At 39.1% G+C, this 72,089-nt stretch overlaps 3 protein-coding genes and 1 long non-coding RNA gene across 7 annotated transcripts in view; 1 reads left to right on the top strand and 3 right to left on the bottom strand.

Annotated features, from left to right (window-relative positions):
- Window positions 1-7,021, top strand: part of LOC139867160 (transcription initiation factor TFIID subunit 4b-like) — a 13,984-nt gene extending 6,963 nt beyond the window's left edge. Inside the window, exons 6-13 of one of the 4 annotated variants that reach the window (XM_071855493.1) lie at window positions 3,673-3,782; window positions 4,241-4,347; window positions 4,435-4,522; window positions 4,597-4,739; window positions 4,987-5,043; window positions 5,162-5,666; window positions 5,761-5,808; window positions 6,153-7,019. In XM_071855493.1, the coding sequence (XP_071711594.1) occupies window positions 3,729-3,782; window positions 4,241-4,347; window positions 4,435-4,522; window positions 4,597-4,739; window positions 4,987-4,993 (399 nt within the window). In that variant the 5' untranslated portion in view covers window positions 3,673-3,728 and the 3' untranslated portion in view covers window positions 4,994-5,043; window positions 5,162-5,666; window positions 5,761-5,808; window positions 6,153-7,019. Of the gene's footprint in view, window positions 1-552; window positions 3,783-4,240; window positions 4,348-4,434; window positions 4,523-4,596; window positions 4,740-4,986; window positions 5,044-5,161; window positions 5,667-5,760; window positions 5,809-6,152 lie in introns of those variants that run through there. The other 3 variants (XM_071855491.1, XM_071855492.1, XM_071855490.1) reach the window with 3 other exon arrangements.
- Window positions 7,022-19,236: 12,215 nt separating this feature from the next.
- On the bottom strand, window positions 19,237-49,863 carry LOC139868284 (zinc finger BED domain-containing protein RICESLEEPER 3-like). Its single transcript, XM_071856612.1, has 3 exons — window positions 49,663-49,863; window positions 49,127-49,513; window positions 19,237-19,257 (listed from the first exon to the last, which is right to left on the bottom strand). Exons 1-3 carry the CDS (start codon window positions 49,861-49,863, stop codon window positions 19,237-19,239), a joined length of 609 nt encoding a protein of 202 aa, XP_071712713.1.
- A 1,959-nt stretch (window positions 49,864-51,822) lies between these two features.
- LOC139867012 (uncharacterized protein At2g23090) lies at window positions 51,823-53,249 on the bottom strand. Its single transcript, XM_071855322.1, has 4 exons — window positions 53,079-53,249; window positions 52,935-52,975; window positions 51,899-52,065; window positions 51,823-51,866 (listed from the first exon to the last, which is right to left on the bottom strand). Exons 1-3 carry the CDS (start codon window positions 53,152-53,154, stop codon window positions 51,946-51,948), a joined length of 237 nt encoding a protein of 78 aa, XP_071711423.1. The 5' UTR covers window positions 53,155-53,249; the 3' UTR covers window positions 51,823-51,866; window positions 51,899-51,945.
- A 1,510-nt stretch (window positions 53,250-54,759) lies between these two features.
- LOC139865923 (uncharacterized) lies at window positions 54,760-55,762 on the bottom strand. The gene is made up of 3 exons (XR_011765159.1): window positions 55,655-55,762; window positions 55,103-55,201; window positions 54,760-55,007 (listed from the first exon to the last, which is right to left on the bottom strand). It is a non-coding gene; the product is annotated as an uncharacterized lncRNA (long non-coding RNA).
- Between the last annotated feature and the right edge of the window lie 16,327 nt (window positions 55,763-72,089).

The raw sequence follows: 72,089 nt of genomic DNA, 5'->3' as shown, positions 1-72,089 counted from the left end.
CCGCAGAAATTCTGGTACCAACTCATAGAATAGTTAACTTTGAAGAAGAAGCGAATGATGCTGCGTTGAGCGAAAACCTGAATTTCATTGAGGAGCGGAGGTTAATGGCTGCTATCAGAGAAGCGAATAATAAGCAGCAAATTGCTAAGTATTATAACAAAAGAGTGCGTGCTTTGTCTTTCGCTATAGGCGAATGGGTGCTGCGAAACAACGAAGCAAGCAGAGCAAAAAAGCTTGGTAAGTTGGGTCCTAACTGGGAAGACCCTTATCAAATTGTGGCAATCAATGCAGCAGGATCATATAAGCTCGCGGATGTGGAAGGGCGAACTTTGCCTAATGCGTGGCATGCTGTTTTATTAAAGCGATACTATGCATAGCTTTGCGAAAACTATCAAGGATATATGTACAAAGTGCGAAATTAGATACAAGGCATACAGTTGAAATACTTATTATGTGATCTTGTTTTTAAATTTTTTGCAAGTCTTGATCACGCTTGTAAAAATCTTAAGAATAATCACTTGTAAAAGTATGCGAAAAGTTTATTTGTGAAATGCGAATAGTTATGAAATGTTTTACAGTTTGTTTCATAATGCTATAGTATTTCGCAGTGTTTAAATAACAAAGTGATGAAATTGCCCACTTTTGCTTGTGACTTATTGCGAAAGGAATTTTATATCCTAAGTATTTGATTTGGCCAATGCTTAGATGCTTCGCAATGCTGATTAATTGCCTAAGGATCGTTTCGGCGGACTTAGAAGATTCATAACGTATAAGCATGTACGCATACAGATTGTTTCGCAAAAGTACGCATTTATTATGTGCACAATAATATATGTCGGAAATCGCAAAGGACAAGTTTGTGTTATGAATATTGTTGATACAAGCGCTATATAAATAAAGAGTACTCACGAATAAATATGAAAAAATAAAGCTTCATTGATAACGGCGCAGAGATAGCTGCGCGCTAATTTTTACAATATTTTATTCTAGCTTAGACAAGTCAAGATCAAAGATGTCTTGTAAAGTAACATCATCTTGTTGACTTATTGCAGTAACTTTGTCGATTGGAATATCCGCTAAGCTTGCTTGTGCAGTAGCAGCTGCTTCACGTGCTTCTGCAAGTGAACAAACGCGATCTCCAATGGCGGGAGGCAGAGGATCTGGTATGGTGCATTGTGGAGCAATTTCATCCAGAAACTCTACTCTCTCGCGCAGTCGTAAAGCAGCTGCATAAGTGGAAAACAGAACATTCACAGGACGTGAATTAAGAACCTTTTTAGCAAACTCTGGTAGGTGTTGGCGGAGTTGCGTGAACTCAAGCTTCGCGGAAGCTGCCGCGGCCAGAGCGGTCTCTCTCTCTGCAGTAAGCTTTGAAACCTCCTCTTGCAATGAAGAGATTGTGGTTTCAAAATTCTTTTGTTTGTCAGCTGCAGTAGACACCTGTAGCTTCAATTCATCTACCGCGGTTTTGGCCGCGGTGAGCTCATAAGAAAGATCAACACAGCGTTTCTCGCTGTTTTCAGCTTTGATCCTCTCAGCATTGTACTTCTGCTGTTCAGCTCCAAGCACATTGAAAAATTGTTCTTGCCGGCATATCATATCGTACGCCGAGTTGAAGCACATGTAGAAGTTTTGAATAAAACTGTTGTGCGCATCAAGCGCAGAAAGTTTAGTGAATTCGCGACGAAGCTCGCCGGGGATCGCTAATTTCATTTGTTGGCGCTGATCCAGAGCAGCGCCAGCTGATGCATAAGTATATCCTGATAGGCCATCAATCTGCACCCCATAAGAGTCAGGGGGAGTGCGGAACAGTTCCGTGATTTGTGCCGCGGAATCAGGGCTAGGAAAAACTGGATTGAAAGGCGAGCCTCCTGCAAAACAATGTGATTAGAATAATAGCAACAATAAATATTACAAAAACTGGCTCGAATCAAAGATGGTTGCGTTATACCAGTTTGTTGATCTCCTTCACAATCCGATGTGATCGGATTATCGTATGAAGGAGTGCTTTGTTTGAGTTTCTTGCTCTGTGATGTTGGTGGTGTTTGCACCGGTCGTTTTGTGGAACTTGGTTGCGATGTCGGCGATTTCGAGGTTAAATCAACGATGGGAATAGCCTGTTTCTCCTGTTTGATTTGATGCTCGGTAGATGCCGACGATTTAGCCTCCGGGCTCGTTAACAACTTTGTAATTAAAGCTTTAGGATCCACCTTACGATCGACTTCGTCAATTTTCATTTTTGACTAAAGTGGAAAAGCTGTGTTTGAAAAACTTGTAAAGGTTAATAGCGAATATATACAAGTGCGAATTGTGGTAGAGAAAGCAAGTAAAAAATTAGTGATTGAGAATCACGATATATATAGGGGAAATAAGGGTGGTAAACGTTTGTATTAATTATCCGTTGTGATAACTCAAACGGTAACTTTTGTCTTGCAACGGTAACTAAGTAAATGCGAATATAACTAAGCGCGGATGATGGTTGCAAAAACTGCGCATTTTTAGAGTTTATCACGATACATCTGCTTTGCGATATGTATCATAATAAACTGGGGAGACTTGATCATATACATAGCATTGTATATGTATATTTTATTTGTTAAAGGCCGAGGGCAGAACTGCGCGAACTATAAGGCAAAGTTATGAAGTGTTCGCTGAAAATAAGATCAGCGGATGGATTCCCGCGCCAATAAATGACTGCAGTTTAATCCGCTGAGTTTCTGCGGACGGTTAGATAATTCGCAGACCGCGGATATCTCGAACACTATAAATAGGGAGCATGGCCTCTCATTTATGGGGGTTGTTGATTCTCTGCCATTTTGCCCAAGCCTTTGTAATTTCCACTTGTGATCTTGCCCAAGGGATTTTTACATCGCGCAAAGGTGAATTATGCCAATTAACAATCAAGACCGGGTCGGGGTGGTTGATCACTTGATAGTTAAAGTGAAAGACGATCATCGGGGCCCAAAATAATCATCAAACATTCCATCCTCCATTATAATCTTATTGCACTCAATCCGCAATTAAGTAACATTATTAATTAAGGATTGATCAATAGATACGGAGGAGATTTTTTGTTCAGGTTATCTGCCTGAGTATTTAAAAACACATATAACCGGTTTATCACAAACAAGTAAAGTTTGAACATGCCACATGAGAATGCTAACCACTAGACCATCTTGTGAGAAACATTGTAGTACTTACATTAGGTGTTGATATTATTAAAATCTGGAAATGGGAGAAATGGTTACCATTAGGTGTAGTTGCATGTCCATTGAATTATTTAGGTATGTTTAAGTGCATGTTGAATTGCTGATAGATATCAGTAAACTATCATTATCTTAGTAGCTTTTATCCTCAATTCGATTAGACTGTGTCTTATGATTTCAAAAATATTTCCAATAATGGCAATTCTCACCCGAATTCTGGCCCAAATATGAATATGCCTTCACAATCGTTACAAATGAGACAAGGTCCAATGCGTCCTACAATGGTCAATCTAGCCCATTGGCAACCGTCAGCGCATAAAGATCCCAAGTCTTGTGTCATCAATGACATATGCGAAACCAGACCATACAGATCAGATGAATGACCAACTTAAATCTCGGGTCTCTACACAACATGGGCCATCTTCATTTTCTCAAGGTCAACTTGAACAAGTTAGTGGTGTTTTAGGGTCTTCAAAGGATGAAACTTTTGATATACCTTCACGGCCCGGTTTTTCAACATCTATGAGTAAGCCCGAGCCGATGTCAATCACAGCCCAACTCGAACGCCAGAATGCGGTAATATCACCACATTTAGTGGTTTTTTAGACAAAATGATTAAAATAGTTAATGTAGTTTGTTCAAAATTGCTAGTTTGGTCCATGTGGTTTTTTTACGACTAAGATAGTCCCTGTGGTATGCAAATCTTGACAGTCATTAAAAGCTCCAGTTAAAATTGGGTTATGTGCCAGCACAGGAGAGTAAATCTGTCAATTTAGTTCTCTCCATCTTCATCATCAATAAATCATAAACCCCAATTTTAACGTTCTTTTTAACGATTGTCAGTGAGAGCGACTATATAAGCTAGATTCGCATACCACGCTACCACATGGACTTAGTCGGGGAAAAAACCACAGGGACCAAGCCCGCAATTTTGAACAAACAACAGGGACTATTTTAGTAATTCTATGTTTTTTAATCGACCAGTTTCTGACTATGTTCATTTTGTTAATTGTTAATCTCTCAAATACGTAAAGGCTGCTGGAAAAACTTCGTTGGTGCCTGAAAGTAATGTAAAGACTCCTACCAAAAAGTCAACTGTTGGCCAGAAAAAACCATCCGAAGCACCGGTTTCTTCATTAGGGTAGTTTGGCTTTTGCTGTTAAAAAGTTTCCTTCAACTATAATTGTTCGTCGTTCTTTTATGAAATATTATTTACTGCTCATATCAGTAAGAAGCAAAAAATATCTGGAGCATATTCGGATCAAAGTATTGAGCTACTTAACGATGTAACTGCTGTTAGTGGTGTGAATCTCAAGGTACGCTTTCTTCCAACTGCAAGGATGCTGATGTCATGAAAAACTCTGAATTGATCTAATTAGTGTTGTTGTAGGAGGAAGAACAACTATTCTCCAGTTCCAAAGAAGATAGCCGAGTTTCAGAAGCTTCACGAAAGGTTGTTCAAGAAGAAGAAGAAGAACGGCTAGTATTACAGAAAACGCCGCTTCAGAAGATGTGGAAAAGTGCTTGTCACTGGTGAGTCTGCTTCAAGTTATCTTCTTGTTGAGTACTCGGTTTTTGCAACTCGGGATTACTCGGAAAATCAGTAAAAACTGGATTAAACTTGGTCAAAGTCAAACGTGGTTAACATCCGAGTACTCTCCGAGTTTCCGAGTACTCCTTAAAAAGTCCCAAACGAGTACTACTCCAAGTAGCGATTTTTGCAAAGTTGATCTTATTATAATGGAATCATAAACTTATTTTGAAACGATTTGGTAACCAGTGTGTAGAGGAAAGAATGCATTGATTGATTAGCAACCTAATCAGACTTTCGAAACAAGTAAGTTGTTCGTATTCAATATTTTCAGTTTTGTATCCAAATCGTTTTATAAAACATGAGTCTGCTTCTGATTTTAAAGATCCATATGTGTTAATCTCGTAATTAAACAAACTTGTAGCGGGTCGACATTGAGAAGCCTAGATACCGGACCGTTATCCAGGGGCGATTTTATGAAGGGACAAGCGGGGGCAGCCGCCCCCAGTGGATTTGCAATTTTCAGTGTAAAATTTTTGGATTTTTCGACTTTGTCCCCGGTGGATTTTTTTTGTTTGCCTAAAGACTTAAATATTTTGCCCCAAAACCTCCAAATTTTGCCCAAAAATCTCCAAATTTTACCCCAAAACCTTCAAATTTTGCCCACAAACCTTCAAATTTTGTCCCAAAACCTCCATAATTTGCCTAAAAACCTCCATTTTTTGTCCCAAAACCTCCATGTTTTGCCCAAAAAAATTGCTACGGTTTTAATTTTTTTTTTTTGCCCCCGGTGAAAAAAAATTCCTGGTACCGCCACTGCCGTTATCACATCAGATGTTCGACAACAGATCATGTCGATGAATCAAAAAGCTCGTGAAGAATGGGAGAAGATGCAGGCTGATGCAAAAATACTCCAAATGGCAGATGAGGCAATAGTCTTGTTTGACTTTTCCTGTTTGGATTAGAATTAGAATGTACCGATAGTTTTTGTCTTGTTTGACTTCTGTAAATTTGTAAATGCAGCCTGAAGGTAGTGGTGATGGTGACGATGGCCGGGGAAAATTATCTAAGGTATGATAAGACAAAATTATTTACATAAAATTACGCGGTTGGTCCTGAAGTCTGTCAAAAATTGCACGGGTGACATTCTTTTCAATTTTTTGAAGTTGTTTAGATTGACATCCCGTTGCTAACGCTTGTCAGTGTTTTTTCGGCACATGATCCTACTTACAGAAAAACACTAATGACCGTTACTAATGGGGTTTCAGTTGAAACCATTGCAAACATTTAGGTCATCCAGATTAAAAATGAAAAAAAAAAGTCACCCCTGAAATTTTTGACAAACTTTAGGGACCAACCGCGTAATTTGGTCAAATATTTCAAGTATGTTCTAAAAATACCTTATAAATGTGAAGGTAGTAAACAAAGATGAAGATGATAAGATACGAACAACAGCTGCAAATTTTGCTGCACGAGCGGCTGTAGGAGGAGATGATATGCTCTCAAAATGGCAAATAATGGCTGAGCAGCCGACAAAAACGTGAAGGCGGGCCTGATACATCGTCTACTTCACAGCCCAGTTTAGATATTGGGCCTAAGCTTGTCGAAAATTCCGACAGTGACTAAAGATAATGCCGATACTGAGACGAGTTCTGGTGTTGCCACTGGCTAGTATTCTATCATATTGTTATATGCACCCGTTTCTACGCCAATTCTTATTCTATTTCTGACACCCATCGAACAAGTCGGTGTTTTTCCCAGCTAATTTATAAATGAGGCTTGGGATTTGGGATTTTGTTTATAGAACATGTCCAGACAAAAAGTCAACTTTGACCTGATTTATTAGTTGCTATTAGTGTTTAGGTTCTTATGAAATACGAGTAGATGTGTAACAGGTCCAGTTTAAAAACTGTTGAGGAATCAAGATTTGGTTCCAAGTGATAACAGCAGCAGCAAAAGCATAGCGCGTAGTATCTCAGTCAAGGATGTTATCTCTGTTCTTGGGAGGGAGATTCAGATGTCAAGGTCAACGTTAATTTATCGCCTCTATGAAAAAGTGCACTTCAATTCTGCGTCTGTATGACATGTGATTTAGAACAGGTTTGTAAACATATGCTTGGATGCAAGTAATAACCCTAATCACCAAGAAAGATTCTTTTAAGAAGTCGAATTTGTCTTAGCTGGTGTTATTTTTTTATTTATTAGCAATATTTATGAAAGGGTTTGGGCCATTATATGTTATATGTATACATTGCAGGTGAGTGATTGTGTATATAGGTTTTTTTTCCAACTTTGCACAACTTCAAGGAAACATAGAAATCTTATTTCTATTTTATAATAATGGTGTTTGATTAAAAAAATGAGCTAATTTGAAATTTATCAAATAGTAAGAGCACTATTATCGGTCCGCCGTTGCGGCCGTGTTTGTTCCCGCAGATGAAGGGTGCCGATATTAGCACGGCGTCAATCCTCCGCCGTTGATGAGCTGTGCTGCACTTCGCCTTTGTACAGCAAATTGAAGAACGGTAGAAAGTGAGAAAACGGAGGTGGGACCAATCGAAATAAACTGCAACTTCTCCCGCCTCCAATTCAAGTATCAGATCCACTCAAAACCCGATCCATCTCCCAATTAGTACTCCACCGGTACTGTCACTATCTCATTTTGTATGCTATTAGTTACTAGATTAATGATACCGCAACCCGCATGCGCACCTCATATGCATGCGGGCGCTTAATAGTGTGCGTAGGCGTGTGCTTGTGTGCGCTATGCGGTAAGCGGATTGTATCTGATTCCTTTGTTCTCGGTACAGTGGTTGCTTAGCTGTCAAGTAAATATCTTTTCCATAATTATATCCGTGATTCGGGGGAGTCAGTTATGGATGAGATTATCATGATCTGGGACGGTTCTAGAATTAGGGTTTGCCTATAAATACAAACCCTAATCATCATTCACCGGACACAGCATATTACGTAACCATCACCTACGATACAAAAGCATCATTCGGCATCTTTTCAAGGTTAACAGGTTAGTCTTTCGTAAGCTAGTACCTACGACCTTATTTGGGACCTCTTGATCGACGACCGTTATCGGAGGTGGACTTAATCACTTGGCCATCCCGCCGACATCATCATGTCGGCCAGGGTTATTCACGGTAGCCGGACTGGAGAGCCACGTTCTAAGATCCTTAAACCCCTCTTTATGTATTGAGCAGTCATATTAAACCCCACGGTTAAAATATGCATGATCAAGTGGTGCTTTCATTGAGAGTCGAATTAATTCAAGACTGTTTAATTGCTTTTTCTTTTAAGGTTTTGAATTGTATGACTCGTTATTTACAAAATTTTTGAATTTTTTCTTTAACAGTATCATGACTTCCGAGGAATCATCGGAACATACCCAAACAGATGTTCAGAACGCACCAAGAACGCACCGTCTGGTAGTCAACAGACACCGGTTATGACTACGGGGGCCGCTATTCAGGCGGGGTACACGATGTACCCTCCACCTATATCCGGCGAACCCTTTCAGAGGTACAAGCCGATATATTTAGACGGGGTTACACCGCCAAGAGCAAACTCACCAGTCACAACCACGCGGCTGGACTTTTCGTCAGTGGATCCAAGGGTCATCTTTGCAGGCACTAGCGGTGGAACAACGGGGCCGCATGTGGTTTGCTGCGGCCAGGTACCTATTTACAGTACCACTGTTTCAATACCTCTGCATACGCAGAGCATTCAGCAGAATTCGTCATTTACACCGTTGCAACCTTGGCAACCACCGCGCCCAGTTTCACAATTTTTAACTCCTGCGGATGCGCAGGCGTTACTTAATAGTTGGGGATTTGGTGTCATCCCAGATGCAAACTCTCATTGGGCGCCGATAACAGCGCAGCAGCAAAGCACAGCGCATACAGTTGGGCTTTTAAGTGTGTATCCTCAAGTTTCGCAGATATCTGCGCCACAGGTTTCGCTTCCTTTACAGCCACCTGTGTACTCTGCGTCTTCAAGTTATCCCTCTTTTCCAACGCAACAGCCTTGGTTATATCCGCAGACGCAGGGTCAATCTTGGCAAAATGTTCAAGGGCAGGCAAATCTTGCAAGTCAATTCATGCAGGCTGCACCTCCTGATATGGTTCACTTATTTTCACAACCTGACTTTGTTCAGGACATGATGAAGCGTTTCTTTGCAAACTTGAAAGGGGATCCTGTTAAACCACCCTTCGAGCTACCGACTACCTTTGACACGTTTCCTCCGCATATATCCGCATACCCGTTTCCATCAGCACCAAAGATACCTAGCACGTTGGGTACTTACAATGGCCTGACCGATCCAGATAATTTTTTACAGCGTTTCGAAGGCGCAATGCGCACTCAAGGCTGGGTGGATCCGGTTGCGTGTCAGATATTTCCTATGACACTACAGGGTATTGCTCGTGAGTGGTTTAATAAGTTGCCGGCGGGTAGTATTGCCGGGTTTATGGATCTGCTGACAAAGTTTTTGCTGCAATATCAGAATCAGAGACCACGCAAGCGCACTTACATTGAATGCCATGACATCGTGCAGAAGTTCAAGGAATCTTTGGGCGAATTTCTCACAAGGTATACTAATGAGTGCCTGCGTATACCAGATCTCAAACCAGAGCAACAGATTTCCGGACTCATACATGGTATAAACTCAGAACGTCATCCAACACTGGTAAGGCGTCTGCGCCATACAGTCCCAACAACTTATGCTGAGGCGCTTAATGAATGCCACGACTATATGCGGAGTGGCGAAGATAATGACATCCCAACAGCTAGCTCACGCAACGAGAGGAAGGACGATGATGATCGTTCGCGCGATCAAAATCGTGGTAACAACTCTCGCGGAAGGTATCCTAGCGGTGGTCCTATCAGGAATGATAAAGGGAAATCAAGTGGCAATTATCGAAACAATAATCAGCGCGGCATCAATAATCAGAACTATGCGCTGCTCAAAAGTTTATCCAAAACGCCCAAGGAAATTTTGGCAACGGAGCCAGTATGCGCGACCTTCGCGGTTCCAACTCCACTTACAGAATTTGGCAAGCGGGACAAAACAAAGTATTGTGAATTTCATGACGATTATGGTCACGACACCAATCGGTGTAAAAACTTGATGGAACGGGTTCTGGAAGCGCTTCGCGCGGGCAAACTGGATCATCTAAAAGCACCTAAAAAGGACAAGGGAAAGGCCGCAGAAGAGGCTTCGAAGTCTAAGACTTTCGCGTGGCAGAAAGTTGACAAAGCGAAAAATGCCGACTTAACCATTAACATGGTTGACGCAGAGAAAATCAGTCAGTGGAGAAAGTACAACGATCACCAGGATTGGGAGCTTCTCCCAATCACTTTCCCTCCTGTAATGTCAATTGATTCTATTAATGAGCCCATTATCATCAAGTGTCGCATCCCCGATTGCGGAATCCAGGTTAAGCGCATGCATGTTGACACTGGCAGCGGTGTCGATATTATGTATGAGCATTGTTATCGTTTCCTTCCGGCAGAAGTCAAAGCGCAGTTACGCCAGCCTGATATTACGCTATCAGGGTTTTCCGGAGAAAACTCGTGGCTGCTAGGCCGAATAGAATTAATGATAGAGCTTGCGGATGACAGGAACCCGCAGATGATCAGGCATGAATTGGTCGATTTTTATGTGGTTCGTTCAACTTCACGATATAACGCACTGCTAGGGAGAAACTTCATACGGCGTTTCAACATCATCCCATCGGTAGTGCATGGTTTGATTAAGTTTCCCACAGTAGGAGGCGTTGCCACAGTTGCGTCACATCAATCAACCGAGCTGTGTGGCTCTGTCGCGTCTGTAAGCGCTCCTAGCGTATGAGAGCAACTTGCAAACTGTGCAGTAATAGCAAACTGCTTGCATCCGGATAAGCGAATTAAAATCGGCGCAGGCTTGTCAGCCGAAACGAAGGGCAAGTTGCATGGAATACTGTCAGCTAACGCAGATATTTTCGCATGGCGCGAGTCAGACATGACCGGGGTTCCGCGAGATATTGCGGAACATAAGTTAAACGTTAATCCATCATTGACACCCGTTAGGCAAAAGAAGCGGCATATGGCCCTAGACCGCAGTGATTGGTTGTGCGCAGAGGTGGACAACCTTGTCAAAGCAAAGATTCTGCGGGAAGTGCGTTATCAGACATGGGTTGCAAATCCTGTGTTGGTAAAAAAGGCTGACGGTAACTGGCGAATGTGCGTTGATTTCAAAGACATTAATAAGGCATGTCCTAAGGACAACTACCCTCTCCCGGATATAGACTGGAAGGTAGAATCACTGTCGGGATTTAGGTACAATTGTTTTTTGGACGCATACAAGGGTTATCACCAGATCTTAATGGCTGCGGAAGATGAGGACAAGACTGCTTTTCATACGCCGCAGGGTATTTATTGTTACACGAAGATGCCTTTCGGTTTAAAGAATGCGGGCGCGACCTATCAGCGTGTAATTGACGCAGCATTCAAGCACCAAATCGGTAGAAATCTTGAAGCGTACGTCGACGACTTGGTAATTAAAAGTAACACCGAAGAAGACATGCTTGCGGACATCCTGGAAACGTTTGCATCTCTGCGCAGGATCAACATGAAGCTTAACCCGCTAAAATGTAGTTTTGGGGAAGAGGAAGGCAAGTTTTTAGGTCATGTGGTGACAGCGCGGGGTATCAAGGCCAATCCCAAAAAGATTGAAGCCATTGATAATTTGCCATCTCCGAAGACAAAGAAAGATGTGCAGAGTCTAACGGGGAAGCTTGCGGCTATCACACGGTTTCTGTCGAAAGCCGCAGAACGACAGTTACCATTCTTCAATACTTTGAAAAATTGTTTGAAGAAAAAAGACTTCGTATGGACTCAGGAAGCAGAATCAGCCTTTCAGGAGATGAAAAAGGTGCTTGCAGAATTACCAACACTTACTGCGCCAGTATCAGGAGAAACGCTAACGCTGTACCTCGCGGCATCGAAGGAAGCTGTCAGCTCAGTCCTCATCGCGGATCGCGGAAAGGTAATCCATTAATTTACATGCTTTATTTATATCGCAGAAATTTAACGACTGAGATTTTTCTCAGACGCAAATGCCGGTCTACTTCGTAAGCAAGACGCTGACATCAAGCGAAGTAAACTACTCACCAATAGAAAAGCTTGTATATGCGCTGGTCCATACGGCGCGGCGTTGGCGCCGATATTTTCAAGCACACCCAATCGTGGTTCTAACTGATCAACCAATCAAACAGGTTGGTAAACGCCTACTTTGCGGCAATGACCGGGGTTACCGCATTGACTAACGCAATCATTTTTCTTTCAGGTGTTATACAAGCCTGAGATTTCTGGCCGAATGGCTAAGTGGGCAGTTGAATTAGGTGAACATGAAATAAATTTCTCTTCGCGCAGTGCGGTTAAGGGTCAAATACTTGCTGTTTACCTAGCAGAATTACCTGCGGATGTCGAGGCGTCAGCAGAACATCAGGATCCACCTGCACCAACATTGTCACCATGGGAATTGTACACCGATGGTGCGTGCAGCGCATCTGGTGCAGGTGCGGGTATAATTTTAACAGGCCCATATGGCGAAGAGCATACATACGCACTGCGGTTTAATTTTGCTGTTACGAACAACGAAGCAGAGTATGAGGCTCTGTTAGCAGGTATGCGCATTGCGCATAGGTTAAATGTTAAAATATTGCACGCATATGTGGATTCAAAGCTAGTATACAGTCAGGTCAGCGGAGATTTCGAAGCGCATGACATAGCCATGCAGCAATATCTATCGCTTGTTCACAACCTCGCTGACCAATTTGAAGCTTTTCAAATCTCCCACGTAATGCGTGGGCAAAATAAGAAGGCGGATGCGCTAAGCAAACTGGCTGCCTTAGTTTTTGATCATATGGGGAAGAAAGTTCTAATAGAAGAACTCAATGCGAAATCCATTGTTATGATGCCTTTAGTGGCACCAGTTGAGGAATCAAGCTCAACATGGATGACGCCCATTGTGGCTTTTCTGCGGGATGGCACATCTCCTGCGGATTCCGCTGATGCAAAGAAAGTCCGCGTTAAGGCACCGCTGTATGCCCTTGAGGGTGACGTCCTATATCGAAAGAATTATTTGGGACCGCACTTAAGGTGCATTGGCCCGAAAGAGGCAGAGGAAGTTGTACGCGAGGTGCATGAAGGTGCATGCGCACTTCATTCGGGGCACAGGTCCATTGTGTCAAAAATAATGCGGCTAGGATATTATTGGCCCACCATGTACGCGGATACTGCGCGCATAGTTAAGCAATGTGAATCATGCCAAATACATGCACCTATTAGCAGAGCACCTGCGCATCCAATGATACCAGTCTCCTCACCGTGGCCATTCTGCAAATGGGCAATCGACATAGTCGGACCATTCCCAAAAGGCCGAGGTAATTTTATCATTTATTTTCTAAACATGTTACTCACATCAGTACCTTACGCACATTCTGCACACGCAGGAAACATCAAATTCTTGATTGTTGCAATCGACTATTTCACAAAGTGGGTCGAAGCGAGACCGCTGGAAGCAATCTCAGGAAAAAGGGTGCGAAATTTTGTATGGGAAGACATCGTCTGTCGATTTGGTATACCAAACGAAATTGTTAGCGATAATGGTACGCAGTTCGCGGGTGACCCTTTTAGCAGCTGGTGCGCGGAGCTTAATATTAAGCAAACTTTTACATATGTTGCGCATCCGCAGGCGAATGGCCAGTGCGAAGTCACCAACCGGGATATAGTAGCTGGAATCAAAGCTAGGTTGGGTCATGGTCGCGTTGGTTGGGTGGATGAACTACCGAAGGTTTTATGGGCGCATAGAACAACACCCAAAGCAAGCACTGGTGAGACCCCGTTCAGTTTGGTCTATGGATCAGAAGCTGTTGTACCCACAGAAATTGGGGTACCAACGTTCCGCATACAAAATTTTGATGAGCAAAATAACTCTGAAGCTTTGCGGGAAAATCTTAATTTGCTGGAAGAGCGCAGACTCTCTGCGGCTGTCAACGAAGCAAATAACAAGCAAAAAATTGCAAAGTACTATAATCAGCGTGTGCGTTCGTGCTCTTACAAGTGCGGTGACTTGGTTTGGCGTCAGAACGACGCAAGTCATGCGGAGAATACTGGGAAACTGAGCCCCCGTTGGGAAGGTCCATACAGGGTAGCGAAGGCAAACAATACCGGGGCGTACCATCTCGAGACATTAGATGGAAAACCTGTGAAACGCACTTGGCATGCGACGTTATTGAAAAAATGTTATATGTAGCTAGGTGGACCTGATCACTCCAGTTTATTGTAGCACATTATTTTTTCTATGTAATTTCCGTCCGTTTGGATGTGTCGCGGTTGTAATTGTGATTAATGCCAATTAAATATTTACTCGCGCATACTTTTGTTGTTTAAATCTTTTTTGTATGCGGTTCCTGCCTACTTAAGGGGTGTCCTCTAGCCCCCGTGCGGCAGAAGCCTGTTTGGTTACAAGGCTAGACGCTAACGGCAGGCAAAGGGAATTGGTTTTCCCCTAGCCAAGCGCCACGCAGACTAGATGGCTGCAAAGTCGACTTAAAAAATTACAAGCATTGGTTTGCTTGTGCGTAATTACTCTCGCATTGGTTTGCTTGAGGAACTCTTAAGCATAAAGACATTGGCTTGTTTTTAGTTGCGTTGCTTACCATACAGCTACCGTGCACCTCTAGTACATGACAAAGCAAAAACGCAGTAGCTTCTGAGTCTAAATTGTTAAAGGTAAATTGTTAAAGTATTGGTTTATTTTACGCAGTACCATCCGCATACGCATGAGTTTTGGTTAACTATGCGCATGGGCATGCGGTTCACCTTTTGTTTTGATTCGCGATATATAAACAAATAAACACACTACGCATGCATAACAGAAATATATATACATCAAATTAAGTTGTTACACAAATGGTAATTGTTTTAAACGCCTGCCCATCACGGGACCCATGGCTCAAAAATTGTATTTACAATTGCCTGCCTAAGCATAGGACTTACGGCGCAAACTATTACAACAAACTAAAACTCCTCCTTGAGGAACCCATCAATCGACATATTAGGGTCCGTGGCAAACGCATTAATTAGGGGGATCGGGATGGCAGTGATGGCTTCTTCCGCTTCCATGAGCACCGCAGCCGTACCCTCCTTCAATTTTTTCTGCACGACGTCGGGGTACGGCGGTGTGAGCCCGCAGGCTTGGATCACCTCTAGCACTGCCTTGTTGATTTCGTGGTCTTTAACCGCGTCAACATAGGCGTTGAACTTGTCGAACACAGGCTCGGAATCCATTACTTTCTGCGCAATGGTAGGGAGAGCGGTGCGGAGTTTTGTCAAGTCCGCCTCCGCTAGCTCGCGACCTGTAATCGCGTCATCCTTTTCCCTCGTCACCCTTTCCAGCTCCACCCGCAAACGCTCCGCCTCCCCCTTGGACTGGTCAACCGCCCCAACCAGCTCGCAGTTTTTCTCTCTCTTCAATCAGTGCAGTTTTGGTTTCCGCCGCGGTTAACTCCACCGCCTTGCGCGCTTCTTCTGCGGCGTCCTTGTCTTTCTTCACCTGATCAACCCCCGCTTGCAGCAGCCCTAGCTCTGTTTCTTTCCGCAAGGCCACTTGATACAAGTTAGTGGAACGGCGGGCTTGATCCGCAACCATGCCAAAAAAGACGAGGCCGTTTTGGACGAAGGCGTTGAGCGCCTGATTAAAAGGCAGTGCGGCTAGTTGGTTGCGGAACTCAGCAGGGAAGATTTGTTGAAGGAAGGCGGATTTCTCTGCGGCGTTTTCCGCAGATGACTGGGTGAGCTGCGCCAGGTTCGCCAATCGAAAGCTACCGTGTGGCGGGGTTGGTGTAGACTCGGAGTCCAGGTGTATCGTCTTGTCCTTTGACTCGGCGGTAGCTTCGAGGTCCGGATTGACCCGCAGTGGGGTGTGTTGAGTCTCTTCAGCATGCCCTGCGTATTCATAAATGGTTAAATAAATGCAAACTTAAATGTGCGGTATGCGCGCAAGCAGAACTCTTACCAGATGATGGGGGAGGTAGATCCGCAGAACGGGGTTCGATGGGAACGAAGTTGTCGTTCCGCTTGTCCTCCCTCTGTTTGGGAGTGAGTTTCTTCTTCTTCTGTTAGGATTGGGAGGCTTCGGCGGCCTTGCGCTTATTGCCGGAGGTGGCAGGTGCATTCTCGCCAGTCTTCTCCTGCTCTAACGGCTGGTTCACATTCTGTTTGCGGAAGGCGATGCCCGCAATCTCCTCCGCAGTCAGTACTCTCTTCATCTTCATCTCTGCAAACATGCACGCATGCGTTAGAACACATAAATAGCAAACTGTTGTTAGTACGTGATTATACTATTCCTACCCTTTCCATCCGGTCCGACTATGGCTGGACGCACATCCTCCCATGGCCAGTGTGCGGATATCTTCCCTAGCAGCAACATCACGTTCCCGTATGACCGGTGCACCAGCTGTGCGTTAGCGCACTCCGCTAACAGCTTTGTTTCCTCGTCATCAAGGACCGGGGTTTTGTTCACATCCTTTTCCACCTTCTCGCACCATATAAGCGTTTGCGGAAAAGCGGTACCAACTACAGTTTGGTCAATGAAAAAGAAAGTTTCTTTCCAGTTACCCGCATTCGACTTTGGGGTTTTGGTGAAATTTTGACGGGCAAAGAAGGTGAACCAGGATTTGTGGTGATTGGCTAAGCGGTATAGATGACAGAAAACTTTAACCAACGGAACCCTATCGAGTGCGGCGCACCACATTTCAAACAGAACTATTTTGCCTATGGCATAAGGGTGTAGTTGTCCTAATCCCACTCTGAAGTGATCTAATACGCCTAGGAAGAAGTCGGATGGGGGAACCCTAAAGTTTCCATGCTTGAACGCATGTTCGTAGATTGCCACCTTTTTCTCCGGTGGCTCGTGAGCACGCTGTTTGGGCAAGGGTGGCACCGGATTGTATTTCGCTAACGGCGGGTATTGTTTAACTAAGTGGTCAATATGTTTCTGCTCTATAATCGATCTGACACTATCTACATAGGTTTCGTTAGCCTTAGTCATTTTCTATAGAATGGTTGGAGAATCACTAACCTTTAGACGGTGGCCGGAGTATTTAGGATTTGATCGGAGTTGAATGTAGCAGCGTATTGAGGAAGCTTGGAGCAGAAAAATGGAAATGTGTGTGATTTGGGGCTATTTATAGAGACGATTTGGGGCCATGGGCTGGAATGGGTTTATCGTGGCTGTACACGTGTTCAGCGATCAACGGTTAGCATTTTGAGTGCGCGTGAGGATGTCAGATGGGTATGGTTACCTATGAGAGCGTGGGTGACACGCGCCTGCCAACTGCCACTTTATGTCTTTTCAGCCGAATGGTCTTCTGCGACAGTGACAGGCATTAAATGACCTCGAAACGCACGCGGAACATTGAATGCTAGCCGTTTTCTTGTTTTTTCCGCTTAATAGTTTGATGTCATGTGTCTTGCGTCATATAACATCAAACTGGGGGGACATAATGATACCGCAACCCGCATGCGCACCTCATATGCATGCGGGCGCTTAATAGTGTGCGTAGGCGTGTGCTTGTGTGCGCTATGCGGTATGCGGATTGTATCTGATTCCTTTGTTCTCGGTACAGCGGTTGCTTAGCTGTCAAGTAAATATCTTTTCCATAATTATATCCGTGATTCGGGGGAGTCAGTTATGGATGAGATTATCATGATCTGGGACGGTTCTAGAATTAGGGTTTGCCTATAAATACAAACCCTAATCATCATTCACCGGACACAGCATATTACGTAACCATCACCTACGATACAAAAGCATCATTCGGCATCTTTTCAAGGTTAACAGGTTAGTCTTTCGTAAGCTAGTACCTACGACCTTATTTGGGGCCTCTTGATCGATGACCGTTATCGGAGGTGGACTTAATCACTTGGCCACCCCGCCGACATCATCATGTCGGCCAGGGTTATTCACGGTAGCCGGACCGGAGAGCCACGTTCTAAGATCCTTAAACCCCTCTTTATGTATTGAGCAGGCATATTAAACCCCACGGTTAAAATATGCATGATCATAGATGATTAGGGTTTGTTCATTAGCTGAGTTGCTTAAAGTGGATTATTTTTGCATCGCATGTTGGGGGATTCGTTTTGTTAATACTTATTTGCATATGAATTGCATAATCATGTGTTCAATTGTAGATATAGTTATTGTTTCATGAAAGTTATGGATATATGATAGATATGATGTAAGTAATAATATAATAATACAAATAATAATAACATATTTTTTCTATAATATAAGTAATAATATTAATAATAATAAGTAAAATAAGTTTAATATTAAAAAATGGAGGTGGGATAGTAATGAAAAGCAAATGCTGATGTGACACTGATATGACAGTCAGTTTTTAAAAACAAGCTATGTCAAGTGGTCTAAGAACATTTTTTTTATTAAATAATAAATGAGCAAAAACAAAATAAAAGAGGAAAAAAAAAGTTTTGAAAAGAAGCTACGTCAAGGTTAAGAGTGGTCTAAGAACATTTTCTTATTAAATAATAAATATGATTAAAAACAACAAAAAATAAGAGGAAAAAAAAAGGCTTTGAAATGAAGCTACGTCATGGTTGGTTGTAGGGATGACATCCGCGGGCGACAGATGCGGATCCTATATATCCGCCACCAGTCCGCGACAATTTTTTTCATCCTCACGGGGCCCATTTACCCGTCAACGGGTTGATTTTTTACCCGTACTCACACCCGCGGATATCCACAACCCGCGGGCAAACCCACGGGTTAGGAAAACCTAACTAATGAAACCAATCTAAGGGTGTGCTTGTTTGTCTCTTAATGGAATGGTTCAGCAATGAATGCTGAACCATTCAGCATTCAGTGCGTTTGTTTCTGACCTCTGAATGACATATGGTGCTGAATGGTTCAGAATTCACCTCTGAACCATTCAGAGATGAAACACTCTCTTAACCATTAAGAGCCTAAATTATCTATAATATTATCCTCAAATCATATCATGGTCACCTAACTAACAAGTATATTGAATTTTTTATTCATGTCACACGTTAATAAGGTAGTTTTAGTCGGTTCATATCGTTCATTCTAAATGATTATCAAACAACTTATATTCATTCAGAGCAAACCTTATTCAGAGACTCTGGACCATTCAGATTCTGAATAATTCAGCACTAAATCATTCAGTTTTATCAAACGCACCCTAACATAATAACCAAAATTATAAGATAAATCCAAAGGGTTCAAAAACAAACAGCATACCATTACATCATTAAAAAAAAAATGATATCAAAATCCTTAATCAGTTACATGCTCAAGTTCATGATAGAATAAAATGAAATGAGAAAACATAAATTAACAACCAAATACTAATAAAACATCCTCAAATTGCAAGTGATCTTTAGCATCATCTTTATTACCAACTTCTAGAGATCAACAACCACCACCTGTTAACATGAAATAAATTTTTTTTAGTTATCATAAATAGTGTATATGTATATAATAAAATGCATACTAGTAATAATATAAACATCACTAATAATTTTTTTTACCTCCTCTTCTTCATCTTTCAAGTCTTCATAATAAGTACAACAATTTACATATCCACCAGAGCATGATTCTAGCACATAGTAAGTAGATTGATTGTAATATTAGTCCATTCAGAAACATTTAACTTTTAGAATAACTAAACAAAGTAATAAGATATACCTTAGATTTGAGCTCATAACCAATCTTGTGCACACATCAATGCCTCTAATAAATTCGGATGTAGTCGACTACGATGTGGGATAACAAATCTACTGCTTGTAAGATCCCGTTTCCCCAATTGATTGGGACGCCGTCCAAAATGATGGGATGCCGTCCCAATGTGAAGTGCTGGACGCCGTCCAGACCATTGGACGCCGTTCAAATGGTCTGACGGGCCAGCTGTCTCCTTTATGATATTTAGAAGGGGTAAATGGATAATTTCACTTGGGGAACGACTTTAAGGCTCCAAGGGTCAGTTGGTGGGTGCCTTTACTTCACTTTTACCTACCTTATCTTCATCCACTTCAAGTTTAGAGAGAGAGAGGGAGAGAGTTTCCTTGTGAGAGAAAGCTCAAATCGAGGAGGAAGAAGGTTGTTTCGGGTCAAAGTGCGTGTTTTAAAGTTGTTCATCTACTACCTAGCTACGTTGTGATTGTGGTGGTAAGTTCTAAACCTAATTCCTCTACTTAATTAGCGATAAGGGTTAGGGTTTGGGTTAGTGATGAACATAGAACCCTTTTGTTAGTGAATTGGGGGTTTTGGATGAGTTTGGGACATGAGGACTCAAAGGATCACTAACCTAGGGTTTTGAAATGTTAAATGTGTTTTCGAGTCTTAAATTGATTAGTAATTACTAGCACACCTTGTGATTAAGTATATGGGTGTTATTTGGGTTGTGGGTGACCCAAATGGGTGTGTTAACCTTGAAATGGGTTAAAATGAGTCTTGGGTGACCTAGGTTGTAAAGTGAGCATGTGGATGCGATAACCTTGCGCTATTAAGTGGGTTAAGACCATTTTGGGCTAGTGTTAGGGTTTTTGGCGAAGTTGACCTAATTTGGGGTTAAGAGTGCAAATGGGTCAAGAAATGCACTATGGGTCAAAATGTTGCTAAGATGGTGAGTGAGTTGGTTGACCAACTTGATTGTGTGATTGATTATATGCGTAATGTATTAGGTACGTTATATTGAAGGTCGCAAGCTTGATCTCTCATTCACCGAAGGCGTTAAGGTGAGTGGAATAATTATATATATGCGTATATAGTGTATTTGCTTGCGGGCTTGTGGTTAGTGCTATCCGGGCGTGTGGATTCACTATAGTGTTATCCGGGCGTGTGGATTCACTACTTTTTTGTGCGATGGAGACCACATGTGCGTGAAGGGTGGTTCGGAAAGTGCGGGCGTCCACCTAGGGGGTTAGTTATACTAACGGTCATTGTGCGAGTACCATCGGTCATTGTGCGAGTACCGTTCCCTTGTGTGCGTTATGGTTAACCATGGTTATGTGTGATAGTTTGTTTTAGCATATCGAATTGTGTACTATATACTTTTGGTAATGCTAGCTCATTGAGATTGCGGATATATAGTTTTGCATTGTGATTGCATAGTTGCTAAATTGCTAGCGTATACGGTATTGTGTAAGTGTTTGCAGGTGAATAGATTATATATGTATATGTATAATTATTGCATTCACTAAGCTTTAGCTTACCCTCTCGTTGTTTACCTTTTTAGACTCGGGCTTGGATAAGGGCAAAGGTATTCGGTTGGATTAGTGGTCTCCCATTTGTTTTGGTTGGGGGGCGCTTTTGGAAGTTTATGGCTTTTGAAGTTCGATCAAGATTTGGGTAGTTTAATCCCAAACCCCATGCTGTAGATGTCGTTTGGAAGTTAAACTCTTTGGTCGAAACTTGTAATTTTGAACGAAATTCGTAAGACGGGCCGATGTGGGCCCGGTATTGTAAAACTTGTTTTTCATCATGGAATTCCTTTAGTTTTATATATATTGACATGTTGTAAAAGTGGTTTCGTTTAAAAGTGTCGGGAAGCGGGTTTTCCGATCATGTAAGTTGGACCCGGGGAGCAGAATTATTCAGTGCATTGGGATGCCGTCCATAAAGGTTGGACGCCGTCCAGGCCTTCAGTACTGGACGCCGTCCAGAATCCTGGACGCCGTCCAGATGTACTAATCCAGAATTTTTTTTTTTGGGGTCGTATTTTGGTATAACGAGGGTTGGGTCGTTACACCGCTGGTGTTAAAAGCTGATTCTGATGCAACTGTGGATACCGGGATAACAAGAACATCCCTAGCATGAGCTTGACATGGGAGGAGTTTAAGAAAGAGTTCTTCGGTGAATATCGAACTCCATCTGACCTTAATCAAATCCGGGACGAGTTACGCGAATTGCGACAAGTTCTATGGACTTGGTTACTCTCAAGTCTACCTACTTGTCCAAGACTCGTTTTTGTCCGGAGTATGTGGGTGATGACCGTGTAACATCCCGCCTTTTTCCGTTTACTTTCCGTTTGTTCATTTTAAAGTCCGTTATATGTTTAAAACATCTCCCATTGATACGCGTTTTAAATAATCTCGTTTAGGTAATTCACGCACCCGAACGAAAGTTGAGGGACTAAACTTGACAAGGGATCAAACCCTTGACTAGGTCAAAGGGTCAAACCCCTTTCATCCATTCATTTTCATCCTCATCTTTTACTACTTCCTTTTTTTCTCTCAAAGAACACCAACAAGAATCATCATCAAATCCGAGCTAGCGGGTGTTTTGCAAAACAAATTACATTTTTGGAATCCTTGCAACTTCCTCTTCGATTCCATACCAATTTCATTACATTTGGGTAACTTTCTAAAATCACTAGATTTTGTGTTCTTGATGTTTTTAACTTATAAAGTTGTTAGTTAGTGTCTATGGCTCAAGTCTAACATGAATATATGATTTATATGCTCGATCTCGTTGTTTTAGTGTAACTAGCATGAACATGAATAGTGTGTGTTTGATTTTGAGTTTTGGATGATTTAATGTTGTTGTTATGATAAAGTGCAAGTATTACATGTGTTCCTAGTATCACTAGCTTCAATTTGATGTGTAGGTTGCTTTAGAAAACTTCATGAACTTGATTAGTGATTTTGGTGAAATTGAGTTAGGGTTTGATGAACGTGAAATGGACTTTTGATGCTTGGAATGACATGAAATGTTATTAGTAAGTATTAGGTTGTATTGTATGCTTGATTACCTTCGAGACGGCATATCATTCATGTAAATTGGTTGCCGAATCATTGATTTGCATTTATGAACTTGAATGCATTAAATGATTGAGCATTCAATGTGATTTTGGTCGTTGTAAAGGTAAATGTGATTGATGAAATGTGTTTAGATGTTTTCCTCGTCAAAATACCTTTCCGAGGATATAAGATACATGTTTTGGTTGTTTGCGGATCATAAAATGTGTTAGTTTGGTTTTTGGTTCGTGCACTTAGAAGTATTCTGCATCAGACTTGAATACCAATCTGGAAGCCGTCCAGATCCTTGGACGCCGTCCCAGATTTCAAAGCTGGACGCCGTCCAGATATTTGGACGCCGTCCCAGCCTTCAAAGCTGGACGCCGTCCAGACAATCTGGACGCCGTCCAGATACACTGGCAGGCTTCTGTCTTCGTTGGTCATTTTACGGAAAATGTTTGCTATGCTATGGACCTCCGATTCACATGTAACTTGTTCTAAAATGCTCATATATGATTAAAAACCTCAGAAAAATAGTTCGGGACCCGACCCAAACGTGTTGACTTTTTCGTTGACTTTGACCCGACCTAAGTTGACTTTTAATCAAATTTAACCAAATGTTTGTGCAATCGTTCTAACATGCTTTTATACTTGTACCTTGCATGAAACATGACAATTTGATTCACATGCTATTATGATCGAGTCTTAACGAGCCATAGGACTAATTGAACACTTTGACCTATCGTGTTTACCGATATTGATATAAACCTATTTGTTTAGGTCAAGACTAGCATTGTTCTTTGCACACATTACTTGTTGAAGTACTTATTACTCGTGCACACAAGGTGAGATCATAGTCCCACTTTTACTCTTTTGCACTTACATTTGGGATGGGAAAACATAAACCTTTCTTTTTACTAAGTGAACACAAGTACAGGAAAACAAACATTCTACATACGAGTTTGAACAAAAATCCTCAATTCGATTATTATTAGTTACACTTGCCGGGTGTAAGCGAGAACTTATGTTATATGGCCATATGGGTTTGACAAACCCTCATTCAAACGGTTCGCTACCGTTTACGAATGAAATATATTTTCGAGAAACAGTGTATGTTCTAACACTATTGTGATGGGGTTCTATGGAAGGAATGTTAAGCATTGATAATTGGGTGCTCGTGAAACAAACTTTTGGAATGTATTACTATTACATCATTGTTGCAAATCTTGTGGTTCACTTGTACTTACTTACTTAAACTTATGATATCACCAACGTTTTCGTTGACAGATTTCTATGCTTTTCTCAGGTCCTTGAACGTTTTGTGATACATGCTTCCGCTCATTACCTTGATACTTGCTTGGATGTCGAGTATACATGCATACGTGGAGCGTCTTTTGACTACTTTTAAATTGTGTCGCATATGTTTAAATTGTACTTTAAACTTTGTAATGTAACTAGTTGTCGAACTACCTTGTAAACCTTGAAACATCTTTACTTTTGAAATGAATGCGACATACTTTTGGTCAAACGTTGTTTTAAAGACTTATGACCACGTAACGGGACCTAAGTAGACGGCGCCGTCAATGACGACTTTGTTCGGGTCGCTACAGATGGTATCAGAGCGTTGGTTGTAGGGATTTAGAGTTCATTGGTGTCAACCCCGAGTCATAGGGTACATTAGTGAGTCTAGACTACAACCGGCATATAGACTTGAAGTAGGAATTACTTGACTACTTGTGCATCCATACTCGAACGTTTCTACTCATATCTACTTTTATTTTATCTTAATCTCACGTTGTTTAATTTGATTGACGCGCCACCTTGACTTAGTGAAGTAATGTCGAATGCACATATGAATTAGGGTAATATAATTTCCGGGATTATATTACGGTGACTCATATGAACGTTCCGACATTATGACACAAAGAATTTAAGGCGAGTCAAGAAAATTTTTCTCTATCTTTATTCCATATCATGATTAGTATTATTAAAAATACTAATCAACGGTATTCTTGTGTTTTGAAGGAACAATGCCTCCTCGTCGTGTGCCACGCCATGAAACTCCCGAACAAGCTCTACAACGGATGATAGCCACCGCCGTGGATGCGGCCATGGCCGGTCACTCCTCCAACAACAACAATAACAACAACCACAACAACAACAATCAAGGGGCCAGTAACTCAAGCGAGGGATGCTCCTATAAAGCTTTCATGGGGTGCAAACCTCATACTTTTGATGGGACCGGGGGACCGGTTACTCTCACTCGATGGTTCGAACAAACGGAGGCCGTCTTTAGCATAAGCGGTTGTCGGGACCAAGATAAGGTCAAATACTCCACTCACACTTTTGCCGATGTCGCCCTCACATGGTGGAACACCTATGTACAATCGGTGGGTACCGATGAAGCTCACGCCCTCTCTTGGGCCGACTTAAGGGAAAAGATGATTGTCGAATATTTCCCTCGTGAAGAAACTCGAAGGCTCGAACAAGAGTTAAGAACTTTAAAGGCGGTCGGAGATGATCTCAAGGCTTATAATCAACGATTTTCCGAACTAGCCTTGATGTGCCCAAATCTTGTGAACCCCGAAGCTTTAAGGGTTGAACTTTACATGGATGGTCTTCCAAAGAGCATCAAACACGGAGTAATGTCATCCAAACCCACTAATCATCAAGAAGCTTTGAACATGGCCCGCAAATTGATAGAAACGGTGGACGAAATTGTAGTGCCGGCACCTAAAGCCGAGGATAAGTCGGGTAACAAAAAAAGAAAATAGGAAGCCCCCCAAACAAGCAACAACAACTTTGCTAAAAAGCCTTACACCTCCGACGGAAAGAAGGGTTATGCCGGGAACCTACCTCTTTGCAACAAATGTAACAAACATCACTTTGGTGAATGTGGCAAGTTAATTTGCCACCGGTGCCAAGGAGTTGGTCATAAGGCCAATGAGTGTAAAAGTGTTGCCCCCATCGCTCGAAAGGGGCCCAATGCACCAAAAACGGGCACTTGTTATGAATGTGGCCAAACGGGCCATTATAGAAATGCATGCCCGAAGAGGAAAGATAACCCCAATACGCGCGGACGAGCTTTCAACATCAACACCGAGGAAGCCTGAGATGACAATGACTTGGTCACTGGTACGTTTCTTCTCAACAACTCTTATGTTACTTGTTTATTCGATTCGGGTGCCGATAAATGCTTTGTATCCAAGACTTTGACTTATTCTTTTAGCACTCCACCGTTTCCATTAGATACCACTTATACCATTGAAGTGGCCAACGGAAAACTATTGAGTGCCGACACATATTACCGGGGGTGCACATTAAACATTTTGGGTAATGAGTTTGAAATTGACTTGATACCCATGGAACTAGGAAGCTTCGATGTAATAATCGGTATGAATTGGTTAGCCAAGACGAAATCTTACATCCTTTGTGATCTTAACGCAATCCGAATTCCTATCGAGAATGGTGAACCTTTGATTGTTTATGGCGATAAGAGTTGCACCGGACTCAACCTCGTTTCGTGCCTTAAAGTTAGAAAACTACTCCATAAGGGTTGTTTTGCGATCCTTGCCCGCGTTAGGAAAGTCGAGTTTGATGAGAAGCATATCGATGAGGTGCCAATTGTTAGTGACTTTTCCGATGTATTTCCCGACGAATTGCCGGGTCTTCCACCTCATCGACCGGTAGAATTCCAAATCGATCTTATTCCGGGAGCCGCACCCGTAGCACGTGCACCATATAGACTCGCTCCATCCGAAATGCAAGAATTGCAAATTCAAATCCAAGAACTACTAGATCGTGGTTTTATCCAACCTAGCCATTCACCGTGGGGCGCTCCGATTTTATTCGTTAAGAAGAAAGATGGATCCCTACAAATGTGCATTGATTATCGTGAACTAAATAAATTGACGGTTAAAAACCGATATCCTCTTCCTCGCATCGATGACCTCTTTGATCAATTACAAGGGTCTTGTGTATATTCAAAAATCGATCTCCGTTCGGGTTATCATCAACTAAGGGTTAAGGAGGAAGACGTTTCCAAAACCGCTTTCCAGACTCGTTATGGTAGTTATGAATTCCTTGTCATGCCATTTGGTCTCACTAATGCACCGGCAGTATTCAGGGATCTTATGAACCGCGTGTGCAAATCGTACCTTGACAAATTCGTTATCGTGTTCATCGATGATATTTTGGTCTATTCTAAAAATGAAGAAGAACACGAGGAACATCTCCGACTTGTGCTTGAACTTTTAAGACAAGAACGACTCTATGCCAAATTCTCCAAGTGTGAATTTTGGTTGAAGGAAGTTCAGTTTCTTGGTCATGTTGTAAGTGATCAAGGTATTAAAGTCGATACATCAAAAATCGAAGCCATTAGTAAATGGGAGACTCCTACTACTCCTACTCACATTCGTCAATTTTTGGGTCTCGCCGGATACTATCATAGATTCATCAAGGATTTCTCTTTGGTTGCTCGTCCTCTAACCGCGTTAACTCACAAGGGAAAGAAATTCATTTAGGCAACCGAACAAGAATCCACATTTCAAATCTTGAAAACGAAGCTAACCACCGCTCCTATCTTGTCACTTCCCGAAGGCAACGATGATTTTGTTGTGTATTGCGACGCCTCGAAACATGGTTTTGGGTGTTTGTTGATGCAACGAACGAAAGTCATTGCTTACACTTCTCGACAACTCAAAATTCATGAACGAAACTATACGACACATGATCTCGAACTCGGAGCCGTTGTCTTCACACTTAAAATGTGGAGACACTATCTTTATGGAACCAAAAGTACCATCTTCACCGATCACAAAAGTCTTCAACACATCTTCGATCAAAAACAACTAAACATGAGACAACGACGGTGGATTGAAACTTTAAACGATTATGATTGTGAGCTTCGTTACCATCCCGGAAAGGCAAATGTAGTAGCCGATGCCTTAAGTCAAAAAGAAAGAGCGGTGCCTCTTCGTGTCCGAGCTTTAAACATCACCATCCACACCAACCTTAATAACCAAATTCGAGTAGCCCAAGACGAGGCTCTCAAGGATGAAAACATCTCTTTCGAACACTTGAACGTCCCCAGCTCTCGATTCGAAGTTAAAGAAACCGGACTCCGATATTTCGCCGGGAGGATTTGGGTGCCTAGTTATGGGGACCTACGAAGCCTTATTTTAGATGAAGCACATAAGTCACGATACTCAATTCACCCCGGTGCCAATAAGATGTACCACGACCTTAAACAACAATATTGGTGGCCGAACATCAAAAGGGACGTAGCTACTTATGTTGCCAAGTGTTTGACAGGTTCCAAAGTCAAAGCCGAACATCAAAGTCCGTCCGGAGTACTTCAACAACCCGAAATCCCGCAATGGAAGTGGGAAATGATAACGATGGATTTTATCACCAAACTACCAAAGACGGTTGGCGGTTATGATACTATTTGGGTTATTGTTGACCGTCTCACCAAATTCGCGCACTTCCTAGCCATGAAGGAAACCGACAACATGGAGAAACTAGCACAACTTTACATTAAAGAAATCGTAGCCCGACACGGTGTACCCTTATCGATTATCTCCGACCGAGATGGCCGATTTGTTTCTAGATTTTGGCGTACTTTACAAGAAGCGTTAGGAACGCGTTTAGACATGAGCACCGCATATCATCCACAAACCGACGGACAAAGCGAACGCACAATTCAAACCTTAGAAGACATGCTACGAGCTTGTGTTATCGAATTTGGAAAAGCTTGGGATAAGCACTTGCCTCTCGCCGAATTCTCCTACAACAATAGTTATCATGCGAGTATTAACGCCGCACCATTCGAAGCTATATATGGTCGAAAATGTCGTTCACCTCTTTGTTGGGCCGAAGTAGGCGACATACAAATCACCGGACCCGAACTCATTCATGAAACAACCGAGAAAATCGTTCAAATCAGAGATAGGCTTAGGACGGCCCGAAGTCGTCAAAAGAGCTATACCGACAAACGACACAACGATCTTGAATTTCAAGTCGGTGATCGCTTAATGTTAAAAGTCGCACCTTAGAAAGGTGTAATCCGTTTCGGGAAACGAGGGAAGCTAAATCCGCGGTATATCGGTCCTTTCGAAATCTTGGAGCGTGTTGGAACCGTTGCTTATTGTTTAGATCTTCCGCCTCAATTGAGCTCCGTTCATCCTACTTTCCATGTATCCAACTTGAAAAAGTGCCTTGCCGAACCCGATATCGTCATTCCTCTCGAGGAGCTTACCATTGATGACAAACTTCATTTCATGGAGGAACCGGTTGAAATTGTGGACACCTCCGTCAAAACGTTAAAACAAAGCCGAATTCCAATTGTCAAAGTCCGTTGGAACGCCAAAAGGGGACCCGAGTTTACTTGGGAAAGACAAGATCAAATGCAAAGGAAATATCCTCATCTATTCGCAAACTCGGAAATGCAAGGTCCAGAAGAAGAAACAACGACTGCTACGCCTACTTAAATTTCGGGACGAAATTTCTTTTAAGGAGTAGGTAATGTAACATCCCGCCTTTTTCCGTTTACTTTTCGTTTGTTCATTTTAAAGTCCGTTATATGTTTAAAACATCTCCCGTTGATACGCGTTTTAAATTATCTCGTTTAGGTAATTCACGCACCCGAACGAAAGTTGAGGGACTAAACTTGACAAGGGATCAAACCCTTGACTAGGTCAAAGGGTCAAACCCCTTTCATCCATTCATTTTATCCTCATCTTTTACTACTTCCTTTTTTCTCTCAAAGAACACCAACAAGAATCATCATCCAAATCCGAGCTAGCGGGTGTTTTGCAAAACAAATTACATTTTTGGAATCCTTGCAACTTCCTCTTCGATTCCATACCAATTTCATTACATTTGGATAACTTTCTAAAATCACTAGATTTTGTGTTCTTGATGTTTTTAACTTATAAAGTTGTTAGTTAGTGTCTATGGCTCAAGTCTAACATGAATATATGATTTATATGCTCGATCTCGTTATTTTTGTGTAACTAGCATGAACATGAATAGTGTGTGTTTGATTTTGAGTTTTGGATGATTTAATGTTGTTGTTATGATAAAGTGCAACTATTAAATGTGTTCCTAGTATCACTTGCTTCAATTTGATGTGTAGGTTGCTTTAGAAAACTTCATGAACTTGATTAGTGATTTTGGTGAAATTGGGTTAGGGTTTGATGAACGTGAAATGGACTTTTGATGCTTGGAATGACATGAAATGTTATTAGTAAGTATTAGGTTGTATTGTATGCTTGATTACCTTCGAGACGGCATATCATTCATGTAAATTGGTTGCCGAATCATTGATTTGCATTTATGAACTTGAATGCATTAAATGATTGAGCATTCAATGTGATTTTGGTCGTTGTAAAGGTAAATATGATTGATGAAATGTGTTTAGATGTTTTCCTCGTCAAAATACCTTTCCGAGGATATAAGATACATGTTTTGGTTGTTTGCGGATCATAAAATGTGTTAGTTTGGTTTTTGGTTCGTGCACTTAGAAGTATTCTGCATCAGACTTGAATACCAATCTGGACGCCGTCCAGATCCTTGGACGCCGTCCCAGATTTCAAAGCTGGACGCCGTCCAGATATTTGGACGCCGTCCCAGCCTTCAAAGCTGGACGCCGTCCAGACAATCTGGACGCCGTCCAGATACACTGGCAGACTTCTGTCTTCGTTGGTCATTTTACGGAAAATGTTTGCTATGCTATGGACCTCCGATTCACATGTAACTTGTTCTAACATGCTCATATATGATTAAAAACCTCAGAAAAATAGTTCGGGACCCGACCCGAACGTGTTGACTTTTTCGTTGACTTTGACCCGACCTAAGTTGACTTTTAATCAAATTTAACCAAATGTTTGTGCAATCGTTCTAACATGCTTTTATACTTGTACCTTGCATGAAACATGACAATTTGATTCACATGCTATTATGATCGAGTCTTAACGAGCCATAGGACTAATTGAACACTTTGACCTATCGTGTTTACCGATATTGATATAAACCTATTTGTTTAGGTCAAGACTAGCATTGTTCTTTGCACACATTACTTGTTGAAGTACTTATTACTCGTGCACACAAGGTGAGATCATAGTCCCACTTTTACTCTTTTGCACTTACATTTGGGATGAGAAAACATAAACGTTTCTTTTTACTAAGTGAACACAAGTACAGGAAAACAAACATTCTACATACGAGTTTGAACAAAAATCCTCAATTCGATTATCATTAGTTACACTTGTCGGGTGTAAGCGAGAACTTATGTTATATGGCCATATGGGTTTGACAAACCCTCATTCAAACGGTTCGCTACCGTTTACGAATGAAATATATTTTCGAGAAACAGTGTATGTTCTAGCACTATTGTGATGGGGTTCTATGGAAGGAATGTTAAGCATTGATAATTGGGTGCTCGTGAAACAAACTTTTGGAATGTATTACTATTACATCATTGTTGCAAATCTTGTGGTTCACTTGTACTTACTTACTTACTTAAACCTATGATATCACCAACGTTTTCGTTGACAGATTTCTATGTTTTTCTCAGGTCCTTGAACGTTTTGTGATACATGCTTCCGCTCATTACCTTGATACTTGCTTGGATGTCGAGTATACATGCATACGTGGATCGTCTTTTGGCTACTTTTAAATTGTGTCGCATATGTTTAAATTGTACTTTAAACTTTGTAATGTAACTAGTTGTCGAACTACCTTGTAAACCTTGAAACATCTTTACTTTTGAAATGAATGCGACATACTTTTGGTCAAACGTTGTTTTAAAGACTTATGACCACGTAACGGGACCTAAGTAGACGGCGGCGTCAATGACGACTTTGTTCGGGTCGCTACAGACCGAATGTTAATGCTAGATTTTTATCGTACTCTGAACGATGAGTTGAAACGTAAGATTAGCCGGGGAATGGCTAAGTCTTTTGAAGAGTTGTACGAGTTGGCTCGGGGTTTTGAACCGGAAGTTCCAAAGAGAAGTGATTTCTCTTTTTCTAAAAGGAAGTTTGAAGGTTCAAGCCATTCAAATTTTTTAAGCAAGAAGAACAAGAAGGGTTCTGAGAGCGTTAATAGTGTGAAGAAGGGTGGTTTTAAAGAATTTAACCCTCGGTGTTATAATTGTGGGCAATACGGACATCTATCCCGTGATTGCACGAACCCGGCGACAACCAAAATCACTTGCTTTAATTGTAATAAAGAAGGACACCGGAAGTCGGAGTGTCCTGATTTGCGTACCGATCAAGTTAAAAGGCTAGAGAAGGCGGCGGGAACGGCGAGGGGACGAAATTATTTGATGACCAATGAGGAGGCCAAACAATCCAACGAAGTTGTCTCAGGTACTTTCATGGTTAACTCTAATCCGGCAAGAATCCTATTTGATAGCGGTGCAAACTTTTCGTTTGTGTCTCCGCATTTTGTGTCTAAGATTGATAAACCGCTAGCTAAGTTAAGTCATCCGGTAGAAGTTGAAATAGCGGATGGTAAGACGGTGCTAGGGGTTGACGTTTGTAATGATTGTGATATTGTTTTTGGCACCAAAACATTTAAAATTGATCTTATCCCGATGACGTTGGGTGAATTCGATATTGTCGTTGGTATGGATTGGCTCGATCGTTGTAGAGCCGATTTTGCATGCCATGAAAAATCTATTCGTGTGAAGACCCCAAGTGGGGGAGAGTTAATTATTCACGGCGAGCGACGGAGAAGACTTGTGCCATTATGCACTATTGCACGGGCACGTCGTTTTCTTAGTAGTGGTGGTATGGCTTTTCTTGCCTACGTAGTTGATACTCACGAAGAGCCACCGTCCATTCGTGAAATTCCGGTGGTTAGTGAATTAGAAGACGTTTTTCCGGATGAATTACCGGGTGTTCCGGCGGAAAGACAAGTTGAATTTCGCATTGAGTTGGTTCCGGGGGCTACTCCCATTGCTAAAACTCCTTATCGTTTAGCGCCGACCGAAATGCTTGAATTGTTAAATCAAACCCAAGAGTTACTTGAGAAGGGATTTATTCGACCGAGTACTTCGCCATGGGGTGCTCCGATTTTATTTGTGAAGAAGAAGGATGGTAGTATGCGGATGTGCATCGATTATCGGGAGTTGAACAAGGTGACGATCAAGAATCGTTATCCGTTGCCTAGGATTGACGATTTGTTTGACCAACTCCAAGGTGCGACGTATTTTTCTAAAATTGACTTACGGTCCGGCTATCACCAAATGCGGGTCCGTGAGGAAGACATTGACAAAACGGCATTTCGAACGCGTTATGGGCATTTTGAGTTTGTAGTTATGCCTTTTGGTCTTACGAATGCACCGGCGGCATTCATGGATCTTATGAACCGAGTGTGCCAACCTATGCTGGACAAGTCGGTAATTGTGTTCATTGACGACATACTTGTCTATTCGAAAAGTATGAAAGAACATGGACCACATTTACGTGAAGTGTTGAAGATGTTGCGTAAGGAGAAGTTGTATGCAAAATTCTCCAAATGCGAATTTTGGCTATGGGAAGTTCAATTCCTTGGCCATATTGTGAACAAGGAAGGGATTCAAGTGGATCCGGGAAAGATAGAGACGGTGAAGAGTTGGGGACGACCGACTACGCCTACGGAAATCCGAAGTTTTCTCGGATTGGCCGGTTATTATCGTCGGTTTATCCAAGATTTTTCTAAGATTGCTTCTCCATTGGCGAAATTGACGAGAAAGAATGCTAGATTTAATTGGGAAAATGAGCAAGAGATCGCTTTCCAATTGTTAAAGGAGAAGTTGTGTCAAGCTCCGGTGTTAGTGTTGCCAGAAGGTGTAGAGGACATGACGGTTTATTGTGATGCGTCTCTAAATGGGCTCGGGTGTGTTCTAATGCAAAGGGGTAAAGTCATCGCTTACGCCTCTCGACAATTAAAGGAGCACGAAACGAGATATCCGACTCATGATCTTGAGTTGGCGGCGGTTGTTCATGCGTTGAAAATTTGGCGCTAATACTTGTACGGTATCAAGTGTACGATTTATTCGGATCATAAAAGTTTGAAGCATCTTTTTGACCAACGAGATTTGAATTATCGTCAACGTAGATGGATGGATGTAGTGAAAGATTATGATTGTGAAATACTTTATCATCCGGTTAAGGTGAATGTGGTCGCGGATGCGTTAAGTCGGAAGAGTCAACATCCGGCGATACGAGTAGGATCGTTACGCATGATTATTACTAACGATTTTCTTGTAAAGCTTGGTGAGATACAAATTGAAGCTTTTGTTAACAATAAGCATGAGGAGCGAATTGTGGGCCAAACGGAGTTTATTACCTTAGGCCCGCATGGTTTGTTGTCCTTTCAAGGACGAGTGTGGGTGCCTAGAATGGGAGATTACCGACGAGTGCTACTTGACGAAGCACATAAGTCAAAGTATTTCATTCATCCGGGCGCGACAAAGATGTATTATGATTTAAAGAAAGAGTATTGGTGGCCGGGCATGAAGCGTAATGTTGTTAAGTATGTTGAGCAATGCGTCACGTGTTTGCAAGTTAAGGCCGAGCACCAAAAGCCGTATGGTATGTTACAACCGTTAGAAATTCTGAAATGGAAATGGGAGCACATTACCATGGATTTCATTACGAAGTTACCAAAGACGGCGAGAACCCAATTTGATACGATTTGGGTGATAGTTGATCGTTTGACGAAGAGTGCTTTGTTTCTTCCCATCCGGGAAGCGATATCATCAGAGACTTTAGCTAAGTTGTTCATCAAAGAGGTGATATCGAGACACGGGGTTCCTATATCTATTATTTAGGATCGGGATACTTGTTTCACATCTCGGTTTTAGGAGAAGTTCCATGAAGATATGGGCACACAATTGAGATTGAGCACGGCGTATCATCTTCAAATGGACGGTCAAACCGAACGTACGAACCAAACGTTGGAGGATATGTTACGGGCGTGTATTATTGATTTCGGTGATAGTTGGGACGAGTGTGATGACCCGGGAATTTCCGACCAAATTTAAACATAATCTTATATGATTCGACTCAATAAGCAAAGTCTATTAAACCGAGTCTCATTATGTTTGAACTATTTCATGATAACATTTGACCTTTAACTATTTCCGACGATTCACGAACCTTTAATTGTAACTAAGAATGTAAATATAAATAATTATATATAAAACTAATTATATTAGTATTAATGAACTATTAAGTAATTTTGTTATTATAAAAGATAACATTTAATAACTAAAGATTTTCATTTTGAATATATATAGTATATTGTATATAAATGATTCAAACATATTTTACCAACGTTATCAAAATATTAAATGTACAATGTTATACTTTGTAGTTAATTGTTTAATATACATAATTAATCATCTACTCAACATTTAAAACATGATTTTATATATATGGTAGTATACATATATACATAAATATAACTATATATAACTATATATATATATATGATTTTATACATAATTATTATATTATGTATATGTAGAAATTTATAATATATCTATGATGAAATAATGTACTATTTTAATAAATATATATAATACTTACATATATAAAACATTTATATTTTTCATAATTACATACATAAGTATAATATAATTAGTATGTAAATAAATATTATAATATATTTATATTAAAATGCATAAATATATAATATTCAGTATATGTTACAATACATATTACATAATTATTAAATATTACATAATAATAGATGATATTAATAAATTAAATTTAAATACAAATATAGTTGTTGTAGTAATGTTATTTGTATCGTCAAATATCAATATTTGTATTCATAATATCACTTTATATCATATAAAGATGAAATTGGATGTATAAATTAGATTATTATTACTAATATTATTATTATCGATAAAATATTAATATTATCATAATTAGTATGGTATTATTATTATTATTATTATTATTATCATTTTTACAATTATTATTATCATTAATATTATATTTATCATTATTATTAATTTTATTAATATTATTAGATATTAATAGTATTGTTATTATATATTATTATTATTAATTAAAAAAAAGCAGTAGGGATCTATATTATACGCTTGACCTCTGTATCCTTTATCTCTATTATTATTATTTTTTTTGTTTCTTTCCTGCTCCCAACTCGTGAACCTGTGTTGACATTTTCTCCATTTTTTATCAACCGATCTCTATTATTACAACATGATTATGTATAATTGCAAATCAAATAAAAAGGAAATCCAATGGGATTAAAGAGCACAGCGATATTTTTGTTTTCTTCTTCTCTGAACGCTCCAATTTTTTTTTCTCTTAATTCAATTTCGAATAAAGTTTCAAAATCTAAAAATGCAGAAAGGTTAGAAATCTTTCTTTGAATCTATCTGCAAAATCTCAACTCTCAAATCTTTATATCGATCTTGAATTTTGAAGTCAAAGTTTAGTTTAAAAAAAGTCAACAATTGTTCTTGAGACAAATTCGCGTTCGTGTATATGTTTCTGATCAAATTGACGATTCCAGTAGTTTTTATACATGTTTAGAAAACTATTTCGTGTTATAAACATTATCTATAATGTTATCTATTACGAAATCAATTTTTTTTGTTTTGTTCCAAGAACCGACGCTGCAGTAGGCCTTAGTGTTTTTTTTTTTTTTTTTAGAACCCAAATTATTTTTTTTTCTGTAATGTTTTGAAGCTTTAAAGGGAACCCCGATTTTTTATTTTTTTTTGGTTATTGATGTTTTGTTGAATCCATGAGACTTGTGGAGAAGAAGAGGAATAGAAGAAAAACAGTTTATATATAAAATTTAAATTCGATATTAGTACAGAGAATCAGAATTGGTGGGATGGTCGAGAGTGTTTGCGTGTGAGCATGTGGTCACGAGATCGAGTCCAGAGGACGGTAGTTTCTTTTTTTTTTTTGAAACTCTTTTCATGTGAGGTAGTTTTCTTTTCTAATTTTTTTATTGTTATTATATATTAATTATTATTAGTATTATTATTATTATTGTGATTGTTTTGATTGTTATTGTTATTGTTATTATTAGTATCATACTTGTTATCATATTTGAAAGTATTATAGACATTACTATTATTATTATGATAGGTATTAATAATATTATTATTAGTAATAAACTTATCATTTTAGTATTTTATCATCATTAGGATTATGATTATGATTATCATTATTATTATTATGAAGGAAATAAAAATATATTATTATCATCAATATTAGAATTTGTACCGGTTTATAAATAATAGTATCATCAGTACATTTACAATTAATAATATCATATTTATCAGTATCATCATTAATATTTACTAGTATTATTATGATTATCATTTATCATTTTATAAATATTAGAACCCTTATTATTAACATAAGTATGGTATTAGTATTAATATTATTTTAGAGTTATTATTATTAGTATCATTAACAGTTATCATTTTCATTTTTTTTGCTATTAGTATTATCATTATTAATAAAATTATTATTATTATTAGTAAATCATTATTATCTAAATTATTATTTTAACAAATAAATCTTTTGTACACTATATATATACTTATGGTATATACTAGGATTGTATTAATAATTCACATAACAAACTAATAAAATTTCATAAATACAATACTAACCACAAATATATGTATATAAATATATTAATGTCACTATTTATATAAACGTAAATCATTATAGATATATACATAAAATCGATATATATATATAAAATATAACTTAAAATATAATATAAGTATACGTTTTAAAATAAAGGTTAGAATAAATTCTACAAAACTATAATATATAAATAATACATATTAATAAATGAAATTTTGTAACTTACATTATACGTATTAATATATACACAATTGATATAGGTTCGTGAATCCGAGGCCAACCCTGCATTGTTCAATGACGTCATATGTATTTTTACTACAAAATACAGTATCGTGAGTTTCATTTGCCTTTTTACCCTTTATATTTTTGGGCTGAGAATACATGCGCAACTTTTATAACTGTTTTGCGAAATTGACACAAGTACGTGAAACTACATTCTATGGTTGGATTATCGAAGTCGAATATGCCCCTTTTTATTAAGTCTGGTAATCTAAGAATTAGGGAAAAGACACCCTAATTGACGCGAATCCTAAAGATAGATCTATCGGGCCCAACAAGCCCCATCCAAAGTACCGGATGTTTTAGTACTTCGAAATTTATATCATGTCCGAAGGAGGATCCCGGAATGATGGGGATATTCTTATATATGCATATTGTTAATGTCGGTTACCAGGTGTTCAATCCATATGAATGATATTTTTGTCTCTATGCATGGGACGTATGTTTATGAGAAATGGAAATCTGAAATCTTGTGGTCTATTAAAATGATGGAAACGATTGTTTAAGTTAAACTAATGAACTCACCAACCTTTTGGTTGACACTTTAAAGCATGTTTATTCTCAGGTACGAAAGAAATCTTCCGCTGTGTATTTGCTCATTTTATAGATATTACTTGGAGTCATTCATGGCATATTTCAAAAGACGTTGCATTCGAGTCGTCGAGTTCATCAAGATTATTATCAAGTCAATTATAGTTGGATATATTATGAAATGGTATGCATGCCTGTCAACTTTCGATGTAATGAAAGTTTGTCTTTTCAAAAACGAATGCAATGTTTGTAAAATGTATCATATAGAGGTCAAGTACCTCGCGATGTAATCAACTGTTGTGAATCGTTTATAATCGATATGGACTTCGTCCGGATGGATTAGGACGGGTCTTCACAGTACCTACCCGTTAAAGAAATTTCGTCCCGAAATTTGAGTGAGGTCGTCATAGCTAACAATAAATATGTTTTCCTGACGAATATGAGTTGATAACTTGAGTTTTATCATCATTGAGTAATATGGATAAAAATAATTCGATTATTCGAAGAGTGCGAATGAAGCTATTCACAAAAGGATGAAATGAGAAACAAAGATTTGTTTTTAACTTTTGACGTAGTCAGGTTTGAATTTAGAAAATAAGGCGCGTCTTAACTTTTGACATTGCCTTGGTTGAATTCCGGAATTTAAGGAATTTAAAGAAAATCTTGAAGATCTATAAAATCTGATTCTTCGGGATTTATGGAAATTAAGATCTCTTTAATTAAATACGGTGATCTGCCCCGATTACTACGTCTGATATTTCCAGTATAAATTAAGCTCTTCCTTTCCATTATTCTCACCATTCTTATACTTTCTTTCTTAGTTCATACATCCAAAAGATTCTGAAAATGATTAATCCAGTTTTGATCCTTGTCCTCATCCTTACTATCGCAACAATCATTCTCCTTTTCCAACTTCCACCAGAGGAATCTGCTTTCTTCTACTTCGCCCTCGGGATTATAATGTTTTTAATTCTCCCGTGTCTTTATGTTGCGATAAACATTGATATACACGGTTTGTAATTTATGTGTTGTTATCGGACTTTATATTCTCCCTTATATTTCAAAGCTCTATGCTTTTGTTTTCTCTTCCCGACTTCAAGTCAAGCGAATAATGGTCCAGAATTTATAGATATAGAGTTTCGAATGATTATAATGTTCTAAGCATGAAGGAACGTGATAGCACGATTTGATTTTCAAATTTATCAACATCACGGAAGATAGAACCATCAAGAATACATTTTCTTGATTTGTTACGGAGTTAAGTAGGATGAAAGAGTTATGTAACATGGCACATGATGACGTTATGATCTGTGAATCATCACGTTTCATTTAGAAACTCAGCATGACTTACTGTAATATAATCACGTTGATCAAGTGTCATTATATTATACTAACTCATGCATTAGTTCCCATCATTACTACAATAACATTCATATTTTAAGCTTGAAAATTTACAGAATATAGAAACTAACAGTTTCTATATGATGTAATACTGATAGCACGAAAAGATTAATGATTTCAGATAAGAATAGTTATAAAAATATCTCCAGAAATATGGAGGATATTTATAATGAAAGGTACGATAATATCTCAGAATATCTAAGATCATAGGATGATAGAAACTATTGTCTGCAAGGGTTTAGAGTAAGGAGCAAGTTATTCACTATAGACTTTAGCAGACATTGAATTATTTGGATTCTTTGAAGTCAAACTTATTCTTTGTGATTTATCCACGGCTTTCTTCATAGTTTCGCATAATCTGCTTTTCGGCACTATATTTTCTATTGAATGTTTCCAATATATTGATACACAGGAAGCACGAAGAGGTATATAATTTCGGACGAGAATATTTATGAAAATATCCTCAGAAATATCAAAGATATTGATGATGATATTTTGGAATTTCTAAGTTCGACGGTTGATGGAGAAAGATTTTCCGCAAGATTTTAACATGACTTCGGAGCAAGATATTCTCTAAAGATTTCAACGGATCCAGAATTACCTGAATCCTTTGAATATAGGATTTGGTCCTTGTATTTGTCCTTGGTCTCCTTCATGGGTAACTCAATCTGTTTTTCAATACCCAATTTTCTATCGAGCGTTCCTAACACTCCTTTCTTTATCATCAAACTTTTGTCCGTTTAGACCATCTACCATTTTTCTGTTTCCTCTGCATTTAATGCTATGATATCTGAATCATTGGTTATTAATCCGAGGTGGTTTCAGGAGAATTGTGTTTTTAGATGATTAAACGCTGATGGTAATATGATGGAATATGAAAGGTTACCTGGTAACAATAAAAGAGCACGCGTATATATAAACGTTATAATAAGGTTGTTTCGTACGAAAAGTCGAAGTTGACTTGTTGGAGCTGTGACAAAATTGGCTAATTTTGAAAAGGGATCGCAAAGTTGTTTTTGTTAATAAATGCCAAAGGATCTGACGCGGCTACGTGTTGAACTTTTACACAATTGCCGAGAGTTTCTCAGGTGCATAACTATATGCATAAATCTTTCCTTCCGTAGATAAAGTGCGGTTGATTCATCCTATCGATTGAGGTGTTTTCAAGAATCATGAAAGGTTTGAACGCAGAATGTAATCGTGAAGATACAAATGAGGTTTAAGACGAAATCAAGTGGCAAACTTGAAGAATTGTTTAGTTTCATATGTTATATTCAATATTTTAATTCATTTTAATTGTCCAATGTTATTAGTCCACAGTCGATAGTCCACAGTTGACAGTGCAATCATTCATATATAGTTTAATATATAATATTTGAATTAATTAATACGTATCGTGACCCGTGTACATGTCTCAGACTCGATCACAACTCAAAGTATATATATTATTATAGAATCAACCTCAACCCTGTATAGAGAACTCGATCATTACTGCATATAGAGTGTCTATGGTGATTCCAAATAATATATATAGATGTGTCGATATGATATGTCAAAACCTTGTATACGTGTCCCGATATTTAAAGTGCGTAAAATAAATAACAGAAATTAAATGACGATAAATAAAGTGCGTAAAGTAAATAACAGAAATTAAATGACAATAAATAAAATTGCGAGAATATAAATTGCGATAAAATAAATTGCGATAAATAAATTGCGATAAATAAATTGCGATAAATAAAATGTAATACGGAATTAACAGTTAGCTAGGAACAGTTAGCTAGGATTTTGTTAGCGTGGTTTCTTAATAAAATTTAATATTGTTAATTAGTCTGTTTCTAATCAATTTTTATTGTGTCCATTATTTCTTCATTATGCCACTTGTTGGATTCTGATAGGTCAAAATTCAAATATGAAATTGAATTTGAATAAAAATAGTTATTCTTTGGTGAACGGATAAGTATCCCGGTGGTTGTAAATAGGATAGTGAATAACTGTTGAATCAGATTCGAAGAATATACAGTGTAACTTATTAATGTGAAATTTAAATATTCCTCGGGTATTACCTACCCGTTAAAATATTTTTATTATTAACAGTTTGTACAAAAGAATTTTTAATTACAATCTTTATGAAAACATATATACATATATATTTTATTCAGATGTAATCATGAATTTAATGAGTTAACATGATATTAAACTCATTTAGTTTTCAGTTGGAACTAGAATAAATAATCTCTAAAACATTAGAGATTACATAATCACCATGTCGAACGAAGATAACTGATGTAGAATGTCATGTAGAATGATGATTATACTCGAGGTATAGATTGAGATGTTGAGGCATGTGATATTGAAATTTGGGTTGTTGGTGGTACTGTTGGTGCCGGTGATTTGGATGAAGCTGGTACGTTTTGCACCATATTTTCCAAGACTACAACTTATGCGCGAAGTTCGTTAACTTCTTCTATTACACCGGGATGATTGTCGGTTCGGACGAGCGGATGAATGAGGTTTAGAATCTGAGATAGTATATGATCGTGATGAGATACTTTGGAAATGAGAGAGAAAATGGTGTCTCGAACAGGTTCGCCGGTAAACGTTTTAGGTTCATTGTCAAGAGGTGAATTTGGTTAGTGGAAATGATCGCCTTCTTCGCGTTTCCATTGATTAAGTCGACTACGAACCCATCTCCAATTCATTCAGAATAGATGATGGCTAATTGATCGATTCATTCCGGTTACTCTGCTTTCGGAGCTCGAGTGGAAATCCATATCGAAATAGCTGTCGGAATAACTATCGAAATAGCTATCGAAATCTGATGGACTCGAACTGGTTGAGGGATTCATCTCGTACGATCAGATGAAGGATTTTCGATAAGAAATAGATTATAGGATGTAGATTAGTACCCTGCAATACATAATTTACATAAGCATATATAATACTAAAATCCCATAAGCTATGGAGGAATCTACGGAAGCTGTCAGGCAAAGGTAACAATAACAGATACGCTAAGATATGAATTTAACTATACACTGTCTATGCAATAAAGGCAGTAAGACGTGTCTTAGACTTTAAGGATGATAAGCAAATAATTTTTTGACACTAAATGATAAGCAAAACTTTTGACATGCAAACACGGTCGAAGTCCAGACTCATTAATGCATTCTAACGACTATCAGTTAGACTCACTAATGCAAGACCTGGTTCGCTAAGACCACCGCTCTGATACCAACTGTGAAGACCCGTCCTAATCCATCCGGACGAAGTCCATATCGATTATAAACGATTCACAACAGTTGATTACATCGCGAGGTACTTGACCTCTATATGATACATTTTACAAACATTGCATTCGTTTTTGAAAAGACAAACTTTCATTACATCGAAAGTTGACAGGCATGCATACCATTTCATAATATATCCAACTATAATTGACTTGATAATAATCTTGATGAACTCGACGACTCGAATGCAACGTCTTTTGAAATATGCCATGAATGACTCCAAGTAATATCTATAAAATGAGCAAATACACAGCGGAAGATTTCTTTCGTACCTGAGAATAAACATGCTTTAAAGTGTCAACCAAAAGGTTGGTGAGTTCATTAGTTTAACTTAAACAATCGTTTCCATCATTTTAATAGACCACAAGATTTCAGATTTCCATTTCTCATAAACATACGTCCCATGCATAGAGACAAAAATATCATTCATATGGATTGAACACCTGGTAACCGACATTAACAATATGCATATATAAGAATATCCCCATCATTCCGGGATCCTCCTTCGGACATGATATAAATTTCGAAGTACTAAAACATCCGGTACTTTGGATGGGGCTTGTTGGGCCCGATAGATCTATCTTTAGGATTCGCGTCAATTAGGGTGTCTGTTCCCTAATTCTTAGATTACCAGACTTAATAAAAAGGGGCATATTCGACTTCGATAATCCAACCATAGAATGTAGTTTCACGTACTTGTGTCAATTTCGCAAAACAGTTATAAAAGTTGCGCATGTATTCTCAGCCCAAAAATATAAAGGGTAAAAAGGCAAATGAAACTCACGATACTGTATTTTGTAGTAAAAATACATATGACGTCATTGAACAATGCAGGGTTGGCCTCGGATTCACGAACCTATATCAATTGTGTATATATTAATACGTATAATGTAAGTTACAAAATTTCATTTATTAATATGTATTATTTATATATTATAGTTTTGTAGAATTTATTCTAACCTTTATTTTAAAACGTATACTTATATTATATTTTAAGTTATATTTTATATATATATATCGATTTTATGTATATATCTATAATGATTTACGTTTATATAAATAGTGACATTAATATATTTATATACATATATTTGTGGTTAGTATTGTATTTATGAAATTTTATTAGTTTGTTATGTGAATTATTAATACAATCCTAGTATATACCATAAGTATATATATAGTGTACAAAAGATTTATTTGTTAAAATAATAATTTAGATAATAATGATTTACTAATAATAATAATAATTTTATTAATAATGATAATACTAATAGCAAAAAAAATGAAAATGATAACTGTTAATGATACTAATAATAATAACTCTAAAATAATATTAATACTAATACCATACTTATGTTAATAATAAGGGTTCTAATATTTATAAAATGATAAATGATAATCATAATAATACTAGTAAATATTAATGATGATACTGATAAATATGATATTATTAATTGTAAATGTACTGATGATACTATTATTTATAAACCGGTACAAATTCTAATATTGATGATAATAATATATTTTTATTTCCTTCATAATAATAATAATGATAATCATAATCATAATCCTAATGATGATAAAATACTAAAATGATAAGTTTATTACTAATAATAATATTATTAATACCTATCATAATAATAATAGTAATGTCTATAATACTTTCAAATATGATAACAAGTATGATACTAATAATAACAATAACAATAACAATCAAAACAATCACAATAATAATAATAATACTAATAATAATTAATATATAATAACAATAAAAAAATTAGAAAAGAAAACTACCTCACATGAAAAGAGTTTCAAAAAAAAAAAGAAACTACCGTCCTCTGGACTCGATCTCGTGACCACATGCTCACACGCAAACACTCTCGACCATCCCACCAATTCTGATTCTCTGTACTAATATCGAATTTAAATTTTATATATAAACTGTTTTTCTTCTATTCCTCTTCTTCTCCACAAGTCTCATGGATTCAACAAAACATCAATAACCAAAAAAAAATAAAAAATCGGGGTTCCCTTTAAAGCTTCAAAACATTACAGAAAAAAAAATAATTTGGGTTCTAAAAAAAAAAAAAAAAAAACACTAAGGCCTACTGCAGCGTCGGTTCTTGGAACAAAACAAAAAAAATTGATTTCGTAATAGATAACATTATAGATAATGTTTATAACACGAAATAGTTTTCTAAACATGTATAAAAACTACTGGAATCGTCAATTTGATCAGAAACATATACACGAACACGAATTTGTCTCAAGAACAATTGTTGACTTTTTTTAAACTAAACTTTGACTTCAAAATTCAAGATCGATATAAAGATTTGAGAGTTGAGATTTTGCAGATAGATTCAAAGAAAGATTTCTAACCTTTCTGCATTTTTAGATTTTGAAACTTTATTCGAAATTGAATTAAGAGAAAAAAAAATTGGAGCGTGCAGAGAAGAAGAAAACAAAAATATCGCTGTGCTCTTTAATCCCATTGGATTTCCTTTTTATTTGATTTGCAATTATACATAATCATGTTGTAATAATAGAGATCGGTTGATAAAAAATGGAGAAAATGTCAACACAGGTTCACGAGTTGGGAGCAGGAAAGAAACAAAAAAAATAATAATAATAGAGATAAAGGATACAGAGGTCAAGCGTATAATATAGATCCCTACTGCTTTTTTTTAATTAATAATAATAATATATAATAACAATACTATTAATATCTAATAATATTAATAAAATTAATAATAATGATAAATATAATATTAATGATAATAATAATTGTAAAAATGATAATAATAATAATAATAATAATAATACCATACTAATTATGATAATATTAATATTTTATCGATAATAATAATATTAGTAATAATAATCTAATTTATACATCCAATTTCATCTTTATATGATATAAAGTGATATTATGAATACAAATATTGATATTTGACGATACAAATAACATTACTACAACAACTATATTTGTATTTAAATTTAATTTATTAATATCATCTATTATTATGTAATATTTAATAATTATGTAATATGTATTGTAACATATACTGAATATTATATATTTATGCATTTTAATATAAATATATTATAATATTTATTTACATACTAATTATATTATACTTATGTATGTAATTATGAAAAATATAAATGTTTTATATATGTAAGTATTATATATATTTATTAAAATAGTACATTATTTCATCATAGATATATTATAAATTTCTACATATACATAATATAATAATTATGTATAAAATCATATATATATATAGTTATATATAGTTATATTTATGTATATATGTATACTACCATATATATAAAATCATGTTTTAAATGTTGAGTAGATGATTAATTATGTATATTAAACAATTAACTACAAAGTATAACATTGTACATTTAATATTTTGATAACGTTGGTAAAATATGTTTGAATCATTTATATACAATATACTATATATATTCAAAATGAAAATCTTTAGTTATTAAATGTTATCTTTTATAATAACAAAATTACTTAATAGTTCATTAATACTAATATAATTAGTTTTATATATAATTATTTATATTTACATTCTTAGTTACAATTAAAGGTTCGTGAATCGTCGGAAATAGTTAAAGGTCAAATGTTATCATGAAATAGTTCAAACATAATGAGACTCGGTTTAATAGACTTTGCTTATCGAGTCGAATCATATAAGATTATGTTTAAATTTGGTCGGAAATTCCCGGGTCATCACAACGAGCACTTTCCTTTGGTGGAATTCTCGTACAATAATAGTTATCATACTAGTATCGGGATGCCACCTTACGAGATGCTTTATGGACGGAGGTGTCGAACTCCGATTTGTTGGGGTGAAGTGGGTCAAAGAGAAATCGGGAGTACCGATTTGGTTTTAGAGACGAATAGTAAGATTGATATGATTCGGGATCATTTGAAAAAGGCCCATGATAGACAAAAGTCGTATGGAGACAAACGAAGGCGACCGATTGAATTTCAAGAAGGTGACATGGTGATGCTTAAAGTTTCGCCATGAAAAGGTGTTATTCGGTTCCGAAAGCGGGGAAAGTTAGCTCCACGATTTATTAACCCTTTTAAGATCTTGGATCGTGTTGGTGAGGTCGCGTATAGACTTGAGTTACCCGAAGAGCTTGCTGGGATTCATAACACATTCCATGTTTCCCATCTCCGTAAGTGTCTTGCGGATGACACGGCGTGGGTACCATTGGACGAGATTTCCTTGAACAACAAGTTAGAGTATGTCGAGGAACCAATGGCCATTCTTGATGAAAAAGTGAAAATGTTGAGAAATAAAGCGGTGAAAACTTTTAAAGTTCAATGGCGACGTAGTAAGGGTTCCGAGTTTACATGGGAATCTGAAGAGTTTGTTTTAGTATATCTACCTGCTTGTCATGCAGCTTGGATTGCGAGGACGCAATCCGGTTCAAGTGGGGGAGAGTTGTAAGATCTTGTTTCCCCAGTTGATCGGGATGCCGTACAAAATGATGGGACGCCGTCCCAATGTGAAGTGCTGGACGCCGTCCAGACCATTGGACGCCGTCCAAATGGTCTGGCGGACCAGCTGTCTCCTTTATGATATTTAAAAGGGGTAAATGGGTAATTTCACTTGGGGAACGACTTTAAGGCTCCAAGGGTCAGTTGGTGGGTGCCTTTAATTCACTTTTACCTACCTTATCTTCATCCACTTCAAGTTTAGAGAGAGAGAGAGAGAGTTTCCTTGTGAGAGAAAGCTCAAATCGAGGAGGAAGAAGGTTGTTTCGGGTCAAAGTGCATGTTTTAAAGCTGTTCATCTACTCCCTAGCTACGTTGTGATTGTGGTGGTAAGTTCTAAACCTAATTCCTCTACTTAATTAGCGATAAGGGTTAGGGTTTGGGTTAGTGATGAACATAGAACCCTTTTGTTAGTGAATTGAGGGTTTTGGGTGAGTTTGGGACATGATGACTCAAAGGATGACTAACCTAGGGTTTTGAAATGTTAAATGTGTTTTCGAGTCTTAAATTGATTAGTAATTACTAGCACACCTTGTGATTAAGTATATGGGTGTTATTTGGGTTGTGGGTGACCCAAATGGGTGTGCTAACCTTGAAATGGGTCAAATGAGTCTTGGGTGACCTAGATTGTAAAGTGAGCGTGTGGATGCGATAACCTTGCGCTATTAAGTGGGTTAAGACAATTTTGGGCTAGTGTTAGGGTTTTTGGCGAAGTTGACCTAATTTGGGGTTAAGAGTGCAAATGGGTCAAGAATTGCACTATGGGTCAAAATGTTGCTAAGATGGTGAGTGAGTTGGTTGACCAACTTGATTGTGTGATTGATTATATGCGTAATGTATTAGGTACGTTATATTGAAGGTCGCAAGCTTGATCTCTCATTCACCGAAGGCGTTAAGGTGAGTGGAATAATTATATATATGCGTATATAGTGTATTTGCTTGCGGGCTTGTGGTTAGTGCTATCCGGGCGTGTGGATTCACTATAGTGTTATCCGGGCGTGTGAATTCACTACTCTTTTGTGCGATGGAGACCACATGTGCGTGAAGAGTGGTTCGGTAAGTGCGGGCGTCCACCTAGGGGGTTAGTTATACTAACGGTCATTGTGCGAGTACCGTTCCCTTGTGTGCGTTATGGTTAACAATGGTTATGTGTGATAGTTTGTTTTAGCATATCGAATTGTGTACTATATGCTTTTGGTAATGCTAGCTCATTGAGATTGCAGATATCTAGTTTTGCATTGTGATTGCATAGTTGCTAAATTGCTAGCGTATACGGTATTGTGTAAGTGTTTGCAGGTGAATAGATTATATATGTATATGTATAATTATTGCATTCACTAAGCTTTAGCTTACCCTCTCGTTGTTTACCTTTTTAGGCTCGGGCTTGGATAAGGGCAAAGGTATTCGGTTGGATTAGTGGTCTCCCGTTTGTTTTGGTTGGGGGACGCTTTTGGAAGTTTATGGCTTTTGAAGTTCGATCAAGATTTGGGTAGTTTAATTCCAAACCCCATGCTGTAGATGTCGTTTGGAAGTTAAACTCTTTGGTCGAAACTTGTAATTTTGAACGAAATTCGTAAGACGGGCCGTTATGGGCCCGGTATTGTAAAACTTGTTTTTCGTCATGGAATTCCTTTAGTTTTATATATATTGACATGTTGTAAAAGTGGTTTCGTTTAAAAGTGTCGGGAAGCGGGTTTTCCGCTCATGTAAGTTGGACCCGGGGAGCAGAATTATTCAGTGCATTGAGACGCCGTCCGAAAAGGTTGGACGCCGTTCAGATGAAATAATACAGAATTTTTTTTTTTTTGGGTCGTATTTTGGTATAAGGAGGGTTGGGTCGTTACACCGCTGGTGCTAAAAGCTGATTCTGATGCAACTGTGAATACCGGGATAGCAAGAACATCCCTAGCAATTAAAGCTAGAGTAGGAAAATCTCGTGCATTCACCTTCCACCACGCCAATACATCAAAGTCGGGTGTCCAAGGCTTCACAGGTTCATTCTTATCATACTCTGATCTTTCAAGAGATGGAGCACCATCTTGTTTTTCTTTTACGTATTCATCATATTGAGACAATGAATCATTCGAATCCCCACCGCTAGTTGTTGAAAAAGTACAAGTCTCCTTATCATTTTCAACACTTCTTTTCTTTACATATTCTGTGAACAACGCGTAGAAAAAATCATCTACATTTTTAATTGCAAGTTTCACTTCTTCATCTCCAAGTGGAGCATATATGATCCCAAAAAATACTCTACCATTTTCAGTTTGTATCTCAGATCCAGAAAAGACGCCACAACCATTACAACATTGACTTGTAACCAATACTTGTTAAATTTTTCCAACATACTATTAGCCATTTAAGAAATAATGACATCATCTTCACTTAGCCACGTAGTCAACTCAATCTTAAGTTGACATACCTTAGAAAAAAAAAACTCATTAGCTGTAGGATATGCGGTACCCGAAAAAAATGCAGTTAGCTCATAAAACATCTTCAGTTTCTTACATATATCATGAGCTATCTTCCAATCATTTTCCGATGGCAAACAAACATAATTTTTATCTTTGAGTTTCATGTTCGGAAACACTTCTTTGTAACCTAAAGCAACATCCAACATCATATATATCGAGTTCCACCTTGTTCTACAATCACATATCAACTTTTTGGTTGCCAATAACCTTAAGTTTGCAAGCCTGCTTTTCAAACTCTTCACTCCTTTTAGCCGTCGCTCTCCAATACATTACGTTATCACGAATTTTTTCGATGGCCTCTCCTATGATATCTAAACCGTCCTTAAAAATTATGTTCAAGATATGTGCACCACATCTTATGTGTAAGAATTTCCCGTCCAACAAAAGATGCTCTCCTGAAAGATTTTCTTCAAGTAACTTTAACATCAAATCATTTGTTGAACAATTATCAACAGTTACACAAGATAGGTTCTTATCGATATCCCAGTCCACCAACGTATCAACCAACTCGTTACAGAGCTGTTTAGCAGTATGAGGATGGGGCATATATGCAAACCTACATAGAGTTCACCACAAAAGTCAAATTTACAAATACGAACTAGAAAGTAGGTTGCGAAGCAAACTAGCAAATTAAGTACTGATACGAACTAGACAAATAGAGTTCACCTCAAAAGTCAAACTTGGAAATAGATTTCATTTCATCAAATTGGACAGTGGGTTGCAAACCAAACAAAAAGGACATAAAAGTTGAAAATCGAATACTCATACACTCATGGCAACCAGGACAAAAAACTTGAAAAATAATTTTTTATACCAACTAATAAGTGAATCATGCCAACGTAATTAGTTCCATATACATATATCACTCGACTTCATCTTCTACCCTTTATTTTATTATTATTATTTTATTTTTTTTAAACAAACATATAGGAGAAATTGAGGGGGCTATACCCGTGGGTTACTAAATGGGTATTGCGGATTCACGAGTCGGGTTTTACCCGCAACGGATCTACTACATCCATCACCCACCCGCGACCCGCCAACGGGTAAATTTTTTTACCCGCCCCTTACCAACTGATGTAAATTTAAAAGTTTACCCGCCGCGGGCACGGATACTCGCGGGTGACGAGTTTTGTCCGGCCCATTGCCATCCCTAGTTGGTTGAGAGTGTTAAAAGAACATTTTTTTTTATTAAATAGTAGTAATAAATATGATCAAAAACAAAATAAAAGAGAAAAAAAAAAAAAGGCTGCATGCCCCACCAATATGCCCGTCGTAAGTGCAACATCCACTAAAATGTACAGCATGAACCCCTAACTAAAACCGTTATGCCCGCTCCACCTACAACTACAATGCTCCATTATAATTTATAAATGATCTTATCCTTAGATTTAAAGTCGGTCCATTTACAACATAAACAGCAAAATTTAATATTTAATTTAAATTTTTTTTCTAAAAGCAACATATATTATATATAGCATGCAGCAAAAACTCAAATGTCCAGTACAGTATACTTCAAAAGGAGAAGGTTATGGTTATGTGCCTTTATCAACCAGCAATTCTAATTATATATTGTCTAAACCTCGTCTTTTTTTGATCAACAACCACATCATGTTTTACACTTTTACAGATTTATGATTTAGGAGGTTAAATATCTTTGTATCATGTTTCATATCAAAACAATTATATATGCATAATTGCACACACTTCAAAACACATCTTCGAAATCCTCCCAAAACACTAAAACTTAGACACCAAAATTACATCGCACACATACAATAAAACACAACTTAAGAACTTTTAGAATTTTCCGGCAGAACTCTTGTAATTGGTTTATTAGCATTTAATTTCTTATCATTAGGTTGATTAGTAAGCTAGATTTTACCGACATAAACATCGTCAAAACTCTACAGTGTAGTCGTTCGGTTCATTTTTTTTCTAAAAGACAAACTCACACACACTACACAAATGTTTTCAAAAAATATATACAAATGTCCGACTTGAACCCACAACCTTACCAGTTATAGATAAATACCCCTTATAGATCAAGTCATTTAATTATAATTTTGGAACCAGGTGTCCTTTTTAATGATATGCCAAACACAATGTTAACAAGTTAACACGAGATGATGATATTATAAACATATTGTTTTTAAGCACAATTAAACAGTAACCATATTGTTTCAAGCACAATTAAACAGTAACCACACTTTAAAATCTTAACACTTGTATCATTTCTTCAAATGGGGGAAACAGGCGTACACATCAGCTTTCGGATGTTTCGCTTCAGCATGTTCCCTGCATTTCACCTCCGAAGTTGTGCAAATAAAAGTTTGCATGCAAACCTTGCACTAAAGATTTAACAAAACACAAAATCAGATTCACAATTCTCAGTCAAATTACTAATTAGCAACTAGTATATGAAATAATTCTTTGATTTGCAGGACTGTAACAATACTGTGAAAGTTGCTTGATGCATATTAGTAGTGGTATTATATTGAGTAATCAAATATAAAACATGGACAGATGAAATTCTAAAGTATGAAGCATTATGATACGAGATTGACATATAAATCGAATTTCACAATCCAAAAAAATTGTAAGCTTTGTTGGTTATTTTAAACAAAGCGTTAACTTTAATATAGTTTCTAAAAACTTGAGATGAACACTCATTGAGACATTAATTAGATTAACGGATTCAAATCAATGGTCATATCTTCTACCAAGAAAATAATTCTGCTCAATAAAACTTAATCCTTTCTAAGATCAAATGTTTGATCCCCATTCAGGTATTTAAATTAATTCAAATTCTCAAGTAATTGGTGCAAACAATTTTTATAGAGATAAGTGCTCTCTAAAATTGGCAATTACAAATGCTATCCAAATTATTTTTTCATAAAAAAGGCCTAAAATTCATACTAACTTCCAAGTTAGAAAGCACAAATTTTAACAGAAAGCTAACAGCAGGCAAATTGACATAGACAGGGAAAAAAAAATTCTACAAAAACTTAAACAAATATCAACAGATCTACAGATAATACAGCCACTAATACTAAAATCCACCGCCCAAGTGCAAACCTAAAGATAACAGCTCAATGACTAAATTTCTGAAAACAAGATTAATGTTTTTTTAGTTATCAAGAGTCTGATCATTCAATTATGAAACATTTAGCTACTGATTAACTACTTAGAGTTAAATCACAACATATCAAAAGAATACCTGGATGTTCATAGCTTTTTTGTTAGCTTCAAGCTGACTCCCTGAAAATCATAGTAAACATGACTATATGATGATAATTTAGGTATGATGTTGATTAAAGTTTTCATTTATATTAATTGATTGATCGGAAGATAAAAAAGGGACCTTTTCCAGCAGCTTTGGCCTTCTCGAGATTCTTCTCACGGGCCATTTTTGATTTCTGAGCGTTACCTCCACCCATGATTTGGTTGTTCTTCTTTTATCGCTCACCCAATTTCAAAACCCGAATTTTTATGATCTGGTGCACCTCTTGTGGGTGGGGTGGAGTAGAAGGAATGAGTGGTATTTATACCAAATGATTTTATATTTCTATTTCTATAATTTCTATCTTCTACAGTATTTCTTTTTATTTTTTATTTTTGAGTCACCCGATACATTTACATTATTATTATAAAAACATTAACGTAAATTAGAGACGGATTTCTCTAGAAACATTGTAAGAAAAATTGGTGTGTGTTTAATACTCGTATCAATTTCAACATCTATATAAAAATTTATTTATTTATTATTTATATGTATCAAATTGTGGTGTTCTCGGCGGATACTAAGCCAGAATGCCGGCTAAATAGCCGACCTGAATAACAGCGGGAGTCAAACGTAAATTATGACGATCTAAAAGTGGAACACTGACACGTTCTACTCCACTCTATTGAAATGGAGATATATTTCAGAATGATCTTAGTATGTTTTCCATGATCTCAACTAAAAGATATATAAGAATACTCAAAGCCAGGCAAACCAAAATACTAACAATGAATTCCAATACAATTCAAAGGGCTTATATTTAATATGGGACAAGTCACTAATCTCTTAATATCCCCTCGCAGTTAAATCGGGAGAAGAACGGATGGTCGAGCTGTCATGAAATTCTTCAAATAAAGCAAGCCTTTCGTGAAAATATATGCATACTGGTACCGTGATGAAACATGAAGAACACGAACTTGTCCAGTAGCAACAAAGTCTCGAACAAGTGGATATCAATTTCTATGTGTTTTGTTAGTCGGTGTTGTACTGGGTTAGACGAAAGATAACACTCACATTATCACAATAGACGAGAGTGGCAGATAACAACAGGCAGTGTAACTCGCGGAGAAGGTTGTGTAACCAGCATCTTTCGGCAACTGCGTTGGCATCACCACGATACTCTGCTTCCGCACTGGATCTGGAGGGTGTGTGTTGACGCTTCAAATATTAAGATAACAGGTTGTTACCAAGAAAAAACACAGTAACCAAAAGTAGATCGGCGAGTGTGTGTATATGCATACTTTTTTTAACTTTTAGCAAAACATCTTAACATAAATTTAGAGACGATACACAATTTACACCATCATTCGAGCCACGACCCGTTACTTAACCAAAATAACAATTTCGACCCAATTACACAACATAAGGGTTAAGACTCAACATCCCAACCCGATACAGTGAGCATGATCCCGGGGACTATCCATCCCCAACCAAAGCCAAATATCCAAAATCTATCCTTCCAAGCTCAAGCACTCAAGTCGTCTAGTCTAACAACTAGAACACTTCGCGTTAACAACCAGTACCAATAAAAAGGTAAACAACGAGAGGGGTAAGCAACGCTTAGTGAGAAGAATAAATATACATCTATGCATACAACTTACCCACCAGCATTGCCATACAATCCAACGTATATAAAGCACCACAACACGCATAGCACAAGTAACCAAAGTAGCATGCTAAACACAACAATATAAATTAATACATACGCGAATAGTATTTGTATGGATCAAAACTGATTAGATCAGGTAGACCCGAAACCCTTTTTCGTCCAATATAATTTTTCATACAAAATACAAATAATTTGCGTCAAATACTTAAATATGAGCACAGAATATGTATACATATGTGTGTGTGTGTGTGTGATTTCTATAGTTCAATCATTTTGGATATAATGTAGGAAAGTTTATGCATCGAAAACACTTTGGAAATTTTCGACACATTCACACACTTGTGAAGTGACCCATTTTCTTTATAGCTATGTTTATCCATTTGACCTGCTGGAGATGAAACCTGGGCCGAATAGACTCATTTAGAAATAAATTGGGTTGAAATTATATTTAGAGCTTCTGAATAATTATGTTCTAAGTTCCAAGTATGTAACTTACCAGGAGTGGTTTACAAATCTACCAAGACTTCTTTTTCTTGTGGCATCAATAAAGTAATTAGCATTAAGAGATATACTGTAATATATGCTTCCCTTAAACCTGCATACAAAAAAGTCAGTAAGAAATGACTAACTATATCAATTGGTTTCTAGTAAAGGTGTCACAATGGGTAGGTTCAGCAAAAGGTCGAAACAGAAACAGGTAATATTATATTGGGTCTAGTTGGGTTGACCCGAAACACTTTCATAACTAATTATTATCATCTTTTATTATTGATGAGACAACTATGGCTGTAAAGTTATATATTTGTAAGACATTTTATATAACGAATATGGTTGAGTAGGTTTAGGTATTAAATTTTGTAACTTTTTACTTTTTACTTGTTCAACCCGTTTGAACCAAGATTTTTTCTACTCAACTGCTGATGAGGTTTAGTATTGTAGTCGGATTGGATCTTGGGAGAGCATTAGGGTTTTTCTTTCCTGATAAAATCATTGATCTAAATGAAGAATAACCGATTAATTTCATTGAATCTACAGATTAGATGGATACCGGACGATTTTTCTTTGGAGATGGGTTTTGGATTGTGTGGATGGAAAATGAGATGTTATTGAATTGACCCCTATTTTCATATGATATTCCCGTATGGTTATGGATTAGTAGGGGTAATTTCCAGAGTTTAACTCCTAATGGTGACTATATCACGTGATTAGGGATAGATTAAAAAATGGAAGGCTGTGATTTGAAGATTAAAAACGCATGGATGGCCGAGATTGTTTTTTTATTGAATTGTCACTCATTTAGCACTTTCTTTGGTGTCAGAGAGAGGAGAGAAGAGAGAAGAGAGAAGAGAGAAGAGAGATTGTTACGGGTATTAAATTTGGATCTTTAGACAACTTGGGTGTTAATTTTAATGGGCAAAAGCCCACTGAAGGTGTTACTTTCTGTGAGGATGACACTAGCTTCGGGTTGAATTCGTGCTGACACTAGAACTGAGCGTATTTATGAGTCGTATGTGGATGGAATTCCTACTAGTAATGGGTTAATATGCCTGTTCAATGCGTAAAGTGAGGTTTAAGGATCTTAGAACAAGGCTCTCCGGTCCGGCTACCGTGAATAACCCTGGCCGACATGATGATGTCGGCGGGGTGGCCAAGTGATTAAGTCCACCTTTGATAACGATCGTCGATCAGAAGGCCCCAAGTAAGGTCGTAGGTGCTAGTTAACGAGAAACTAACCTGTTGACCTTGAGAAGATGCTAGATGATGCTGGTTACGTAAGACGTGGAGTAGACGATGGTTACGTAACGTGATTGTGTCATTGATGATAATAAGGGTTTGTATATATAGGCAAACCCTAATTCTAGAATCATCTAAGATAATGATAATCTCGTCCATAACTAACTCCCCCGAATCACGGATATAATTATTGAAAAGATATTGACTTGATGACCAAGTAACTACCGTACCGGGAACAAAGGCATTCGATACATAACCGCATGCCGCATACCGCATACCGCATACAAGGTATACGCATTCGCATGCTATCAAGGGCCCGCATACGGATGGAATGCGCATGCGGGTTGCGGTATCATTATGTCCCCCCAGTTTGATGTTATATGACGCAAGACATATGATATCAAACTATTAAGCAAAAAAGAAAAAACAAGAAAACGGCTAGCATTTAATTTTTCGCGTGCGTTTCGATGTCATTAAATGCCTGTCACTGTCACAGAAACCCATTCGGCTGACAAGACGTAAAGTGGCAGCTTGGCAGGCGCGTGTGAGACACGCGCTCAACACAGGACACATCGAACTGGCGCCCACGCGCGTGCAAAAAACATCAATCGTTGACCGCGTTACACGTGTACAGCCACGATGAAACCCGTTTCACCCCATGACCCCCAAGATACACTATAAATAGACCTGTTTCTCCCACATTTTCATTTTTCTGCATCAAGCTTCCTCAATACGCTGCCTATTTGAATTCCGATCAAATTCCAACATTCCGGCCAACATCTAAAGGTTAGTCATTCTCCGATTACTCATAGAAAATGACTAAGGCTAACGAGACATATGTAGATAGTGTAGTGTCTATTATAGAGCAGAAGCATATTGATTCTTTAGTTAAACAATACCAACCGCTAGCACAGTATAATCCGATGCCTCCCAGTCTAATCAACGTGCTCATTCACCGCCGGAGAACAAGGTAGCTATATATGAGCATGCGTTTAAGTATGGAACTTTTAGGGTGCCCCCTTCCGACTTCTTTTTGGGCGTTTTAGATCATTTTGGCGTAGGGTTAGGGCAATTAAACCCTTACGCGATAGGGAAGATTGTACTGTTTGAGATGTGGTGCGTTGCACTCAACAAGGTGCCCTTAGTTAATGTGTTCTGCCATTTATACCACTTAGCCAACCACCATAAATCCTGGTTCACATTCTTCGCCAGTCAAAACTTCACCAAAACCCCAAAATCGAATGCGGGTCACTGGAAAGAAACTTTCTTTTTCATTGACCAATCTGTTGTTGGAGCCAACTTTCTGCAAATGCTTATCTGGTGCGAAAGCATGGCCAAGGACGTGAACAAAACCCCCGTCCTTGATGACGAGGAAACGAAGCTGTTAGCGGAATGCGCTAACGCACAGCTTGTGCACCGGTCTTATGGGAACGTTATGCTGCGGTTGGGAAGGATATCCGCGCACTGGCCATGGGAGAACATGCGTCCAGCCATAATCGCGCCGAATGGCAAGGGTAGGAATAGTATAAATGCATATGAATACTTAACCACTAACGTATACATACATGTTTTAATATTGCGCATATGCTTGCAGAGATGAAGATGAAGAAAGTGCTTACCGCAGAGGAGATTGCGGCCATCTCCTTCCGCAAGCAAAATGTTAACGAGCCGCTTGAGCAGGAAAAGACTGGCGAGAATGAGGTGGAAGCACCTGCCACCTCGGGCAATAAGCGCAAGGCTGCCGAAGCCACCCAGACCAAGCAGAAGAAGAAGCTAACTCCTAAACAAAAGGAGGACATGCGGAATGACAACTTTATCCCCGTCGATCCAGCATCCGCAGATCTTCCTCCTCCCATCACCGGTAAGTGTCTCTTTTCTCTCGTAAACACCATACGATTAACTTCACGTGTTAACAAGTGACTGATATGCAGAGCATATTGAGGAGACGCAGCAGGCGCCGCCGCAGGAAAATCCGGAACTGGAGGCTACCGGCACGTCCAGGGACAGGGCGATACACCTTTACTCTGATTCTACGCCAGTCCCACCGCCCGGTAGCTTCCGATTGAAAAACCTGGCGCAGCTCACTCATTCCTCCGCCGAGAATGCCGCAGAGCAGTCTGCGTTTTTGCAACAAATCTTTCCGGCTGAGTTCCGCAATCAGCTAGCTGCACTGCCCTTTCACCAAGCACTCAATGCCTTCGTCCAGAACGGCCTTGTGTTCTTTGGTATGTTTGCATATCAGGCCCGCCACTCCACCAATTTGTATCAGGTGGTCGTGCGAAAAAAACAGAGTTGGGACTGCTGCAAGCGGGCATTGACCAGGTCAAGAAAGACAGAGATACCGCGGAAGAAGCGCGCAAGGCGGTGGAGGTGACTGCGGCGGAGACAAAGGCAGCGCTGATTGAGGAAAGGAAAAAGAACCGCGAGCTGGTGGGGGCGGTTGACCAGGCTAAGGAAGAGACGGAGCGCCTGCGGATGGAACTGGAAAGGGTGCGCAGGGAGATGGATGATGCAGTGACTGGCCGCGAGCTAGCGGAGGCAGACTTATCAAAGCTTCGCACCTCCCTTCCCGTCATCGTGCAGAAGGTAATGGACTCGGGACCCGTCACCGAAAAGTTCAATGCCTACGTCGATGCGGTGAAAGAGCATGAAAATAACAAGGTCATGCTTGAGGTGATCAAAGGCTGCGACCTCACGCTAACGTACCCTGAGGTTGTGTGAAAATATTTGAAAGAGGGTACAATGGAGGCGCTCCTAGAAGCGGAGCAGGCCATCCAGTCCATCCCGATCCCCCTAATAGAGCGTTCCCTGCGGATCCCAATATGCCCATTGATGGGTTTCTCAAGGAGGATTTTTAGATTTTGTTTGTAATCATTTGCGCCGTAAGTCCCGTGTTGGGCAGGCATGTTAAACAATGACTGTAATAACCTTAGTTGTAATATATGATATTATTTTCTGCATGCGTTGTGTATTATTTGTTTATATATCGCGAATCAAAACAAATGGTGGACCGCATGCCTATGCGCATAGTTAACCAAAACTCATGCGCATACGCAGGTACTGCGTAAAATAAACCAATATTTTAGCAATTTTACCTTTAACAATTTAGACTCAAAAGCTACTGCGTTATTGCTTTGTCATGTGCTAGAGGTGCACTTTAGCTGTATGGTAAGCAACACAACTAAAAACAAACCAATGCTTTTATACTTAAGAGTTCCTCAAACCAATGCGAGAGTAATTACGGACAAGCAAACCAATGCTTGTAGTTTTAAGTCGACTTGGCAGCCATCTAGTCTGCGTGGCGCTTGGCTAGGGAAAAACCAATTCCCTTCGCCTGCCGTTGATGTCTAGCCTTGTAACCAAACAGGCTTCTGCCGCACGGGGGTTAGAGGACACCCCTTAAGTAGGCAGGAACCGCATACAAAAAAGAAAACAATAAACAACAAAAGTATGCGCAAGTAAATATTCAATTGGCATTAATCATGATTACAACCGCGACACATCCAAACGGACGGAAAATGCATAGAAAAAATAATGTGCTAAAATAAATAGGAGTGATCAGGTCCATCCAGCTACATATAACATTTTTTTAACAATGTCACATGCCAAGTGCGTTTCACGAGTTTTCCATCTAATGTCTCGAGATGGTATGCCCTGGTGTTGCTTGCTTTTGCTACCCTATACGGACCTTCCCAACGGGGGCCCAATTTCCCAGTATCCTCCGCATGACTTGCGTCGTTCTGACGCCAACCTAAGTCCCCGCACTTATAAGAGCGCGAACGCACACGCTGATTGTAGTACTTTGCAATTTTCTGCTTATTATTGGCTTCGTTTACCGCCGCAGAGAGTCTGCGCTCTTCAAGCAGATTAAGATTTTCCCGCAAAGCTTCTGAGTTATTTTCCTCGTCAAAATTCTGTATGCGGAACGTTGGCACCCTAATTTCTGCGGGTACAACAGCTTCTGATCCATAGACCAAACTGAACGGAGTCTCACCAGTGCTCGCTTTGGGTGTTGTTCTATCCGCCCACAAAACTTTTGATAGTTCATCCACCCAACCAATGTGACCATGACCCAATCTAGCTTTGATTCCGGCCACTATATCCCGGTTGGTGACTTTGCACTGGCCATTCGCCTGCGGATGCGTAACGAAAGTAAAAGTTTGCTTAATATTAAGCTCCGCGCACCAACTACTAAAAGGATCCCCCGTAAACTGTGTACCGTTATCACTAACGATTTCGTTTGGTATGCCGAATCGACAAACAATGTCTTCCCATACAAAATTTCGCACCCTCTTTCCTGAAATTGTTGCCAGCGGTCACGCTTCAACCCACTTAGTGAAATAGTCGATTGCAACAATCAAGAATTTTATGTTTCCTGCGTGTGCAGAGTATGCGTAAGATACTGACGTAAATAGCATATGGTATAAAATAAATGATAATATTACCTCGGCCTTTTGGAAATGGTCCGACTATGTCAATTGCCCATTTGCAGAATGGCCATGGTGAGGAGACTGGTATCATTGGATGCGCAGGTGCTCTGCTGATAGGTGCATGTATTTGGCAAGATTCGCATTGCTTAACTATGCGCGCGGTATCTGCGTACATAGTGGGCCAATAATAACCTAGACGCATAATTTTTGACACAATAGACCTGTGCCCCGAATGAAGAGCGCATGCACCTTCATGCACCTCGCGTATAACCTCCTCTGCCTCTTTCGAACCAATGCACCTTAAGTGCGGCCCTAAATAATTTTTTCGATATAGGACGTCACCCTCAAGGGTGTACAGTGGTGCCTTGGTGCGGACTCTCTTTGCATCAACGAAATCCGCAGGTGAGGTGCCGTCCCGCAGGAAAGCAATAATAGGTGTCATCCATGTTGAGCCGGATTCCTCAACAGGTGCCACTAAAGGCATCATAACAATGGATTTTGCATGCAGTTCTTCTATAAGAACTTTCTTCCCCAGATGATCAAAGGCCAAAGCAGCCAATTTGCTCAGCGCATCCGCCTTCTTATTTTGCCCCCGCATGACATGGGAGATTTGAAAAGCCTCAAACTGGTCAGCGAGGTTATGAACAAGCGATAAATACTGCAGCATGGCTATGTCATGCGCTTCGAAGTCTCCGCTGACTTGACTGCATACCAGCTTTGAATCCACATAAGCGTGCAGAATTTTAACATTTAATTTATGCGCAATACGCATACCTGCTAACAAAGCCTCATATTCTGCTTCGTTGTTCGTAACAGCAAAATTAAACCGCAGTGCATATGTGTGCTCTTCACCATCTGGGCCAGTTAAAATTACACCTGCACCCGCGCCAACTGCGCTGCAGGCACCATCGGTGTATAATTCCCATGGTGACAAAGATGGCACATGTGTGTCTTGATGTTCTGCAGATGCTTCAACATCCGCAGGTAACTCTGCAAGGTAATCCGCAAGTATTTGACCCTTAACCGCGCTTCGCGAGGAAAAATTTATTTCATGTTTTTCCTAACTCAACTGCCCATTTAGCCATTCGGCCAGGAATCTCAGGCTTGTATAACACCTGAAAGAAAAATGATTGCGTTAGTCAATGCGGTAACCCCAGACATTGCCGCAAATTAGGCATGTACCAACCTGTTTGATCGGTTGATCAGTTAGAACCACAATTGGATGTGCTTGAAAGTATCGGCACAAACGCCGCCCCGTGTGGACTAGCGCATATACTAGCTTTTCTATTGGTGAATAGTTTACTTCGCTTGATATCAGCGTCTTGCTTACGAAGTAGACCGGCATTTGCGTCTGAGAAAACCTCAGCGTTATATTTTTGCGAAATAAATAATGCATGTAAATAAGTGGATTACCTTTCCGCGGTCTGCGATAAAACCGAGCTGATAGCCTCTTTCGATGCCGCAAGGTACAGCGTAAGCTTTTCTCCTGATACTGGCGCGGTGAGTGTTGGTAATTCAGCGAGCACCTTCTTCATCTCCTAAAAGGCTGATTCTGCTTCCTGAGTCCATACGAAGTCTTTTTTCTTTAAACAATTCTTCAAAGTATTGAAGAATGGTAATTGTCGCTCTACGGCCTTCGACAAAAACCGCGTGATCAGTGCAAGCTTCCCGGTTAGACTCTGCACGTCTTTCTTTGTCTTCGGAGTTGGCAAACTATCAATGGCTTCAATCTTTTTGGGATTTGCCTTAATTCCACGCGCTGTCACCACATGACCTAGAAACTTGCCTTCTTCTTCTCCAAAACTACATTTGAGCGGGTTAAGCTTCATGTTGATCCTGCGCAGAGACGCAAATGTTTCTAGGATGTCTGCGAGCATTTCTTCTTCGGTGTTACTTTTAATCACCAAGTCATCGACATATGCTTCAAGGTTTCTGCCAATTTGGTGCTTGAAGGCTGCGTCAATTACGCGCTGATAGGTTGCGCCTGCGTTTTTTAATCCGAAGGGCATCTTCGTATAACAGTAAATACCTTGCGGCGTATGGAAAGCAGTTTTGTCCTCATCTTCCGCAACCATTAAGATTTGGTGATAACTCTTGTACGCATCTAGAAAACACTTGTACCGGAAACCTGACAGTGATTCCACCTTCCAGTCTATCTCCGGGAGAGGGTAGTTGTCCTTAGGACACGCTTTATTAATGTCTTTAAAATCAACGCACATCTGCCAATTACCGTCAGCCTTTTTGACTAACACAGGATTAGCAACCCATGTCTGATACCGTACCTCCAGAATGTTTTCTTTGACAAGGTTATCTACTTCTGCGCACAACCAATCACTGCGCTCAAGAGCCATATGCCGCTTCTTTTGTCTAACGGGCGTAAGTGATGGGTTAACATTCAATTTATGTTCCGCAATATCTCGCGGAACCCCCGTCATGTCTGATTCATGCCACGCGAAAACATCCGCGTTAGCGGATAATATTCCATGCAATTTGGCCTTTTTTCGGCTGACAAGCCTGCGCCGATTTTCGCTTATCCGGATGTAAACGGTATGCTATGACCGTATTGCTTGCGAGTTGTTCTCCCATGCTGGGAATGTTTACAGGCACAACTGAACCACACAACTCGGTTGTTTAATGTGACGCAATTGTGGCAACCCCTCCCTTCGTAGGAAACTTGATCAAACCATGCACCACCGATGGTATAATGTTAAAACGTCGTATGAAATTTCTCCCAAGTAGCGCGTTGTACCGCAAAGTTGAACGTACCACATAAAAGTCAACCAACTCATGTCTGACCAACTGCAGATTCTTATCATCTGTGAGCTCTATTACTAGCTCTATCCGGCCTAGCGGCCATGAGCTTTCTCTGGAGAACCCAGATAACGTAATATCAGACTAGCGTAGCCGCGTTTTAACTTCTACAGGGAGGAAACGATATCAATGCTCGTACATAATGTCGACGCCACTCCCGGTGTCAACATGCATGCGTTTAATTTGTACTCCGCAAGTAGGAATGCGAAACTTGATGATAATGGGTTCGTTAACTGTGTCGATTGACATTACAGGAGGAAATGTGATTGAGAGAAGTTCCCAGTCATGGTGATCATTCTACTTTCTCCGCTGTCTAACTTTCTCTGTGTCGACCATATTAATGGTTAAGTCGGCGTTTTTTGTTTTATCAACTTTTTGCCATGCGAAAGTTTTAGCCTTCGACCCTTCCTCTGCGGATTTTCCCTTGTCCTTCTTAGGTGGTTTTAGGTGATCCAATTTACCTGCACGCAGTGCCTTGAGCACTCGCTCCATCAAGTTTTTACACCGATTAGTGTCATGACCATAATCATCATGGAATTCACAATACTTTGTTTTATCCCGCTTACCAAATTCTGTAAGCGAAGTTGGAACCGCAAATGTCGCGCACACTGGTTCGGTTGCCAAAATTTCCTTTGGTGTTTTAGACAAACTTTTCAGCAGCGCATAGTTCTGATTATTGATGCCGCGCTGGTTTCTGTTTCGATAATTGCCACTGGATTTTCCTTTATCATTTCTGATAGGACCACCGCTAGGATACCTTCCGTGAGAGTTGTTACCACGATTTTGATCGCGCGAACGATCATCATCGTCTTTCCTCTCGTTGTGTGAGCTAGCTGTTGGAATATCATTATCTTCGCCACTCCGCATATAGTCATGGCATTCATTAAGCGCTTCAGCATAAGTTGCTGGGACTGTATGGCGCAGATGCCTTATCAGTGTTGGATGACGTTCTGAGTTTATACCATGTATGAGTCCAGAAATCTGTTGCTCCGGCTTAAGATCTGGTATGCGCAGAAACTCATTAGTATATCTTGTGAGAAATTCACCCAACGATTCCTTGGATTTCTGCACAATATCATGACATTTGATATGAGTGCGTTTGTGTGGCCTCTGATTCTGATACTGCAGCAAGAACTTCATCCGCAGATCCATGAACCCAGATATGCTACATGATGGGAGCTTATTAAACCATTCGCGAGCAATGCCCTGCAGCGTCATGGGAAATATCTGACATGCGACCGGATCCACCCAGCCTTGGGTGCGCATTGCGCCCTCGAAACGCTACAGGAAGTCATCCGGATCAGTCAAACCATTATAAGTACCCAGTGTATGGGGTATCTTTGGCGCTGATGGAAACGGATATGTAGCTATATGCGGAGGAAACTTATCAAAAGTAGTTGGTAGCTCAAAAGGTGGTTTAACAGGGTCACCTTTGAGCCCTGTGAAGAAACGTTTCATCATATCCTGAACAAAATCAGGTTGTAAAAATAGGTGGACCATGTCAGGAGGTGCTGCCTACATAAATTGGCTTGCGAGATTCGCCTACCCCTGAATATTTTACCAAGGTTGCCCCGGCGTTTGCGGATACAACCAAGGCTGATGCGTTGGAAAAGAAGGCAGGCTTGCCGGCGCAGAGTATACGTGTAGCTGAAAAGGTGCCGAAACCTGTGGCGCAGACGCCTGCGAGACCTGAGGATATGCCGCTATAAGCCCAACCGTATGCGCAGTGCTTTGCTGTTCTGCGGTTATCGTCGTCCAATGAGAATTGGCATCCAGAATGACACCGAACCCCCAACTATTAAGTAATGCCTGCGCATCAGCAGGAGTCAAAAACTGCGAAATTGGACGCGGTGGTTACCAAGGTTGCAACGGTGTAAACGATGAATTCTGCTGAACACTCTGTGTCTGCAGAGGGATTGAAACTGTGGTACTATAAATAGGTACCTGGTCGCAGCATACCACGTGCGGGCCTACTGTTTCACCGCTAGTGCCCACCAAGATGACCCTTGGATCCACCACGGAAAAATCCAACCGCGTGGTGGTGACTGGCGAGTTTGCCCTTGGCGGTGTAATCCCATCTAGATATATCGGCTTATATCTCTGAAAAGGCTCGCCGGATATAGGCGGAGGATATGGCGCGTATCCCGCCCCCGTAGCCATAGCTTGCGTCTGCTGATTACCAGACGGCGTGTTTTGATTATCTGTTTGAGTACGTTCCGATGATATCCCGGAAGTCATGATACTGTTGAATAAAAAATTCAAAAAATTTTGTGAATAATAAGCCTTATAATTCAAAACTTTAAAAGAAAAAACAAATAAACATGTCTTGAATTAGTTCGGCTCTCAATGAAAGCACCACTTGATCATGCATATTTTGACCATAGGGTTAATATTCCTGTTCAATGCGTAAAGTGGGGTTTAAGGATCTTAGAACAAGGCTCTTCGGTCCGGCTACCGTGAATAACCCTGGCCGACATGATGATGTCGGCGGGGTGGCCAAGTGATTAAGTCCACCTTTGATAACGATCGTCGATCAGAAGGCCCCAAGTAAGGTCGTAGGTGCTAGTTAATGAAAAACTAACCTGTTGACCTTGAGAAGATGCTAGATGATGCTGGTTACATAAGACGTGCAGTAGACGATGGTTACGTAATGTGATTGTGTCATTGATGATAATAAGGGTTTGTATATATAGGCAAACCCTAATTCTAGAATCATCTAAGATAATGATAATCTCGTCCATAACTAACTCCCCCGAATCACGGATATAATTATGGAAAAGATATTGACTTGATGATCAAGTAACTACCGTACCGGGAACAAAGGCATTCGATACATAACCGCATGCCGCATACCGCATACAAGGTATACACATTCGCATGCTAACAAGGGCTCGCATACGGATGGAATGCGCATGCGGGTTGCGGTATCATTCTTACGGGTATTAAATTTGGATCTTTAGACAACTTGGGTGTTAATTTTAATGGGCAAAAGCCCACTGAAGGTGTTACTTTCTGTGAGGATGACACTAGCTTCGGGTTGAATTCGTGCTGACACTAGAACTGAGCGTATTTATGTAAGACCCTAATCTTCATTGTACAACAGAGTATATAGAGTACATAAAGTGTGGGAATGATTGTACAGTTAAACAGAAGTCAGAGAGCGATCTGAGCTTAGTGCGCGCCGTGCACACCAAAGCGAGCGCGCCGCGCACTCCCTACTGTAGCCGTGTTTCTGCTCTTTTATTCAGATATTTTGATGGGCATTTTGGTAATTGCACTTGCGGACGAGTTAAAGGCCAGTTGGTCAGTTTGTGGAGTATCATTAACTCCATTATCAACAACCTTATCCTCTTCACTTAAATTTTAGAGAGAGAGTGTGATTCTTGAGTGAGAAAGCTTAAATCCAAGAGGAAGAAGTTGTTCTCGGACCAAAGTGTGGGTATTAAAGTTGTTCATCTCATCTCTACCTTCGTTTTGGTTTTAGTGGTACGTTCTAACTTTAATTTCCTTACCTTAATTTTGTGTAAGTGTTAGGCTTTGAGTTAGTGATGAACATAAAATCATATTTGGTGATTTTGGGTGTTCTTGGGTAAAATGGAGTCATAAAGACTCAATGGTAACTAACCTAGGGTTTCAAAAGGTTAATTGATGTTTATGAGTTCTAATTGGTTAGTTAATCACTAGCACACCTAGTTAATTAGTAAATGGGTGTTAGATGGGTTAGTAGATAACCCGAAATGGGTGTGTTGACTTTAAATTAGTCAAAGGGCTAATGATTGACCTAATTGGGAAATATGGGTATGAAATACCCTAATTGTGTAATGGTTAATGTTGTTGGACCATAATCACTAGCTCTTAAGTGATTAATGATGGTCTTGACCCTTAAAGGGCGGTTTTGGTGAAAATGGGGCATTTAATGCATTTAAGTCATTAAATGCACATAAGTGAAATTGTTGGTATTTAGTCCAACTAGTTATGTGGGTTGATTGAAGTACTTATTATATTAGGTACTTTGCTTTGAAGCTTGCGGAAGTATAAAACCGTCACCAAATCGTTAAAGGTGAGTGGAATGATTATATGCATATGTATGTAATGTATTTATTTGTATGCTATGGTATGAACCAAAGAGCCGGTAGTGCCATAGTATGTGCGAGCGTGCTATGATGTGAACCAAAGAGCCGGTAGCGTCATAGTACGTGTGTTATAGTGTGAACCAAAGAGCCGGTAGTGCTATAGCACGATTTGTTAGGGTGTGAACCAAAGAGCCGGTAGCACCTTAGCGTTGTTAGAGTGTGAACCAAAGAGCCGGTAGCACTCTAGCGTGAGTATGACTCGAGTTATGATGTGAACCAAAGAGCCGGTAGCATCATGACAAATGCGTATGGTGTGAACCAAAGAGCCGGTAGCACCATGACGCGAGAATGGTTAACCATGGTTGTGTATTGTTTTGTAGCATATTATATTATGCCGATTATATGTTATTTATTATGCTAGTAGCGGTTTGTTGGAGATTATTAGCTTTGTACTTGAGATGGTATGCTAATTGTATTGCTAGCGTGTATGCAATATATGTGTAAGTGATTGCAAGTAGGTATGTTATATATATATGGGTATAATTATTGCATTCACTAAGCTTTGCTTACCCTCTCGTTGTTTATCTTTTATAGGCTCCGGCGTTGACAAGGGTAAGGGTCTTCGATTGGATTAGAGATCCCGCTTGTTGTATAGGGGACGCTTTTGGGATGTGATAGCTTTTGGAGTTTGACCGAGATATGGGTAGTTTAACCCCAAACACCATGCTCATAGTGTCGTTTGGAATTTAAACTATTGTGGTCGAAACTCGAACTTTTGTATGAAACTCGTAAAACGGCCGATGTGGGCCCCGTTTTGTAAAACTCATTTTATGTTTGAATCGTATGAGTTTTTCATATTAGAACATGTTGTGAAAAGCGTTTCGTCTAAATATGTCGGGAAGTGGGAGATCTTTATTTGAAAAATTGAAAAATCGGACAGAACTGAAAATAGACCTGTGCGCGCCGCGCACCCTGAGGTGGTGCGCGTGGCGCACTCCCCTGTATTAAAAAAAAATTTCTTATGCGTGTTCGATTGTATTTTGGGTTGGGTTGTTACAAGTGATATCAGAGCATGGTCTAAGGGATTTAGGCGACTTGAGATAGGTGCCTAGACTTAGATTTATTTGTGTATGCGCTTTATGCGGGACTTGTAGGAGACGGGTCGGACCGGGAGTTGATTAGTGCTTACATTTAAGTGAACTAACCTTGCGCTAATTGTTTTGTGTTGTGTTAGCAATCATCAAGCAAGATAGAAGTTGTACTAGCAAGTTAATGCGACATGCTCGCGTAACAATGATTAGCTACCATTGTTACGGGTTCAAATAGTGTCAAACAAGCGATGTACGACGATTGTTGAGCAAGATGGGGTAGTGTGGTGTATATGTATATACATATGTGTTAAGTTTTCTCGTTCGTTGCTTAACCTTTTCCGTTTTATAGTATGAAGACGAGAAACGGACCCGAGACCAATGAAGGGGGTTCGAGCGAGGATGTTGAGTTTACGGCCAAGGTTGAGGCCATTATGCAAAGGCGTCATGAGGCCTTCTTAGAGGACGTTAAGAAGATGTTCTTGGATTCGATTGACGAACAAGTAGTCAATCTAGTCAAGGAACAAGTTAAGATTATTCTTAAAGAGGATAACGCTGGAAGGCGAGACTTCCACTATAAAAACTTCAAAGATGCTCAACCTCCCACCTTTGAAGGGGAACGAGACCCACTCAAGAGTGCTCGATGGATCTCCGATATAGAGGGAGCTTTCCGTACTAGTGAGTGTCCTCTCGATAAAAAGACGAGGTTTGGTAGTAGCATGATGAGGGGTGATGCCAAGTTGTGGTGGGACGCGAAAATCTGACTTTATGGCGAAGAACAAAGTATGAGTTTGACGTGGGACGAGTTTAAAGAAGAATTTTTCAAGGAGTACCGAACTTCGGCCGATCTTTCAAAGCTTAAGGACGAGTTACGTACTTTAAGGCAAGGGTCAATGGATTTGAACACTCTCAAGTCCACTTTCTTATCAAAGACCCAATTTTTCCCGGAGTATGACGGGAATGATCACATGTTGAAAGAAGATTTCTACCGAAACTTGAATGATAACTATCAAAAAAGGATTAGTAGGAATTCGGCGAAGACTTTTGATGAGCTATTTGATATCGCTAAGGGTTTTGAGTCGCTTGCTCCAAGAAAGAGTGACTTCACCTTTGGCAAATGAAAATTTGAAGCTACTAGCCACTAGAACAAGAAGAACAAGAGTGTGGCTGAGAGCGTCGGTAGTGCGAAAAAGGGAGCTTCTAAGAGTTTTGGGCCCACGTGCTACAATTGTGGTCGACAGGGGCACTTGGCCCGTGATTGTACGAACTCATCTTCCAACAAAATCGTTTGTTTTAATTGTAACAAAGAGGGGCACAAGAGGCCGGAGTGTCCCGAATTGAGCAACGATAATGTTAAGCGACTAGAGAAGGCGGCGGGTACGGCTAGGGGTCGAAATTATTTGATGACCAATAAGGAGGCCAAGCAATCTAGCGAAGTTGTCTCAGGTACTTTCATGGTTAATTCCAATCCGGCAAGGATACTCTTTGATAGTGGTGCAAACTTGTCGTTTGTGTCACCAAAATTTGTGCCTAAACTTAATAAACCGTTAGCTAAGTTAAGTCATCTGGTAGAAGTTGAAATAGCGGATGGCAAGACGGTGCTAGTGGTTGATGTGTGTAAAAATTGTAATGTTGTGTTTGGTGTCGAAAACTTTAAAATCGATCTCATCCCGATAACTTTGGGTGATTTTGATATCATTGTTGGTATGGATTGGCTCGATCATAATAGAGCCGATATTGCATGCCATGAAAAATCTATTCGAGTGAAGACCCCAAGTGGGGGAGAGTTAATTATTCATGGCGATAAACGAAGAAGACTTGTGCCGATATGCACTTTTGCACGGGCACGTCGTTTTCTTGTTGGTGGTGGCATGGCTTTTCTTGCCCATGTTTTTTATACTCGAGATGAGCCACCATCCATTCGTGAAATTCCGATGGTGAGTGAATTTGAAGACGTTTTTCCGGATGAGTTACCGGGTGTTCCGGCGGAAAGACAAGTTGAATTTCGCATTGAGTTGGTTCCGGGGGCTACCCCCATTGCTAAAACTCCTTATCGTTTAACGCCGACGGAAATGCAAGAGTTGTTAAATCAAACCCAAGAGCTACTTGAAAAGGGTTTTATTCAACCGAGTGCTTCGCCATGGGGCGCTCCGGTTTTATTCGTGAAGAAGAAAGATGGTAGTATGCGGATGTGCATTGATTATCGGGAGTTGAACAAAGTGACGATCAAGAATCATTATCCATTACCTAGGATTGACGATTTGTTCGACCAACTCCAAGGTGCAACGTATTTATCTAAAATCGACCTACGGTCCGACTGATGTTATGCGAGGTGTATATAAAATAGCTTATATTTTACAAGGAAATACTATTAAATACGATACAATTTTACACAAGATATTTATTTATTTATAGAATGGATATACTTAAACCTTGCTACAACACTTATAGGCAGTGTACCTAATCGTACAGTAGTGTAGTTTTTAGTAAGTCCGGTTCGTTCCACAGGGAATCTTTTTCACAAAGCTTAACGCTATATTAGTTTAAATTTATAAAAATACAAATATATATATAAGTAATATTATTATTATAAAGAGGGGGTTTTTACCGTTTAATGACTGGTTTGTCAATTTTAAAAACTTTAGTCGCAGTTAAAACCAAATGTAAAATATTAAAAATGAATAAAAGACTTAATTTAAAGCGTAAAGTAAATAGCGATAATGAAATTGCGATAAATAAAAGTGCGATAATTAAAAAGTACGATAATTAAAAGTGCAATTAAATACAATAACAATAAATAAAAGTGCGATAATTAGAAGTGCAATTAAATATAAAATAAAGGAAATTAAATATGAAATAAAAGAATTATGCTTATTTAAACTTCCGTAATCATGATGTTTGACGTGTTGATTTTAGTTTTATGCCCATGGGTTAATTGTCCTTTGTCCTGGATTATTTAATATGTCCGTCTGGTTTTTGTCCATAACAGTCCATCAGTCATAAATATAAAGTGCGAGTGTCCTCGTCAAATTATCCTTATACCCGAAGTCAAATATTCTAACTAATTGGGGACTTAAACTGTAACAAGATTTTAATACTTTGTTTAATAATTACACCAGGATATCGACTGAGTGTAACCCAAGGTTTTAATACTTTGTTATCAATTATGCCAAGTGTCCTTGTACATAATTTCACCCCTGTTTTAATAATTCTAGTGACTATTAATCCATTCCCGTGTCCGGTTAAATGAACGATTATTCGTACATATAAATACCCCACCCATCGTGTCCGATTGAGTGTATATGGTTATTTATAGGGACATCCAATTGTAAATCTTTATATTAAAA

This window comes from Rutidosis leptorrhynchoides, chromosome 9, assembly GCF_046630445.1.
Source record: "Rutidosis leptorrhynchoides isolate AG116_Rl617_1_P2 chromosome 9, CSIRO_AGI_Rlap_v1, whole genome shotgun sequence".
In the NCBI taxonomy this organism is placed as follows: domain Eukaryota; kingdom Viridiplantae; phylum Streptophyta; class Magnoliopsida; order Asterales; family Asteraceae; genus Rutidosis; species Rutidosis leptorrhynchoides.
This window is presented reverse-complemented; position numbering and strand designations above follow the sequence as displayed.

Excerpts from the sequence above, each read along its gene's own strand:
- LOC139868284 (XM_071856612.1), bottom strand. The coding sequence starts at position 49,863 with ATGATGTTGGATGTTGCTTTAGGTTACAAAGAAGTGTTTCCGAACATG. Across the intron at positions 49,514-49,662 it reads ATGAGTTTTTTTTTTCTAAG|ATACAAACTGAAAATGGTAG; the intron begins GTATGTCAACTT and ends TCTGGATCTGAG. Across the intron at positions 19,258-49,126 it reads GGGATGTTCTTGCTATCCCG|GTGGTGGTTGTTGATCTCTA; the intron begins GTATTCACAGTT and ends TCATGTTAACAG.
- LOC139867012 (XM_071855322.1), bottom strand. The coding sequence starts at position 53,154 with ATGGGTGGAGGTAACGCTCAGAAATCAAAAATGGCCCGTGAGAAGAAT. Across the intron at positions 52,976-53,078 it reads GGCCAAAGCTGCTGGAAAAG|GGAGTCAGCTTGAAGCTAAC; the intron begins GTCCCTTTTTTA and ends TATGATTTTCAG. Across the intron at positions 52,066-52,934 it reads AAAAAGCTATGAACATCCAG|TGCAAGGTTTGCATGCAAAC; the intron begins GTATTCTTTTGA and ends TTAAATCTTTAG.